The sequence below is a fragment of the Capsella rubella genome, unplaced genomic scaffold (genome assembly GCF_000375325.1).
Source record: "Capsella rubella cultivar Monte Gargano unplaced genomic scaffold, Caprub1_0 scaffold_5, whole genome shotgun sequence".
Classification (NCBI taxonomy): Eukaryota; Viridiplantae; Streptophyta; class Magnoliopsida; order Brassicales; family Brassicaceae; genus Capsella; species Capsella rubella.
In genome coordinates, this window is record NW_006238919.1 from 4,179,976 (window position 1) to 4,243,599 (window position 63,624).

Sequence of the window (63,624 nt, forward strand, 5' to 3'; positions counted from 1 at the left end):
CCTCATGAACCATAAGCTCGTCTGCTTCTTGCGTTTCAGAACTCTCAACTTCCTGCACTTCTTGCAGTTTGAGAAGACGATCGGGACAGCTTGATGCGTAGTGACCGAGTTTGTCACATCTGAAACACGTGATTTTTGAAGTGTCTCTTCCTCCATTACGACCATGTCCTCTGCCTCGGCGACCTCCTCTTCCTCTGCTACCATTAGAATCATGATATTGGTTTGTTTGAGCATCTGTGTTTGAGTACATTAACTTGTTCTGCTCCTCTTGGTTCTCTTCTTCTTCTAACAAAATACGTTCTTCATAGGCTTTGAGACGTCCAATGATATCCGCAAAGCCTGTAGTGTTAAGATCTAACACTTGCTCCAATGATGCAACAATGTGAATGTATTTCTGTCTTGGAAGACACTTGAGAAATTTTTTCACCAACTTTGATTCTTCTATATCGACGCCCAAAGAAGAGGATTAAGAGGAAATTTCAGACAATTTCCCAGCAAGATCATCGATCTTCTCATTGTCCTTCATCTTGAGACGCTCAAATTCAGACATTAAGGTTTGCAACCTTGCTTCATTTACTCTATCTGCTCCTACATACCTTGCTTTTATCGCTTCCCAGACCTTCTTTGCTGTATCAAGAGTTCCAACTTGAAGAACAAGTGTCTCCGGGATCGATTGGAAAAGCAAGGCAATAGCCATGTTATTCTTCTCTCTGTTTTGTTCGCTAGCAGCTTCATCACCATCACCCGGATTCTGATTCGCTTCGACGACATCCCAAACTTTATGAACCTTTAACGCCATCATCATCTTTATAGCCCATACCGTATAGTTTGTGGAACCAAGCATGGGACATTGGATTGACGATGTGCTTCCTTTTTCTTTTGGTTTGGGTGGCGCAACGATCAAGTCTCCCATGTTATCTTGAGTTTACACAATAGCTCTGATACCAAATCTAGTTTGTGGAATTGTAAAAGAACTTCAAGATGTTATAAAGAATTGCTCTCTTTATTAAGCTTTAGAAAACTCTCTCAAAACCTAAAGCTCTCAAGTTCTCTCTTCTCAAAACCACTTACATATGTCATGACTCAACATATGTATTTATATCAAACACCAATCCTAATCCTATAAGGAAACACCCATGTTTAGATAACTCCTAAACATAAAACCTTATCTCTAATAACCATAATAAGACTAGGATTTAGGATAACTTCTATCTCAAGCTATTGTCAAGCTTAAACCAACAATATCTTCCCAGGATTCTGCGTTTATGTTTGTCGATCTCAACTGTCATCTAGTTTTCGATTGCTTATCAGCCGATTCTTCTAGTTCTAAGATGGTGTACAGATAATACAAAGCTTTGCGTATCTGTTTAGCTTTTTCTATGGATTACTTCTAGAAGACCTCATTAGGCATTTTGTTGATGTTTCAGGTGAAAATTGAGAGTTTGGAAGGGAAGAAGATTGGATTGTATTTTTCGGTTTCTAGGTGTGGACTATCTCAAAAATTCACTCCACAGTTGGTGGAAGTGTACAACGAACTCTCTCCTACAGTTGGTTTCGAGATTGTCTTTGTCTCGTTTGATGAAGATGAAGAGTCCTTCAAAGATTACTTCATTAAGATGCCGTGGCTTGCTGTCCCGTTTACTAGTTCAGAAACCTGTAAGCATTTGGCTGAGATGTTTAAGGTTCGTGGAAGTCCAACTTTGGTGATAGTCAATGATCGAGGTGAAGTTGTTAATGAGGATGCTTTCTGTTTTACTCGTACCTATGGAGCTGATGCTTATCCTTTCACACCAGAGAGAATGAAGGAGGTAAAAGACGAAGAAGGTAGAGCTCGGATAGAACAATCTTTAGAATCCGTCTTGGTGACTCCTTCAAGGGACTTTGTGATTTCACAAGATGGAAACAAGGTAAGCTTCTTGTTGCTCTCTTGTATACACATTAAAAAAAAATGTATAATGAGAAAAAATTACTAAAAAGGAAGACTTTTAATCTAGGTACCTGTATCAAAACTCGAAGGGAAAACCATCGGTCTTTTCTTTTCTCTACCTTTTGACAAACAATGCACAGAGTTTATCCCGAAACTTGAAGAATGGGGAAGATTTTGAGATTGTGCTGATAGCTCCTGGAGACTTTAAGCAGGACTTAACGACCCACCCATGGATGTCATTACCATTGGATTCCAAAAACGCATTAAAATTGGCTCGGCACTTTAACGTGTCAAGGGTACCAACACTGGTCATTCTCGGGCCTGATGGAAAAACCCGTCACTCAAATGTCGCTGAGGCTATTGATGAGTATGGAGTTCTCGTTTATCATTTCACTACAGAGAAGTTTGAAGAGCTCAAGGAAATAGAGAAGGCTAAAGCAGAGCCTCAAACACTTGAGTCGCTTCTTGTCTCGGATGATCTCAACTATGTTCTTGGAAAAGATGGGGATAAGGTAAACCTCTTATACCTCTTGAATCTTATAAACATACCTCTGAAACTTGGGATTTCTTTGGTTAGGTTCTTGTTTATGATCTGGTGGGGAAGGATGTTCTATTGTACTTCTCAGCTCAGTGGTCTTTCCGTTGTCGGGCTTTCACACAAATTCTTGTTGAAGTATACAAACATATAAACAAGGATCAAGCGTTTGAGTTGATTTTCATCTCGAGCGACCGTGACCAAGAGGCATTCGAAGAGTACTACTCGCAAATGCCATGGCTAGCTCTTCCATTTGGTGATTCTAAGAAACCATCCTTGGCAAAAACCTTTAAGGTAAAGGGAAATTGCATCCCAAGGCTAGTATCTGCAGGACAAACTGGGAAAACTGTAACAAAAGAAGCAATAGACCTTGTGCGATGCCTTCTAGCCGATGCTTACCCTGTTACCGTGGAGCGTATGAAGGAGATTCAAGTTGAGTATGAGATGGCAAAAGGATGGCCTGAAAAGTTGCAACATCCTCTCCATGAAGAACACGAGCTAAAACTGTCTTTTCGAATGCGTTATATCTGTGATAAGTGTGATGAATCCGGGAAAATCTGGTCTTACTACTGTCGTGATTGTGATTTTGATCTTCATCTCAAGTGTGCTTTGAAAAAGGATACAAAAGAAACGGGCGATGAAGCTTCTAAGGATGGTGGAGACGGTTGGGTTTGCAACTAATCAAATTCTATATAGCATAAAATGTGCAAAAATATACAATATATTTGATTATATCATCAAATTAAAAAAACTATATAATGTTAAACAAATAACTAAAAAAATGTTTAAATTTAAAATCTGAAAATAAATCAATAATTTAAATAGATCTATATTCCATTTATTAAAATCTTAACTATAAAATTATATAGTTTTTTTAATTAGATAGACAATAAATTATATAGATCTATCTAATTTAATTAGATAGACAATAAATTATATAGATCAATTACATTTTTTTATATATTGTCAAATGTATATTGTCAAAAATATACAATATATTTGATTATATCATCAAATTAAAAAAAACTATATAATGTTTAAACAAATAAAATCGATCTATAATCCAAATAAAATAAATCAATAATTTAAATAGATCTATATTCCATTTATTAAAATCTTAAAAATAAAATTTAAACCGATCTATATTAAATTTACTTATTTAAATAAGGAGAATTTCAAAAATACCTATTTTCCAATATTACTTTTTAAAAATACCCACTTTTTCAAATTTAATCAAATAATCGCAACATATTTGAAATTTATCAAAAAACTATGTGTAAGTTTATATATATATATATAGACACAAATGATCTTTACATGTGTGTAAATTTAAATATATATTTCATAAATACCCTATAAAGACCTTCTAAAAGCCTTATAAAAATCATTTAAAAATCTTATAAAAAATTGTAAACCTTTTAAAAACCTTATAAAAACCTTATAATTTTTTTATAAAAGCCGTTTATAACCTTTTAAAACATTATAAATATATGGATCGAGTTTCCCAGTAGTAATGATTATCTAGATGTACCTTATAAACCATATAGAATGTTATAATTTTTTATATTTGAAAACCGGGTATTTTTGAAAATGGATTGAAAATGGGGTATTTTTTAGAAGGGGTACACCAAAAAAGGCAGCTCTCAAAAATTCTCTAGTTTTATATTTTGTATGATTCAAAATCTAGTGTATATCATATACATATTAAACTATATTTTTGAAAAAATTATTTAAAATGGAACACCATTCTTTCGTTCTCACAAACCATGATAATGACATTGATATTTTGATTATGTAGTGTGTGTAGACATATAATTATATATATATTGCAAATTAAAAAAAAAAACGTAAAACAGTAGGAAGATGTAATTTAAGTACTAAAATTATTTTTAATAATATGGAACTGGAAATAAAAATAACAAACGGTATTTGGATAGCTAACGTTCTAAAATTACAACTTCTAATCTGAAGTTAATTGAACTGTCGTTTTCTCTCTCGTTTAACTGGTGTTTCTGTGTTATTTCCGGTAAGAATATGGTAGAGTTGATTCGAAGGCGTTAGAATAGAGAGTAGTATAAGAGATAAGATAAGTAATAGATAACTGATAGAGGTTTTTTACGAAAGCTTTTCAATCGACGGCGAGGCGAGGCGAACGCGACGAGTCAACCAAGCATCATTAGTTGGGAAGAAAAAAAGGCAGTTTGTTAGAGGACGACAGTTCGTTATTTGGGTCGTGTAGAGTTTGGAAAATTTGGCGTTTCTTGACAAGAAACAGTTCCAGTAAGTATGTAAGTAGAGTTATTGTTCAGTAACTATTGTCGGTTTGAAATTGAAATGGAAACATAGTAACATAGTTTTTCATAGGTTTCGAACGGAAGGCGAGGAAAGTGGAGATATTTGGGTATAACCCGGCGTTGATTAGAGAGATATCGAATAGCAAAAAAGGTAACTGTTAAACCCTAAGAGGGAGATTGATTGTATTGTTTGTAGGTTTTGATCCTTTTAAACATATTTGCTCTATTGGGTTATGATCATTTGAATGATCATCATTTGTATAAGAACATTTGTCAAAATTGATAATGCAATCATAATTTCGAATTTTGCTGGTAGGTGTATTTAAAACTCAATGGTAGAGTAGATAGAGAAAATTTTGTTTGGTTTGGTGGTTTATATTGGGAGATAGAGACCGGAGATTGACCAAGATCGACGGTCGAGATGTCAACCCCAAAATATGGAAATCGAGAAGATATTATTATAGAAGATTATTTATAAATGTTAATATTGAGTTTAGGAAATTTAACATTATCACAATATATATTATTTACATTTATGTTTATCCTAATCTCTATATAAGAGCATGTAAGTTGTAACATTACATCTATGAGAGTCTAATATAATTCTTCCTTTAAACATTTTTGTGTTCTTTACTCTCATCAATTTAGCATGGCATCAGAGCCCTTGATCCTATGGATTAGGGTTTCTATTTTGCTTCCGCTTCTATGATCTTCTATAGATTTTTCTTTTTTTCTTTTTTTTTTTAACGCTTTGCATTGCATGAATGATAACCACATAAGTCCAGTACAAGGAAGAAAAACAAGGTAAAGGGAACAAAATAACCACGAGAAGAACTCAATCACCTAATCTTTTATCCCATTCAATACACTCTTGGAGCCACGCCGGTCCTCCTAGTTCCAAATAAGACGTTAACCGTCCATCTCTCGTAACGCTGTAGGGAATCTCCTTAGCTAGTACATTAACTTTCGGCGAAAAGAGGTGGAAAGAAACCTCCCGCATCACCCGTACTACCTGCCAAATCTTTGTAGTCTGAGAACGATACTTAGGCCAAGCGAGAGGATTAGATATTGCTTCCCAAGCTGCATGAAAGTCCATCCAAACTTCACAAGAAGAGAACCTCATATCCCGCAAACTACATAAACTCCATAGAATACAACTCAACTCCGATGCAATGCGATTAACACGGGGAAAGAAAGCATCTCTTGCATGATATGACACATCTCCGATATGATTCCGTAGTATCCAAGCTCCACCACAAAAAGAAGAATCATTGATCCAAGAAGAATGAACATTACATTTTAACTTACCAATGGCTGGCTTACACCGTACCAATGATTGCCTAAACCAACAACCCGTCGTCCATCCGGAACAGCATTAGAGGCAATGCTTTCTTGTTGTTGGCACCATTCTAACATATCATCTTTTGCCGAGACCCAAAGAATGTGAGGGTCGCTTACCCGCTGAGCATAGACCAAACTATTTATAGCTTCCCAAATACTTACCCGCTCCACCCTCCTGAGTTATACCAGCCAAAAGACTAAGCAATCGCCTCATATACATATCAATCTTCTTACCAAATTATAGCTGATTTCTGGAAATTTATTTCCTGCCCCGAAGCTCTCCCATAAAGCTGTAAACAGTGAAGAAACTCCGAACACTCGGGAAGTGTGGCTCGACAAAGAAATAAACTATCATCCGCGAAAAGAAGATGTTGAACCGACGGACAAGCAGGAGAAAGCTTTATCCCCGTGAGACGACCTTCTAGCTCAGCCTTTTTCATGATGTGTACAAGAGCTTCCGCACACAAAATAAAAAGAAAAGGCGATAGTGGGTCTCCTTGACGGATTCCTCTCTCTGGTTTACAGAAACCATAAGAAGAACCATTAATGAGAACTGAGTATGAAACTGTACTAACACAACTCATAACCCACTGAACCCATCTGATATCAAAACCCTTTCTTATCATTAATTCTTCAAGGAAGCTCCATTCAACCCTATCATAAGCTTTTGACATATCCGTCTTGATTGCCATAAAATCTTCATTACAACTTGGGTTTGTTTGTAAGGCATGAACCATCTCATGAGCCAGCAAAATATTGTCTGATATCAACCTCCCAGAAACAAATGCACCTTGTGTATCCGAAACAATAGCTGGTAAAAACTTCTTTAACCTATTGCATACAATTTTGGAGATAATTTTATACAATACCGAAGAAAGGCTAATGGGACGAAGGTCAGTCATATGAGATGGATTCGGCTTCTTTGGGAGTAACCAAATTTGTGTAAAATTCCACTCCGAAGGCAAAGAACCCGACTGGAAGAACTGCTGAACTTCATGGATCACTTGAGGCCCAACTATATTCCAATACTTGTGGTAAAAATGACCTGATATCCCATCCGCCCCGGGAGTACTCTCACCTCTGATACTAAGAGCCGCTTGACGAATTTCTTCTCCCGAGACCGGCTTGATTAATTCTTCATTCATGGCATTAGTGACCCTTGGTACTAGCCCATCTAGCGCTTCCATAGCTACCGTAGGACGTGAACTCGAAAATAATTTTCTGAAGTATGAAACCGCGACTTCTCATTTAGAGCCCTCAGAAAATTGCTCCACGCCAAACTCACCAAACAGAGATAAAATTCTGTTTTGCACTCGTCGTTGCTGTACACTACCGTGAAAGAATTTTGTGTTATGATCACCCTCTCGCAGCCATCTTTCCTTGCTTTGTTGCTTCCAAAACAACTCTTCTTCCCGGTAAGCTTCAGAAATATCCCATCGTAAGGACTTTAACAAATTAAAATATGGTAGTACTTTAGAACTCTCCAACTCTAGAAGCTCACGTGGTGTCGTTAGTCTCTCTTTTGAGTTTTGATTAGTATCTTTCTTCCACAAAGAGATCGACCTTCGACAATTTGCAATTCTTTGCATCAAAGACACTTGTCCCAACTCATCACCACTACTCCAACCGACTCGTATCACATCAGCAAAACCCGGTTTTGAAATCCATCGTTTGTCAAAAATAAATCTACCACGACGAGAGATATTCTCATTAACAAAACGAGTGAATACAGGTCTATGGTCCGAGCCAATTCTCTCCAAATATTCAGCTTGAACTCGTGGAAAGGTTTGGAACCACGCCTCATTTCCTAATGCCCTGTCTAGACGACATTAGATCCACATCTTGTTACGCTCTCCAGCCCAAGACAACTTATTACCAATATTCGGAACCTCCCGTATAAGGCAATCCCTTATCATATTCCTAAAAGGAAATAAAGAAGACTTTGCCCGTGTTGGTCCCCCTAACTTTTCAGAATTATCAGTAATCTCATTAAGGTAACCAACGACAAACCATGGCTCATCTCTAGAAACTTCAATGTTTATTATTTGATCCCACACTCCTTGCCGTAAATGAGGCACTGGATCCCCATAAACACAAGAGACATAAAATCCAGTGGAGCCAAGCTTAACTTTAACATCAATAATTCTGGAATTATAACTTAACACTTGAACATCATATGATGCCTTCCAAAACAATGCAAGCCCACCACTCAGACCAACCGGATCAACAATGCAAGCATGGTCATAACCCAATGAGCGCTGCAAATTCACGACGTGACTACTGGAGTTTTTAGTCTCCAGGAGGAACAAAAAATCCGGGAAATGTTCACGCCTCATTTCCTCAAAATAGGAATTGTCAAGTTGCCCCCAAGCCTTGACAATTCCAACTCATGAAGCTCATCTTTGCTGTGGCGGTTCCTCCACCGGAACCACCGTCTCTCTAGTGTGTTTTGCTACTTTAGCCGACCAAACCACTTCCTGAACAGCTTTACGCTTCGAAGAAACACTATCATCACCAACCGGAACCAAAGCTTGTGAATTTGCATCCTTTGCCTTTAAAGCTTGAGCCTTACGCTTCCACTGTCTTGGACGTCTTCTCTGCTTTGATTTGTTTGGCCTAGTCCCGGATGAACCAGCTGAGAAGCTAGCCCTGAAACCCATAGAACCCAAATCATGTTGAGAGGCAGTCGCATAAGTAGCAGAGCGAGACTACATCGGCTGAGAATTAAGCGTCATCGTCTTCCCTTGAGCCACAACCGCAACGATACCGTTTCCATCTTGTCCTGAACTCGTGCCTACTCCTTCAAAATCAAACACTAGACCCTTCCCTTTATTCACATCCGCTGTGAACTCCATCAGTGTCTCTAACATGAGCATAGACTTTTGCCCCTGTAAGTCTCCTTCTAAATCCCATACAGATTTACGGACCCTCGCAATGTGAAGTTTCTTTAACTCAGGATCTGCGACTGACAAGTATTGTTGCATTTCATCAAGTACTTCCTTTGCGGTTTTTGGTTTTCCGGTTGCAAAGTCAATTCCCACATCTTTATTGGTTAACACACCGTAAAGAGGATCATCTTCACTAATCTTGGGAATTAATCTCGCCGGAATGACCGTTGTCGATTTAAAACCTCCCGTAGCAATGACTTGCCGGTTTGAGGGATTAAAAGGACACCGTTCTTTGTCGTGAGTCAGCCTGAGACACTGGTAACACCTACGTCTTATTCTTTCATACTCAATACCAATGGAAGCCACTTCACCTGTTGGCGTTTGAAGCTCCCTTGCATTTTTCAGTGGCCTGTTTACATCAAAAAGTATCCTTACTAGAACATACCCTTTGCTCAGTGGCTTAAGCGGATCAAAAGCGACATGAGTGACTGTTCCGATATGTTCTGCAATCTCTTGAATCGCCTCCTTGGTGAGGAAGTGAACTGGAATGTTTCTTAGTCGGATCCAAATTGGTAGAACTTGGAGAAAGTCCGCTGGTGGTTTTTCTACCCAACGATCCAAGGTTATACTCCAGTCATTGAATGTCCAAGCTCTACCCTCAAGCACCGTCTTCAACTCCGCTTCCGAATCAAAAATAAATTGAAACTGGTCATTAGGCAATGCAATACCCCTCACTCGGTTGTACACTCTCCATATCCGGGGAATCTCATGTATCGCACTAGCCCAGAGACAAGCCTTATTTTGGTACCACTAGCTTATATTGTTTTCTACTCAAAAAAAAAAAGAAAAAAAAAGAGAAAATAGAAAAGAAACGTGATCTCTCTAGAATCACGTTTGTGGTTTGGCCATGTTTGGTTCTTAATTTCTTATTAGCTAGCAAAGTTAGACAGGGTATAAACGTCAATGATGACTCGACGGCCGAGTATAAAGCCGTTATTTTGAAGACTTGTCCAATCTCACATGTGTCACCACGTATGAGCTTGCCGGAGGGTATTGGGAGATAGAGATCGGAGATTGACCAAGATCGACGGTCGAGATGTCAACCCCAAAAATATGGAAATCGAGAAGGTATTATTCTAGAAAATTATTTATAAATGTTAATATTGAGTTAATTTATGAATTTTAACATTATCACAATATATATTATTTATATTTATGTTTATCATAATCTCTATATAAGAGCATGTAAGTTGTAACATTACATTTATGAGAGTCTAATATAATTCTTCCTTTAAACACTTTTGTGTTCTTTACTCTCATCAATTTATCAGAGCTTTCGATATTCCTATGGGTTAGGGTTTTTGCATCCGCCTTTATGATTTTCATTTTTTTTTTAAAAAAATTTCTCTACTAAAAAAAAGATACGAGGTTTTTCGTGTTCAACTTGGTCGTGTAGGAAAGCCAACCACGTGATGCTGTGGAGAGTACACCGACGAAAGTGATTCACGTTTGTGGTTTGGTTTTTATTGGCTAGCAAAGTTGCTAGTGGGCGACAAGTTACGAGCCAATGATGGTTATAATACTTGTTATGATGGTTTTGAGATCTTGACCATGACTCCAACGATGCTGTGGAGATACGAAGATAATGATATCGACGGATACGATGCTAATCTGGTGGTGATGAATTTACACAAGTTTCGTCATGAACACGAAGTTTGAAGAACAATCATGACTTGTGATTTAAATCGATGGAAATACACAACTACAAAAGCTGTATTTTCCACTAATTTGACTCCACGACCGAGTATAAACGTCGATGACCTAACAGCTGGGTATTGTAGCCGCTTTGACCCTACGACCGGGTATAAACGTCGTTAACGATTTGGATGTTACAGCCGCTTGACCCCACAATATTAACATTTATGAATAATTTTCTAGAATAATATCTTCTCGATTTCCATATTTTGGGGTTGACATCTCGACCGTCGATCTTGGTCAATCTCCGGTCTCTATCTCCCAATAGTTTGCTATTTTAAATGATTTTGGTTGTGTATAAGTAATGAAAAAGACATGTAAAACTTGGTATGTCTTTGACAGAGATAGTAAACAAAGTTAATAAAAAGACTTGGTAGTTAGAGTTAATATTGATTTGCCAATGTAATGATACATTTCAGCATAGAAGACAATACTGTAAATTGGTTGGAGATTGATGATTTGCTATTTAAATTATTGTTTTGTATGATTATGATAGAGATTTTTGTAGTTAATACTGATTTGCTATTTAGAAATGCTAGTTTTTGATTGGAAGGAGTCGAATGGTTTAATTCCATCTTATGGTTTAAGGGAGGTTAAATTAATTCTAGTTTATTTATTTTTTGGCTTGATTTAGATAAACCGGAAACAAATCCTTAAAGACTATTTCAGTGCAAAATCGCAAATAAACCTAGCTTTTTCTCTCTGAATTTCCTGGTCACCCCAGCTGGAGAAGAGAGGCTAAGCGTTTTTCTTTGTTATTCAGGAGGTTGAAGCTTTTTTGAAGGGAGAGGGAGATATAATTGGCATGGCTCGGTAGAAAAGAGGTTCGACCTAGCAAATCATATCTCTCTTAAGACGCTATCTGAACCAAGATGGACTTAAAGAGAGATCGAGAGTTCATCTACTGTATGATCATCATGAACTTTCAACGATGCAGATTGGAAGTGAACTAGTAAGTGGAACTAGTGATTAGGAGTCATTGTTGGTTGCGGGATTCATGCTTTTGGTTTGAGAATCACCCTTGTTTTGAGGTAAAATGTGACATGGCATAGCAATAAGAGGGTTGTAACTCCCCCACTCTCACATCTCTCACTAGGTCCCATGTCAACTCACAGTCCACCATTCTTAAAGGGCCCTACGTCAAATCCTAGTCTTTATCCAAGGGTTGGTTTGCTATGTCCGGGAGGCTTTAAAGACTTGTTTAACGACCCTACAAACCATAATATGATATTTCCTTGTATTTTGGCCTCACTCACACAGATCTGACAATCACTTCTCGTCCTCGAAGGCCATCCATCTCTAGTCTACTCCAGCATAAGCACACTTAACTGTGGATTTCTCTTAGAACCCTTGACCGAAAAGATAAGTGCACTTTATTGAATAGAAAGCCAAATCAAATATTTTAAACTTCTCCGTAAACCAGAGTGTCATAATTCATCTCCACTAATAGGCTGCAATGTCTTTGTTGCGCACCAAAATCATCATCCCCTGCCAGTGTAAGCCCTCATGATCCACACTCGTCTAGATTCGGCTCTGATACCACTTATTACAACCTCGACCGCCACCTTTCTTATCGGATGATATGTTCTTTCACAGTCTATGGGCCCACTACTCTTAACGTGCCCCTTGTCCAATCCCAATCTTTGGGCCCACTTTTATTCAAGGATCGGTATACTATGTCCGGAAGGCTTTAAAGACTTGTTTACTGACTCTACAAATCATCAAATAATATTTTCTTGTACTTTGGCCTCACTCACAGAGCTCTGATAATCACTTCCCTGAGAGTCACCCATTTTTGGACTACTTAAGCATAAGCACACTTAACTATGGAGTTATCTTAGAACTCTTAACCACAAAGATAAGTTCCCTTTAGTGAATACGTTGCCAAATGAAATCTTTTAAACGTCTCCGCAAACCAGGGTAAAACAAAGATGATATAGAATTTTGGTTGTGTAGAGTGGTTATGTTATGTTGTTGGAACCTGGTTTAGAGATGTTGCTTTGCTGGTTTTGATTACTTATAATTGATAATGTATTTATGATGCAGGGTGATGATATAAGTCGGTGTCTCTGTTTTTTCCTTCTTGTTCTCTTGCTCTGTTTTTCTTCCTTTTCTTTCTTTTGGCAAAAGAGTTTGGTTTTCCTTTTATTTAATATCTAGGTAATAGAAACTTAACAACTCATAGGTGTTGGTGTTCTCTATATAAGGAACTTGATTCCTTGATTGTAAGACACAACTTTTATTATTAAATTTTATTGAAGAACTCTTCTTCTCTTAATTCCTTATTACGGCTAGAGCAAATGTGTTCTCAACGCAATAAGAAGACTTTGACTCTTGGGAATTCATAGACTAAACAAGATCGTGGTGTTATCGTAGCTAGTCTAAATCAGTTGGTATCAGAATCCAGGAGCTTTAATTTCTCAATTAAAGCTTGATCCCATGTTCCCTACACACATCTCTATGGCTCCATGCACAAACCAACCGGATCAACAAGAAGAATTTCGTCAAACTCTGACGACTTTCACTATGGAATTAAAAGCGGCGTTGCAGGAAGCTGTTCAAACCGCGTTACAAACAGTTCTGCAGCAACAACATCACCAACGTGACGACCATGATGCTGAAACGGATGAAGAGATTCATGAAAACTTGTTCGCAAATCCCCTTCAACAAGACCGAGACCAGCGAATTCAACTTTGCCACAACAACCAAGGCAACAATATGGCTACTCGCTGGGAATCCGGGTTCAAGCTCGATATTCCAGAGTTTTCAGGAAGTCTCAAAGCAGAGGGGTTTCTAGATTGGCTTAACATGGTCGAAGAGGTTTTAGATTTTAAACAAGTCCCTAATGACATCCGTGTTTCCTTGGTAGCTACTCGATTCAAGAGCCGAGCCATGGCATGGTGGACTCAGCTTCCTGCTTTGACGACCATGAACCCGGATTCAAGAGCCGAGCCATGACAGCTAAAAGAAACACAAACCAACCGGATCAACAAGAAGAATTTCGTCAAACTCTGACGACTTTCACTATGGAATTAAAAGCGGCGTTGCAGGAAGCTGTTCAAACCGCGTTACAAACAGTTCTGCAGCAACAACATCAGCAACGTGACGACCATGATGCTGAAACGGATGAAGAGATTCATGAAAACTTGTTCGCAAATCCCCTTCAACAAGACCGAGACCAGCGAATTCAACTTTGCCACAACAACCAACGCAACAATATGGCTACTCGCTGGGAATCTGGGTTCAAGCTCGATATTCCAGAGTTTTCAGGAAGTCTCAAAGCAGAGGAGTTTCTAGATTGGCTTAACGTGGTCGAAGAGGTTTTAGATTTTAAACAAGTCCCTGATGACATCCGTGTTTCCTTGGTAGCTACTCGATTCAAGAGCCGAGCCATGGCATGGTGGACTCAGCTAAAAGAATCTCGACGTCGTTCTAACAAATCTAAGATCGATACATTGGAGAAATTGAAGAAACATATGCGTAAGGGTTTTCTACCTTACAATTATGAGAGAACCTTGTATAACAAATTGCAGAACCTACGTCAAGGATCACGAACTGTGGAAGATTATGCTACTGATTTTTTTGAGATGGTTGCTCGCACAACATTACTTGAAGCAGAAGACCAACTCGTTTCTCGATTTATTGGTGGCCTTCGTACACAGCTTCAGTTGCCGCTCCAACAATTCAATCCCACCTCAGTATCAGAAGCACATCAATGTGCTTTGCCCATGGGAGTTCAATATCGACAAAATTGGGGAAGTACTGGTTCACGAAGTCGCTTCCAATCTCAGCCTCAAAGTGAGATTGCTAACACGTCAAATACAGAATCGACTTCCACACGTAAAATTGTGTCAAAAACAGGGGCTAATGTGGATTCAATAGCTGCATCTCGACAGCCACGTACAAGTGCATTAAGATGTTTTAGTTGTGGAGAAAATGGACATCGACAGACCGCTTGCCCCAATCAAACGCGACGGGGTTTACTTGCTCAAGAAACAGAATTTACTGACGAGCCTCGCTTTGATGAATATTTGTCTGATTCTAACCAAGAGCATGATACTGATTGTATAGGTGGAGATACAGGTCATGGATCACAAATATTGGTTCTTCGCCGTAATTGTTTACTCCCACGTTCAACAAAGGAATCATGGCTGCGTACCTCTCTCTTTCGTTCAATCTCCACAATTAAGGGGAAAATTTGTAAGCTCATCATTGATTCTGGAAGTTGCACTAATGTTATTTCTGAGGAAGCTGTGCGCAAACTAAGAATACAACCAGCCTCACATCCATCACCATATCAACTTGCTTGGCTTAATAATAGAACATAACTTTCTGTTGCAAAACAAGCACTAGTTTCTTTTTCTATTGGTGCATATAAAGATTCTGTGAGCTGTGATGTGCTACCTATGGATGCTTGTCATCTATTGTTGGGCCGCTCCTGACAATATGACCGTAACGTTCGCCATCATGGTAAAGCTAACACTTATAGTCTTGTGTTTGAAGATCGAACAATCACTTTGTTACCTTCTAAAGAAGTAACATCAGTTCCTAGTTCTTCACCACAAACGTCTGTGTCGCATACAAATCCAGTGCCTTCACGTGCATTATTGATTCTCCCTAAATCCGCTTTTGAGGCTCAAGTGCGAGAATCTGATGTGATTTTGGCAGTAGTTGCATCTTTGTCATCAAGTATAACTACTCCGCCAGTTCCTCAGGCTTTTGAAGGATTGTTAACGACTTTTAAGGATGTCTTCCCAAATGAATTACCAACGGAATTGCCGCCGCTACGTGATATTCAACACCACATTGACCTCGTCCCTAATGCGGTTTGACCTAACCGGCTCCATTACCGAATGAGCCCACAAGAACACGAGGAGTTACGGCACCAAGTGGAGGAGCTGTTAGTCAATGGACATGTACGAGAAAGCCTTAGTCCCACTGCTGTCCCTGCTTTGCTTATTCCAAAAGATGGTTCTTGGAGGATATGTGTTGATAGTCGAGCGATCAACAAAATCACGGTACGATATCATTTTCCTATTCCTCGTTTGGATGATCTTTTGGATCAAATTGGTCGTGCTTCTAGGTTACATTGTCTCTGCTGAAGGTTTGGCAGTGGATCCTAGTAAGGTTGAGGCAATCAAAACGTGGCTAACTCCAAAATCAATAACCGATGTTCGTAGCTTTCATGGCCTTGCATCCTTCTATCGTCGTTTTGTTCATCATTTTAGTAATATCACCGCCCCTCTCACGGACTGCATGAAAGGGTATTCTTTTGTATGGACTTCTCAAGCAAATGAGGCTTTTGAGACTATAAAAAAGAAGCTAACATCGGTACAGGTTTTGGCTCTTCCCGATTTTTCTATTGTTTTTGAGTTACATTGTGATGCTTGTAAGATGGGTATTAAAGCTGTTTTAAGTCAACAAGGGAGACCGGTCGCATTTTTTAGTGAGAAGATAGCAGGATCTCGTGCTCATAATATCACTTATGACGTAGAATTTTACGCCATTGTCCACGCTATTAAACATTGTCGGCATTATCTTTTTCACCAAGAGTTTATTCTCTATACGGATCATGATGCGCTAAAACATTTGGGCAGTCAAGATAAAATTTCAGCACATCATGCTTCTTGGATAGCTTTCTTACAACAGTTCACATTTGTTATCAAGCATCAATCGGGGAGAACAAATAAGGTGGATGATGCATTGAGTCGACATAATACTCTTTTGGCGACTTTACAAGTCTCGGTGCATGGTTTTTCTGTTTTTGCGGATTTATATCCACATGATGTCTTCTTTGGTTGGGCAGATTTGCAAGCTGGTATTGTCTCTGAGTTTACATTACATGATGGGTTTTTGTTTCGAGATCGTCGCTTGTGTGTTCCCGAGTGCAGCTTAAGGCTAAAAATTATTCAAGAAATTACATGAAGAGGACATGTGGGGCGTGATCGTACTCTTCAACTCGTAGTATAATCTTATTTCTGGCCTTCCATGCGTCGCGATGTTGCTCGATTTGTTGATTGTTGTGTGGTATGCCAACGATCTAAGGGTCATGCCTCTAACAATGGTCTTTATATGCCTCTCCCGGTACCGACTCAACCATGGACGGATATTAGCATGGATTTTGTATTAGGCTTACCTCGCACACAACGTGGGCATGATTCTATTTTTGTGGTTGTTGACCGATTCTCTAAAATGGCACATTTCATTCCTTGCAAAAAGACAACGGATGCAGTTCAAGTAGCTCTTTTGTTTTTCCGCAAGATCTATAGGCTTCATGGTCTGCCTTCCTCCATCGTATCGGATAGAGCTCTGCCTACCATCCTCAGTCCGACAGTCAAACGGAAGTTACAAACCGTTCTTTGGGTGATATGCTTCGTTGTCTTGTAGGGGACAACGTAAAATCTTGGGATACAATATTATGCAAGGCAGAATTCGCCCATAACCATGCGGTTAACAGAAGTACTCAATTTAGCCCATTTCGTGTGGTGTATGGACTTGTGCCTCGAGGTCCAGTCGATCTTGGTGTCACTCCAGATATTACTCGTGATCACGGTCAAGTTGTCGACTTTGTAGTCAATCTCTCTTTTATTCATACACAGGTTCATGATAATTTGAAGGTTTCGTCGGCAAAATACATAGCTGAAGCTGATAGGCATCGTCGTGATGTTCAATTCTGTGTGGGAGACTTTGTGTCGGCAATATTAACTCGTGATCGCTTTGCACGTCGTGAATACAACAAGCTGAAAGCAAGAAAGATTGGACCATTGGAAGTGTTACAAAAAATAAACGCAAATGCATATCGTGTTCGTCTTCCTCCAGAGGTTCGATGTTCTGACGTATTCAATGTGAAGCATCTTGTTCCAGATTTTCCAGCAGAAGAACTTGAAGATTCGAGGGCGAATCTTTCTCTACCCCGGGTGACCTGATGCAGGGTGATGATATAAGTCGGTGTCTCTGTTTTTTCCTTCTTGTTCTCTTGCTCTGTTTTTCTTCCTTTTCTTTCTTTTGGCAAAAGAGTTTGGTTTTCCTTTTATTTAGTATCTAGATAATAGAAACTTAACAATTCATAGGTGTTGGTGTTCTCTATATAAGGAACTCGATTCCTTGATTGTAAGACACAACTTTTATTATTAAATTTTATTGAAGAACTCTTCTTCTCTTAATTCCTTATTACGGCTAGAGCAAACGTGTTCTCAACGCAATAAGAAGACTTCAACTCTTGGGAATTCATATACTCAACAAGATCGTGGTGTTATCGTAGCTAGTCTACATCAATTTATAATAAATTGGATTTGGCTTGGTATATTTTTGATGTGCATCTTGGTTTGTTGTAGGTGTATCGGTTGGCTGTAATTAAATATTATTGGGGTATTTACTTAAATAAACTTTGATGACATATGTGGCCAAAACAATTATATTTAACTAACGTATTCACATGGACCACTATATATGATGAAACCGGGATATCACAATTCACCCCTATTAATAGACCACAACATCCTTGTTGCGCACCAAAACAATCATGCTCTCTTGACTCCACAATCGTCTGGGTTCGGCTCTCATACCACTTATAACACTCCAATGTCAAATCTCTTAAAGGGTAATTATTTCCACTTGCAATCCATGGGTCCTATAAAAAACAGGGTACTGACTATCGAATTTGTGTTATCATTCATCATGTGCAGAGGTTACAATTTATACAGTCTCTATAAGATCTCGTTACTCACTAGATAATATCGTATCTACATAACTATATCAATAAGATCTCTAACCAACTCACGAGTATATTCGTATCAAATAACATCCGTTAACACCCCCCCCCCTCAAGTTGAGCATGCGGATTCCAAATGCCCAACTTGACAACGATGTTTTCAAACTCTCGACGACCGAGTGCTTTAGTAAAGATGTCAGCAAGCTGGTCTTTGGTATGAACTTTCCTTGTCCGAATGTCTCCACTTTGTATTGCATCACGAACATTGTGACAATCTATCTCTACTCCTTTAGTTCTCTCATGAAACACTGGATTGGCTCGATGTGCAAGGCTGCCTGGTTATCACAATGTAAGTCTGTTGGTTCGGTTTGAGATACTACAAAATCTGCTACCAAATGACGCAACCATTCCAACTCTTTAACAGTTAACGCCATACACCGATACTCTGCTTCTGCAGAAGAGCGTGCAACCACTTTCTGTTTCTTAGTCTTCCACGATATCGGAGATGCACCAAGCGTGACAAACCAACCACTCACAGATCGTCTCGACAATGGGCACCCACCCCAGTCAGAATCACACCAGCCATGTAAATTCAAATCACTATCAGCTCTCAGTAATATGCCTTGTCCTGGTGTTCCTTTCAAATAACGCACCACACGTAATGCACAATTCCAATGATCTGATCGAGGATTCTGCATAAACTGCGACAAAACATGAATAGCATATGTCAAATCCGGTCGAGTAGCAAGAAGATATACAAGTCGCCCCACAAGACGTCGGTACTTTTCTGGTTCATCCAACAAAGGACCATCAGAGAGAGCAAGTTTATGCTGTTGCTCAATAGGAAAAGCAGCAGGCTGTGCTCCAAGGTAGCCCACTTCGTTGATGATATCCAATGTGTATTTTCGTTGACAAAGAAAAATGCCATTATTGTTCCTTGCTACCTCGATCCCCAAGAAGCACTTCAATGATCCGAGGTCTTTCATATGAAAGCATTCTCCTAAATACTTCTTAAATTTTGCAATTCCAGTAGTGTCGTTCCCACCACTGATCAGATCATCTACATACACTAGAACATATATCTCAGATGCTCCTTGCCGCAAATAAAACATTGAGTAGTAATCAGCATGTGAATCCTTAAATCCATATTGTGTGAGAGCACCTTTCAATTTAGCAAACCAACACCGTGGAGCTTGCTTTAATCCATACAACGACTTCTTTAGTAGACAAACTGAAATCTTGTCTGCACCATTACGAAATCCGGGTGGAAGTTGCATATACACTTCTTCTTCCAACTCTCCATGCAAAAACGCATTGTTTACATCCATTTGATGCAATTCCCATTGTTTCGCAGCAGCAACCTCAAGAAACGTTCTAACTGTAGTCATCTTTACAACTGGTGCAAAAGTCTCGTCATAATCTACACCTTCTTTTTGATTATTCCCCAATACGACTAATCGTGCCTTGTATCTTTCCAATGTTCCATCAGCTCGATACTTGAGTTTGTAAATCCACTTGCACCCGATAGCTTTCTTCCCTGGTGGTAAGGTTGTGACAGTCCACGTTTGATTCTTTTCAAGGGCATCAATCTCCTTTTGCATAGCTTCTCGCCATTCTTGGTATGCTACAGCGTCTCGAAACGTAGTAGGTTCTGTTCCGACAATGATTGCTGCGAGAAAAGATCGATACTTAGGTGAAAATTGGCTGCAGTCGATATATTTCGAGAGTGGGAAGTGAATCTCGTCACACGACTCTACCCCATCATTTTCCGGATCACACACAACCTGTAGCACATAATCACGTAACCGAGCTGGAAGTAATTTTGGTCTTTTTCCAGGTCCAAATTCTTCAGCTAAAACTGGTTCATGAACTACATCATCGTGTGCAGCATTTTCTTCTTCTGACAAGGTCTCAACATCACTAATCATCTCATTTATTTCAGCTTCATGGTTCACCACCATCATTTCTTCACTAGGTTCATCTGCTGTTTCAAAAACCGATATTTCTTCATCTATTGTTGCCAACGCACGAGTAGGTTCGTCTGTTGTTGACTCAGATTTGTCACCAAAATCAGAAGTGTCGTTTAACAACCCCGTGTGCACACTTCTGAATTCACGAGATCTCATAGGAAAAGTATTTTCCACAAAAACTACATCTCGTGACACGAACACCTCCTCTGTTTCTAAATCATACATATTCCAACCTTTTTTCCAAACGGGTACCCAACAAACAAGCATCGTCTACTCCTGGATTCAAATTTATCTCCTCCTCGTCTTTGTTTATGAGCAAACGCCAAACAACCAAAGACTCTCAAATTGTCATAAGACGGAGCAGTTCCGTAAATTAGTTCATAGGAGTTTTTCCTTTCAAGAGTCGGGATGGAGTTTGATTAATTAGGTAAGCCGCTGTTAGAACACTTTCTCCCCAAAATTTAATTGGTAGAGAAGACTGAAACAAGAGTGCTCTCGCCACGTTCAAGATGTGTCGATGCTTCCGCTCGACTCTCCCGTTCTGCTGCGGTGATGTTTGGTGAATTATTCCCTTTTCTTGAAATTCTCTTGTGAAACAAGTGAATTCTGTGCCATTGTCACTTCGGACTACCTTGACAGTCTTCACGAATTGATTAAACACCAATGACAAGAAATTTTTCAGTATTTGCTTCACTTGTGTTTTCTCTCGAAGAAGATACACCCACACTCCTCTAGAGAAGTCATCAACGATTGTAAGGAAATAAAACGAGTTGCACAAGCTAGGACTGCGGTACGGCCCCCATAAATCACAATGAATCATATCAAAAACTTCGTCGCTTTTATTATTGCTTAAGTGAAAAGCCTCACGGCTATGTCACTACAAGAATATTGGTCATTAGTAGCACACTGAAAATGCTACTTTATCGATTTGGTAGCGTTTTCATAAACGCTAGTATTGGCCGTGCTATAATAGCTTCACTACATATAATAGCACTTTTTATAAATGCTACTGTAGATGTACCTATAATAGCGATAAATATTTGCTATAGTATAAAATAAGCTAGCATTTGTTTCGCGCTATAATGTACGTTTTTCTTGTGCTCTGAAATATTTTATAATAACACTAATAAAATGCATTTGAATATTGTTTCATTACATTAATTACTGTCAAATTGTGCACCTATTATAGTCGTAATCAAGATTTTTAAAGATATAAAGCAAACAAAATCGTAAATACCAATAACCAATACTTTTCCCTTAAAGATCCAAAACATACAATGTGTAACAAGCATACAAAGTGAGCACAAGCATACAAAGTGAGCACAAGCATACTTAATCATGGTTCCTATTGCTTTGTGACAAACTCAAATCACATCACATTACACCCTCTTGCAGCTGAACATAGATCTCACCATCAGAAAAACGTTTTCCCAAGCTCCAGAACCAAGTAGCAAGAATTAACCCCACCTTCTGCATAAACCAAGACACAATACACAAGAAACAAACACATAAACCTGAGTTTAATGAGAAAGAAGCAGATGAGAATTCAAAACGAAGCATACAAACACAGAGACATGAGACAGGGAATGGAGAGACACGGATTAGTGTGACTACTTGAAACTGATGAAACCATGTTCCTTCACCTGCAGCTCTAAGTATGGCTGCCCTTTTTGGGAAAGCTTCAGCAATTCCTGCACAAAAGACCAGGAAGAAAAGGGCCAAGTTGATCATCTATAGTTTAATAAGTTTTCAAGCCAGAGAGTGAGCAAGGAAGAGTAACACCTATTGATGCTGCTGATAAAAATAATACAAACCCCTCTCCATAACAAAATGTAAGGCCAGCCAGCCACATAAAAGGACAATATGGAAGAAGAATGATTGGAAACAAGGCCACCCAAGCAAAGAGTAGAAGACCGAGAACCGGGATGCTGAAAGTGCTTCTCACCCAATTTATAAATGGAATCAGTTCCTGAAACTTAATACGTAAACACAACAACATATATGAGGACATATTTCACGTTCCATAACAGAAGTGACAAACTATATTAGACAAACATAAAAAAGGATCACTTTATAAACACATACACAAAATGCTACAAATCCATACAGGTAATTCAAATTTATGTAAAAACTGAATTCAAAATTAACGTTGGTGAGCTGCAAAATGGAGTATAAACACATCAGCCACGCCATAGATCTCCCAGTAAACAATGTCTAACATCACAAATGAAACTACATATAGGAAAAAAATCAAACTACGTTTGGAACAACAAGCAACCATAGTAGATGGGTAAACACCAAATAAAGCTCATGGATACACAAAACGGCAAACCACAGACAATTTACATTTTTGCAGAATTGGACAAAAATTCCAAGTTTTAGTGGCTGAGCTCATAAATTATATGGTGTTATTATGTTCTACAGCGCTAAAGTTTGGAATTGAATGACTAAACTTTTATGTTCTCAATCTAAAGACACATGAACCCTAATTTTAGAGAAATCAAAACCCAGCAGAAGAAACTAGAGTCCTTAGTCCTTACGCATATCGCCGGTGGATTTGCAAACCGAGAGAGGCATTTCTTCTTCTCAACTCTCTGCTCAAAAGAACCACCACTTGAAGATCCGTGAAACTCTTCGTCGTCACGAGTTGCCCGTGAAATAGATCCCCTTTAAACAAAGCCGTGAAAAAACCACCGGCGTTATCAAGAGGTAACGTCGTCCTCGTCGTCAGAAGTTGCCCGTCGTCACGAGTTGCCCGTCGTCACATTATCAAGAGGTAACGTCGTCGTCGTCGTCGCTTCTTCGCCGAGATGAAGCGATTCAATTCCTATTGGTTCCTAGCAAGGTCCACCGCTGCTGGATCTACCTCCAAATCCGCCATCCATAAACGAGAAATAACAACACCCTATCCAGATCCGCGGCGAGATGTAGCTCCAAACACATTCGATTTTTGCTTTAAATCAAAATCTCAATCTATTTCTATAAGAAGAAGAATAGCCCTTATGGGAGAGCGAGAGATGAGAAGAATAATAGAGAAGAACAAATTTTTTTTAGCCTTGGACGCAAAAGAAATTTTTTTTCTTTTAACTCTTGTTGTAAAAAACCAAAATTTTGGCTAAGTGTTTTGCCTCCAAAATGAATTTCTAGCTATAGTAATAATTTTTAGGTTCCCGCTTAACCATAACTTTTATTAACACGAATTTAATGCTATAATAGAGTTGGCATTCGTTTTTGGGACTTTTAGTAGCAGTTAGCGAATTCGTGCTACAATGATCTGGTACCGATACTTAAATTTCTTGTAGTGTGTTTTGCTTTTACACAAATTTCACAAACTGAAACATCCCTACTCCTACTAGTAACAACTGGAAGCAAATCTAAAACTCCATTTGACGGATGTCCAAGCCTTTGATGCCACATATCATCAGCGCCGTCTTTATTCAAATGAATAGCTGTAAACGTTGGTAAGCGACGAAAGAAGTACAACCCGTCTCTAAGCTCTCCCGCGCCAGTCAGGATCCTCGTTGTACGGTCCTGAAGTACACAACCTTTGTTAGCAATTTGCATCACTACATCCAAATCCGCAGTAAGTTGAGAAACTGAGATTAAGTTGCATCTTAAGTCTGTTACAAACAAGACATTTTGCAACTGAAAGTCAACATCAAAGACCACTGTTCCTTTAGCTTTCGACAAGCTCTGACTTCCATTTGGCAAACCAATGGAACATGGCAACATATACTTCTGATCAACTAGGAGCTCACTAAACCCCGTCATGTGATTCGAGGCTCCTGTATCAAGTACCCAGTCAAGACAGAAAGACTTACCATTCAGGCGTGGTTCTGTCCCCTGTTTCTCACCGAGAAGCTTGATCAATGTTCCCCACTGCTCATTGGTCAAGCCAGTGAACCCATTCCTCTCGGCTTCTGCACTTGATTCACCGTCTGGTTGAACAATTGCAGCATTTGCGCGAATTGTTCCACGCCCACTTCCAGCTCCTCGACCTCCACCACGTCCACTTTGACGTGATCGTTCACCCACCATTGTGGATAACCAATGACTTGGAAGCATGTTTCTGCCGTGTGTCCCGTCTTCTTACAAGCCGTGCAAACCAGCTTTGATTTGTCTTCATACCCCACTGTTGCGTTACCGTTTTGAGCAGCAAAGGCGACGTGAAACAGTTGTTGTTCTCTCCCACGCATGACAGTATTGACTCGCTCAACTGACTTCACTTTTGAGTACACTTGGTTCATGTTAGGCAACAGATCTGTACCTATAACCGAAGTACGCATCGCTCCAAACACTGCCTCATCAAGACCAAGAAGAAAATGATGAATACGATCCTCTTCTTTCTTTTTTTCAAACTTTGCATTGACTTCACAGGTACAGCCTCCACAAGTGCACACCACGGGAGTTTCATAGTTGCTCAGATCCTCCCACAGAACCTGTAACTTTCCATAGTAATCAAGCACCCTCATATTTCCTTGGCGACACAAGGCAAGTTATGCCTTGATCTCCTGAATCCTAGGACCATTTCCTTCAAAGAAACGATCCTTGATTTCCTTCCACAATTCTGCTGGATCTTCCTTGTTCCCTAGTGTCTTGCGCACTTTAGGATCCACCGTGTTGAGAATCCACAACGACACCATCGATTTTGCAGAAACCCAATCTTCATACTCTGGTTCTTCTTTCATTGGTTCCGTCACACTTCCGTCAACGAACCCAAACTTTTTCTTGACTCGCAGCGCCGTTCTCACCGCTTGAGCCCATTCATCGAAGTTGTCACCGTTGAACTGAACCTGAGCTATGATGGCTCCTGGATTCTCGTTTGCCGCCAGCTGGTACGCCGCCGACATCGCCTTTGACGACTCCGATTTCACAATATCTGTCCCAGACATTTTTGTTTTTGTTCGTGTTTAAGATTTTGGCTCTGCTACCATGTAAAACAGGGTACAGACTATCGAATTTGTGTTATCATTCATCATGTGCAGAGGTTACAATTTATACAGTCTCTACAAGATCTCGTTACTCACTAGATAATATCGTATCTACATAACTATATCAATAAGATCTCTAACCAACTCACGAGTATATTCGTATCAAATAACATCCGTTAACAGGTCCACCTCTCTTAGAGGGTCCCATGTCTTTTTCAGACTCGTGAGCCCATCTATATTCATCGGTCGATTTGCTACGTGCAAAAGGCTTTATAGAATGGTTTACCGATCATATAAAGCACCACATGATTTTTTTTCCGTGTTGTGTCCCCACCGGCATGGTTCCTAAAATAATTTATTCTTTTGATCAAAAATCTTGATAGAACGCCATAATTAAGCGTGTTTCTTGTGAATTTGATAGTTTATTTGGTCAAATATTTAAATCGAGATAATAGCTGATTAGCGAACTTGTTGTTGTACTAAAACCTCGATTTTTTATTCAACTAATCTATTTTATGCATGTTTACGACTTGTTTAATGAAACCATTGCATGCAGAAATTTATAAGTAAAACGGGACTGTAATTCCGACTAAGTGCCTAACCAGATGACATGTTAATTTGAGCGTGATAAAGTGAAAATGTTTTATTTCCTGTTAATTTGAATTATAAGAGTGATAAAATTGTTACGTTCTCACCTTAAAAGCACCATCATCCCTTACCTAAATTATAATTCGATGATTTCCATGAACAATCGATGTAATCTATAATATTCAAAGTTTTATTACTTTATTTCCTTAAGATTTACACTAGCTTTCAACTGGGGTTAGTTAACACTCATAATTACGGCAAATGTATATAAACTGAAGTGGAAAACACAAGAGTCTTTCTTTCCATCAGTTTTTGCTGAGGTGTTATTGATCTTTTCCATCCACAATCTGTCATCGTTTAGTTTATACCTCTCTATATATGTTGCCATTTGTCCAGTTTAATTTTATTTTATTATAGTTGGCCATATTATAAATACTTTTGTTATAGAATGTAATCTGATAGCAATAAATTTTCGGTTTATGAAACGAAATCTATTTTTTTTTTATGTTTTAAAATAAGGATTCCATAGAACTTTTTTTGATAAATTTTTTTTAAAAATAACTCAATAAATCAAATGATAGTGGAGATCAATTAAAATATCAAAAATTATATTTTGGAAAAAATAATACATTAGAAAGTCTATGTTGCCATTTGTCCAATCGCATATATACTTTTTGACCATATTAAAAATATAGATTTTATATAGTGCATGCAATCTAATTACAATAAATACCCATTTATGAAACAACATCACATTATTTTCGATAGAAATAAAGTTTAACAAAAAAATATAGAGATTTCAATACTTGAGGATTTATAAAATATTTTTACTCAAACTATATAATAAAGTTTAACAAAAAAATTGTCCAAAGAGTTATTACATACTATATTTATAGTTATTCTAAAGAAAATATTCTTTCCCCCAAAAAGATAAAGTAAATTAAAAGACTCTTTTTCAAAAGGCAGTGATGATGATTTGACCATATTATTAATTTCACCTATTAGTAAAACACCCCTATAAAAGGAAACTTTCTTGATGTATTATGTAGAACCATACTTATAAATCAATACTAAAGAAAGAAGAATCAATGGAGACGATGAAGGTTGAAACATTCGCTAATGAAATCATAAAACCATCTTCCAACACACCAAACAATCTAAACACTCTCCAACTCTCTATTTATGACCATATCATCCCTCCTGTTTATACAGTGGCCTTTCTCTTCTACACCAATGATGAATTGATTTCTCCAGAACACTGTTCCAACAAACTCAAAACTTCTCTCTCTGAAACCTTGACCAAATTTTACCCTCTTGCCGGTAGAATCAACGGCGTCACCATCGATTGTAACGACGAAGGAGCTATTTTCGTCGATGCTCGTGTCAATAACTGTCCTCTCTCTAATTTCCTAGGATCTCCGGATTTCAAAGCCATCCAACAATTACTTCCTCTTGAAGTCATCGATAACCCTAATGAGGCTGCAAATACATGGCCTATCTTGCTCGTAAAGGCCACTTATTTTCCTTGTGGTGGAATGGCCATAGGAATTTGCATTAGCCACAAAATCGCGGACGCAGCCTCCATCTCAACTTTCATTTGATCCTGGGCTGCTATGGCTCGAGGAGAGGGCGAATCTCTGGTTGATCCCGCGTTTGCAGCAGCAAATTTTTACCCACCAGCCAGTCCGTTCTTTCAGCTTCCGCTGGACGAAAATGCCAACAAGATAAGCAAAATAACAAAGAGATTCGTGTTTGGTTCGTCCAAGTTGGAAGAGCTTAGGGTCAAAGCTGCTACTGCAGACGTCGTAGCCAAACCTACCCGAGTGGAAAGTGTTACTGCACTTCTTTGGAAAGCCTTCGTTGCATCCTCAAGCACAAATACTTCCGACACGAAGATTTTGATCCAACCAGCTAACTTGCGCCCCAAGATACCTTCCTTTCTGCCAGAAAACCTAATCGGAAACGTCATGTTCTCTTCTGCAGTCTTGAGTGTTAGTCGAGGAGAGAATGTTAAAATTGAAGAGGCCATTAAAGACTTGCGAAAAAAGAAAGAGGACTTAGGAGTTGTAATCAAAGATGAGGATGGGTCAACGTCTTTGAAGATTGGTGCTAAACTAGCAAATCTGATGCTCGGTAAATTTGCAATGTTGAGCTATGAGACTCACCAACCCTACACAGTGAGTAGTTGGTGCAAGTTACCTCTTTATGAGGCAAGTTTTGGATGGGGATCGCCGGTTTGGGTCGTCGGCAATGTTGCTCCGATGTTGGACAATGTAACTATGTTGATGGATTCCAAGGACGGACAAGGAATTGAAGCGTTGGTCACATTACCTGAAGAAAACATGATGTGTTTTGAACAGAACACAGAACTCCTTGCTTATGCTTCTATGAATCCAAGTGTCTTGGTCGAATAGTTATTGCTATTGCTATTTTATATATGTTTTAGTAATGTTATAATAATTAAGCTAATTAAAATAAAATAGATATGGGTAACTAAGTGGTTTGTGCTATTGAAATGTTGTAATAAATAAAACTATGTTGCATGTAGTTGTAAGAAATCCCATTATGTTGCATAAATAAAACTATTGATGAACTTTTTGTTTTATTAATTCTAATTGATTGCCAATAATATAATCGATTTTAAACATTAAAAAAACACACACACATAGTCGGATTCTACGGTTTTTGACGGTAGACACTTGACACCTATTTATTCAAATCCAACACATAAAGTGGATTAATCTATAATAAGAAGTTTATGTTATTTAAGTATGGTTTAGAAATTTAAACTGAAAGAGAAATTTTTTATAAATTTCCTTTCTAAAAAAAATGCATGTACTAACTAGCACGTACCATGGGATATATTATACGTAATAAAGTTTAAATTAGGACAAAAAAGAGGAAAAAAAATAAATTTTTGTTCTTCACAAATTATTTTAAATGTGTTAAACAAACAAACCTCTCACTGTATACATTATATATATAGGCTATGTTTAATGATTTAAAATAGCATTCAAACAATTTTAATTTTTATAGTTATGTGTCTCTTTATACATATCTTATGTACACTGGTTTATATGTACAGTTGTATCTATACAAACATTTTACTATACTGTGTCTCTATACATAAACAATAAATTATTATTTTTTTGGTAAAAAGACGGGAGATAGTGCCCTCCCTATGTTTTATTAAAATAAAATAAAATTATACAATAACGTTTCTTGGCCGAGGAGGACCAACCACATCCTCGTGTAAAATCGACGCCACATCCGGCGGAATAACATTAAAATAATGAAAACCTAAAGGCAAAGAAAAAGCATAGTTCGCTAACCCATCCGCGAGACGGTTAGCTTCCCTATACACGTGAGAAATACGGACAATCCAGTCCTTTGATAAGAAGCCATAGCACAAACGTATTAGGAACGACAGCGGATGAGACTCGCTAATCCCTGTCTTAAGAAACCCGACAACCATCTTCGAATCTACCTCGAGCTCCACTCTTGTAGCTTTCCGCTCCCAAGCCATATACAAGCCATAATACACCCCCCATAACTCTGCCATAGGTGCGGAACAAATCCCAATATTCACTGCAAACCCCCCGCACCAACTCCCCGCACAATCCCGTACGGCACCTCCCGCTGTGGCGAACCCAAGATGACCCCGCGAAGCACCGTCAGTATTTAATTTCAACCAACCATCACTAGGATGCGTCCAACTAATTAACCTCTCAACACGGGCTGTATTAGTATTTGTCCTTCTAACCTCAACATGAGCGTCCATCACCTCCTTCGCTACATCTTTAATGAACTTGACTCTATCTCTACACCGACCATTAGAGCCAAAAATATTCCCGCACCGCCATTTCCAGCCCCACCACACTGCCATCGCATACATCGTCGCCCATTGACTACCTGCAGCTTCTCCTGTGTCTCCTAAATTATCATACAACCATTCAAGCAAAGACAAAGAGAAAAAAGTCCTCACTTTCCGACGAGGAATGACCCGCTCCCACAGCCCAGCCATCGCAGGACAGTCCCTAAGGACGTGAAGGATTGTCTCCGTCCCAGCCTTACACACGGAACAAACACTAGTGTCACTCAAATGTCGACGATGACGCTCGACATTAGTCATAAGAGCTTGATTAGCCGCCAGCCACAAGAAAAGTTTCGTCCTCTCAGAGATCAAAGCTCGCCAAATCACATTAAAAAACTTCCCCAAGCTCTGTCGAGGATTGCGGTTCTTCGTGAGAACATCATAAGCCGACGAGACAGTGAAACTCCCATCTACACTCGCTCCCCAAGAAAGCCGATCCTTAAAAACAATAAAACCCCCTCATTTGTGTACAATAAAACCCCCTCATTTGTGTACATAGACCTTATCCTGAAGGCCCAACACCAACGAAAGAGGATACATATCCTACGAGATGTGAGAAAGTACACGAGGTCAGTGTTCCGAGATAAACGAATCAGAAAGGAGCAAAACAAGATGGAGAGAGAAGATATTGATGAGCTCGGAGGAGAGGAGTTGACCCTGGAATGATTATTAAAGAAGACATTTAAAGATAATTCGGAGACAGTCGTTATGTAAGGCATAATCAAAACGAATACATCAATTAGAGAATCATTAAAATTATTTTGTATTTACCACATGTATGCGTATAAATACAGAGTATTATTTTTTATAAGGACATGATCATATTTTGAGATTGAAAGCACTACACAAATTTCTTGTACAAGTTCCTATCTTTTTTAAAAATATTTGTTGTAATAAACTCTTTATTATACAGTTGTATGTCTATGTCAGCTATATTTGTACAGACAATATCATGTCCAATTGTATGTCTCTATACAAACAATTATATGTACGGTGGTTAATATTTGTATACTATACAGGTATAGACATCGTCTTTATATTATGGTTTTTCATATAAATAGCTTTTATAGTTTATAGTAAAGAGTGTAAGAAGTAAAATTGTGTATAGATGTACCCATGTTTGGAATTTTGTAGTGTCGATCGACACCAAGGGTGGGTGTCGATGACACCAACAAATTTTGGGTTAGCCTGTTTAATTTTAATCGTCGGTATAACTTAAATATTGGTTTTGGGGAACCTAGGTCGATTAACAAGTCGAGGCAGCCGTTTTCTCTTCATTTTTAGAGTTTTATCGCTTCTTAAAAGTTGAGAGAAAACGCAGAGAGGGAGAGTTGTACCCTGAGGTGGTTTCAAGAGGTTTCTAGGGTTTATGTGGCTTGTTCTTGAGGGATCTAGCAAGTGGTTGTGGGTGTTAAGAGAATCTTGTCATTCCTCTATTCTCCTCGTTTTCGTCCCTGTTCATTCTAATCAAAAAGTGAGTGCGTGATCATGGTTGATCTCAGCATGTTAAACCCTTCTGATGTGTATTTTGCTGTGTGTGGCTTGTTTGAGTGTTTCTGCTGATGTGTTTGCATGATTGAGTGTTCGGGTTCTTGGTTGGAGCTTTGGAGGTGTAAATCCGCTGTCAAGAGAGTTGAGAGGTGATTTGAGGGCTTCTGCAGAGTTAGTCTCGATCGACACCAACTTGGTGTCTGAATTGGTCGACACCAATTTATAAACAGTGCATGCTTCATTTGGACCACCAAGGGTTGCGGGAGTGCAGCCGGGGGCTGCGGAAGTGAAGCCAGCGGGTGTTGTGCCAGGGATTACGGGTTTTGTGCTGGGGGTTGCGACAGTGCAGCTAGTAGGGGCGGGTGTACCGCCAGGTATTGAGTCGGTTGGGGAGGGAGTAGGTGCGGTGGTGGAGCACACGTACAACTTGCCGATGACGGAGCAGCTGTAGAGGTTTGGGTGAGCATGTTCCTTGAGGTTCTAACCCTGCTGTAGCGGATGAGAGGCATGTGATATTGAAGCGGTATTTCTAGTCTATGAGGTGCCTAGAGGCGTGCCGGGTGGACCTAGCTGCTCATTACTTGGTCGGTGATGCACATTTGTGTTGGAGGAGTGTCCTGGCCAAGAGGGAGCATATGTTGCTGTGGTGGGCGGACTTCTTGGTAGAATTTAATGCCAAGAGTTTCCCATATGAGGCATTAAACAGCATGGAGTCACAACTTATGACCTTAACCCAGAGTGAGCAGATAGTGCGTGAGTACGATGCGGAGTTTAGCAGGCTCTTGGTGTACTCAGGTCGAGCGCGAGATTCAGGGCAAATGTAGGTGCGTCGATTCATGTAGGCTCTCAACCATGACATGAGGGTGTGATGCAAGGTGCAAACCTATGCCTTGAGATTGGAGTTGGTTGAGATCGCGGCTGGTATTGAGGAAGAGCTGAGGAGTCAAGTGATTGTTTCTAGTTCGCCGGTAGAGCCAGTGTCAGGGTAGAAGAGGAAGTGCAAGGATATATTAGGGATGAGTCAAGGGGGTTGAGGGTGTTTCGGGTGCAAAGGAAAGGATCACAAGTTGGAGAATTGTCCGAAGAAGGATGGGCTGCAAGGAGGTCTTCGTTTGTGTTTCTATTGCGGGGAGGTAGGGCATATAAAGCTTAATTTTCCCGAGTTTCAAAAGATGATGGTAGCGGTGGTTTAGCCAATCGCTCAGGTTGTAGGAATATCGTGAGTTTACTCTTCTAAGGAGACGGGAAGGCCGAGTACCTGTCTTGGAGGTTTTAATAAGATGATAATATCTTATGGAATTTAACTTGTGTGTCATGGAGTTATGTGGTTATGCGAATTTTAAAATAGAAAGTTTATGTGTGGGTATATTGGTCTATTTTTGGTTAGTATTGTGGAAGCACCCTGCATGGCGAAATGGTTTGGGAGTTGAGTCATGGTAGGGGTGATATTCGAGGGAGGTCTTCGTTTGTGTTTCTATTGCTGGGAGGTATGACATTGCGAGATAGTACTTGGACTATGTAAGGTATTGATCGGGAGATGCTTAGAGATGTTATAGCTTGTTTTCTCTAAGGATGGTGGGTCCTGAGCAACTCAAGAGGAGATGGTGGTTCTAAGGGGATTGTGGTTCTCTTAGATTACGATGGCTCAAAGGGCTGCGGTCCTGAAAGTGGCAGGGGAGATGGTGGTTCTCTTCGAGGGGATGATGGTTCTCTTGAGGGGATGCTGGTTTCCCTAGTATCGGTATGGCTCGATGGTTGTGACCTGAGAGGGGATGATTTGAGAGCATATAATGTTTATAGCGTTGGTATAAGCATAGAGACTAGATGGAGATCTCGAATGTTGATGGTGGTTCAATCTCGGGTTTGGGTTCTGCTGACAGGTTGGGTCAGGGTTGTATTAGATGGTGGGCTACGTTTGTGTTGATCGGTGGGCGAGAGTAGTGTTGGCTGGTGGGCCAGGAATGTGTTAGCTAGTGGGCCATGGTTATGTTGGCCGGAGGATTATAAATAGTACATACCATGGTGATGGTTGTACGAGGTTAATGGTGTTAAATCTCAAGATTGGTTGTGTTAACCGGATGGTCAGGTAGTAAGGCGAATTGTTGCGACGCTGGTGAAGTTTGTGTTGCGGATACACGATGCTGAGGGATTCGAAGAAGAATTCATTTTAATGGGGGAGAATTGTAACACTCGTGTTCAGAATTTTGTAGTGTCAATCGACACCAAGGGTTGGTGTGGATAACACCAACAAATTTTGGGCTAGACTGTTTAATTTTCAGACGTCGATTTAACTTAATTTTTTGTTTTGGGAAAACCTAGGTTGGCTTAAAAATTGAGATGTTTTCTCTTCATTTTCAGAGTTTTGTCGCTACCTAAATGTTGAGATTAAAGGAAGAGAGGGAGAGTTGTTCCCTGAGGTGGTTTCAAGAGGTTTCTGGGATTCATGTGGCTTATTCTTCGAGCGATATAGCAACGAGAAGGGGAGTTTCATGGATGTGGGTGTTACAAGAGTCATGTCCTTCCTCTGTTCTCCTTGTTTTTGTCCTTGTTCATTCCAATCAAAAGGTGAGTGTGTGACCATAATTGATCTGAGCATGTTAAACCCTTCTAATGTGTTATATGATTGATTTGGATGGCTGGAATTTTTTGCGTGTGGCTTGTTTGTGTGTTTTGGTTTCTTTGTTTGCATGATTGAGTGTTAGGGTTCTTGCTTTGGAGGTGGTGAATTCGCTCTCTAGAGAGTTGAGAGGAGATTTAAGAGCTTTTGCGGAGTTAGTGTCAGTCGACACCAATCTGGTGTCTGTGTCGGTCGACATCAATTGACACCAATTTCTGGACAGTTTTTCTGGATAGCAATGTGAGACCCCAGTTTGCGGAGAGGTTTAAATGAGCTGATTTGGCCACCTATGTTACCAAAGTGTACTTATCTTTTCGGTCAAGGGTTCTGAGAGAACTCCACAGTTAAGCGTGCTTATGCTGGAGTAGTCAAAGGATGCGTGACCTTATGGGAAGTGGTTGTCGGAACTGTGTGAGTGAGGCCAAAACACAGGGAAAGATCATGTGGTGATTTGTAGGGTCGGTAAACAAGTCATTAAGCCTCCCGGACGTAGCAAACCGACCGTCAGATATTGATGGGCTCATGGGCCTAGTGAGAGGACGTGAGACTCATTAAGAGAGGTGGGCTCATGGGCTGGTGGTGAACATGGAGCCCACTGGAGAGATGTCAGTCAGGGCGTTACAAGAAATTTATGGACAGCGAGTAGTTCGTGTCTTTTTATGGATGGTTTCTTTTATTTAGTTAATTTGATGCATGTTGGTTTGGTTTAATATGCTTGTGTGTATAGCCTAGTAGATAGGAGGATCGCTTTGCTGAGTATTTGTGATAATACTCACGCATCTCATTCTGTTTGTGGTGCATGTAAAGTGTGACGTTGAATGATGGCAATGAGAAGGAGGATGATTATGTTTAATTGTTGTTGGAACCTGGTGTAAAAGCATGCTAGGTTGCTGGTGTATATCTTAGGAATTGAATTGTTGGTTAATTAATATTATGATTCATTGAAGTTGGCTTAATATATTTGAAATCATTAAGAAAAAGCATTTCAAATTATAATGAAAAACATAGATTTGACCGTTTATTAGGCAGTATAGCATATGATTGTAAATATAAGATTTTTAGAAGCTAGTTAAGCGATATGAAAAGAGCAACAATTAGCTATACAAAGTTTTACTATTTGTAAATAGGGAATTCATAAGTTTTATAATTAAGTTAATGTACTTGATGACCATTTATTCGGGAAAACGACCTATTCACACATGAACTAAGTTGATTTATCGTTAACATGCACAAAAAATGATTTGTGCCTATTCCCCCATGAACTAAGATCAAATTTGAATTTCATACACCAAATTCACAAATCCGGTTAAAAACCACAAATCAAACAGTGTTACTGTGCCCGTCAATGGGTGCTGAGTCGGACGACACATAAACAGTAAAATGATTGTGTTTTGGCGATAAACCACACGACGAAACAATGAAACATAACGACGTCATTTTATGAATTGGGGATTCAATCGATTTAGTGTTCTTCTTCTTCTTTCCCAGAGAAAGAAGTCGCGATTGAGACAGAGAGATAGTGAGACGACAAGAAGAGAAATTGTTCTTTTAGAGAAGATAGATGCGAGTGTAAGGTATGTCTCTATATTTTTCTTTCGTAGTTATTCTTGATTGTAGATGATTATGTTATGTTATAACTGTAGTTTGATTGTGGCCAAAATGGGTTAGAGAGGAAGAGGAATTCCAAAGAAATGTAACTATGGAGAGAATGTATATTTGAAGAGATCAAAGACTGTTAAAAATCTAGGGAGACTTTTTTTAATGACCATATGGAAAAGAGGTATGATTCTATTGTTTTGTAGGTAAGATAGAAATTCTGAAATTGTAACTTATTGATGATATATGTTGCAGAATAATCGTAGTCACATGTTCAAGTGGACATAGGAGTCAATGGATGAAGAGATCGAAGATATGATTCCAAGAACTGATGATCTTGAAGGAGCTTCACTGAATTTACAAAAAGGTTAACAAGCTTACAAATCAGAGAGAGAAAGCCTTGCAATGGAGACTCGAACATGTAAAACTGTGGATTGCCGTTTAGAGAGAGAGAGCTAACGAGTTTTGAGAAAGAGATTCAAGCATGCAAGACGTAAATGCGTTGTTTGAAGAACATGATCGTGTGTGTAGTGGCGATGGTTCTTGTTTATGTTTTAATGTTGTAGTGTTGATCGTTTTTTGTTGTGTGTGTAGTGGCTCGTAACTTGTTGTGTTGTACATAAGGTTGAAGGAATGTATTGTGGTTTGTAACAATGAACCAATAAACCAAAAACCACAATATATAAAACTGAAACTGATACAAGACTCGGTGGTGAGCTTGTACTAGGATAGAGATGATGGCTTCACAAGTTGGCGGTCGCTTCTCTCTTGTGAAGGAAAGATGGTCAATGATGTAGATCTAACACGATGGCGGTCACTTCTCTCGTGTGGGATCGATTGGAGCGGAAGTGCTGGCGGATTGAAGTACACCACAGAGATGTAATTGGTCTCTGATACAGTACACAAACTCAGCCTTGGTGAATCACACACACAAGACAAAGAACAAGTTTATTTTCTTAAGAACACTTAAAGAGAAAAGTGAAGAAAATTCGGTTCTTTATTGATAATCAAGGGTAGAAAATTCGTATAACTGCAGTAGGGGAACTTTATAAGAGTCCTTAAGCTAGCCCTAAGGCCGAAATAAATGTAAAAAGTGCAACAAGGAAACAAATAAAATCACAAACACAAAACCATTGTTTTGGAAAGAAAATAAATCAAATACTAAAAAAAACTTAAAACCTCTTGTTGTGCACGTCTTCTAGCCGTTGCTGAGGCTTAATGGACCTACAAAGATCGAATATACTGAATAGAACTTACCTGGATGCGATCTAGGCCCAATCGATGTTCTCTGAACTACATCTTGTACTACCCGCTGATCTACTTCAGGGGTCTTGTCAGGTACTCGCTTGTTGGTTGGTTTCTTCAAGTACAGGGCTTCGTGGAGTTTTTCTTGGGTAGCTTGATCATTCTCTTGAAGCTCTTCGATGTCCTTGTTCTCTTGTTCTTGATCTCCAGTCTCTGGACCTGCCGAAGGATAATTCATACCTGGGAAATGGTACGTTCAAGACTCATTCAGGTGAATGTTCAGCAAGCTCTTCCTCGGGAATGGGATCATATCCGTTGTGATGGAGTAAAGGTGGTACAGACCAGTTTACGTCATTCAGCTCTAGTGAGCTCACAATGTCTTGTACAGCTAAGTTGAATCTCTTTCTAATTCTAAGATGTTTAGACTTTGAACGAGTCATGGGACCTTCTAAGACGACTGGTACAGGGTGTGGTACAGGATCTGGTTCAGCGGGTTGGACAGTAGAATCGATGTCCGCATCATAAACCAATAGTTAAAAATCTCAAACCATGAAACCATAAACAAATCTGATTCTGATTGTATCAATGCATTAAGAGAAGCCAAAAACCTCCACAAAACCTAAAAACCCCAATAAAATCTAATCCAAAACCTCCCTAAAACCTAAACCAACCTCCCAAAAAATCCACAATACAAAACCTCCACAAACCTCCAAATAATATCAACAAAAAACGAGTCTCCTAGTCAATGACTTGGCTTTGAGTTGGCTGACTTGATCCGATGCCCACACCCACATCCTCTGTTGTGGTCCTTTGAATCTTTTTTGGACATCTATAAACCACATGTCCACTTTTCTTGCAACCCCTAGTGTTATGGCCAGCTTCACCACATCTTCCACAACGATGATTCTCCTTTCTCTTCTTACTTTAAGTTCTTTTCCCTTGGTATTATTTTTCTTTGCTGACTCATTCCTCTGCTTTCTCTTCTTACATTATGAACTATGTCCTTAACCCAATCTATAATAACAATAATCTGGTTGTATCCCTTTTTAATATATAAATATAATTAGAAATAAGACATTAATTTTTTTCATCAATGTTTGAACTGGTCCTCATACTAAACATAATAATATTTAGTATGATTTATGCTATTTTAATTAAGATGTGTGTGAGAGTAAGAGATGAAAAATAATAGATTATACACAAAATTAGAAGGGGAAACTTTTTTACAGATTTATTGGTTAAATTATGATTTTTTCTTTTTCATTTAAGTTTTCAAAAAGATGAATGTTTCTTACGAGATTTAAACCAAGAACTAGAATATACGAGATTCTAAGATCACACTGGTAGTTTAACATTTGGACAGAATTTTCAATTGTGCTTATAAGAAACTCTTTGTATATGATACATGAAGTGGTCATTTCACAGTTAGTTATCATTATTGTTTTGTAGATATTATAGAATTGAGGCAAACATTAACTTTGATGGAATAGTCTAAAAGGCTTTGAATGTGCTATAGCACTTTACATGTCATTCATTTACATGTTCAGAAACAGACACAATCCAATAAGAGTCAACCTTTGAGAGTGTAGCACTTTCAATACTTTTTTGGACGGCTAAGATCTTATGAAAATAACATCTTTATTTTTCTCTCTGATCACACATGTCTCAAACTCTCAATTCTCTCATCATAATATGTACTCCATGAGATTGATTAGTAGGCAACTGTATGGTCGATTGATCGATGTTCTTATAAGTGAGAGATACTTGCAAAAGATAGGAATAAGGCAATGACGAGAAATCTCCTTAATTTTAGGCAACTTCGTAGAGCTTGTAAACACTTTCGGTTTGGTCTACAAGAACCGGTTTCTGGTTTGGTCTATTGATCAAAATTAGTCTCGGATTATCGTAACAACTGAAATTATGGATTTAAATTGCTTACACATATCACGACTGGATTGGGAAATGGGAAGGCGTATTAGGTGTTGAGTGTTGCATGGAAGATTTATTATACTAAAAGAACGTATATGTACATTTTTTTATGTGAATGAAAAGCTTAAATCTCACATAATATAAGAAATTATATATCGTCTTATGCATTTTCTTTTGCTTTATTTTTCGTTTCTTCTTCTTCTATTTGTACGTGGATGAAAGGTTACGAGGTATGAGAGTGGGAACTATTAGTAATGTGGTCTAATTAATCCCAACAAAAGCTAGTTAAAGGGAGAAGGGTTGCCACATCACATATATATTACCCAAGGATTCATCCCATCATTCGATGTGGGATATCTAATAGCCTCTCGAGATGTGGGTGGAAACGGTTCAACACGGAAACTGTCCAAACCCAACATCTCAGAAATACAACAAGCCATTTATCCGACATTTGCATCGTGTTCAACACTTTCCACTGTAAATCCAAAAAAAAAAGTAAATCAGCTAGGAGCAGAAGTGTCTGATATTAAAACATAGTAGAGAGGTTTTACTTACCCATCTTAGGTGGGAGGTAAACAAGAGTGCCAGACATAATCCTTCTTTGGTTAAATGTGTACACAGACCATCCAAAATCATACTAGTTCAGATCCAGAGGTAACGGTAAGGTCAATATCACTAGGACTCACAGTTGATGCGCTGAAGTAGTTTTGTAGCTCTTTATAAAGCTCACTTCTAGCTACATACTCTAAAATCAAGTCAGATTATGTGAATGGATACTGAATCCTGGTTAGCCATGTTTGGACCAAATAAAAAAAGCTTTTCTTAATTACCTGTGAAGTAGCTGTTGTTTCAAGAACCTTGAGTAAAGAGAGAGATTAGTTAGTTTCACTGTCTTAAAACAGACTTGCTTGAAAGCACTCTTTTTTGGCTATTCTAATACCACAAATCATACCACTAAATTAGCATACAAAAAAACTATAGCAAACATGTAGTGTTTGTTCCATATAAACTTTAAAATCTAGACATCAAAACACCAATAAACTAACTTACAGATTCCAGAAACTTCGAAAGTGCTTTCATAAGAATCAGGATAATCAAAACGGATTACCAAGAGTATATACCACGAGAATGCAAACTTAACGTAAGCAGTGTGAAATTACAAGATATGTGGGTTAAGTAGCAAAAGTGTAAAAATTACAACTTTGGGTTAGAACTCTTATAACTTTGTCAAGTTCTTTAAAAGTACCATCATCCCATGCCTAAATTATAATTTGATGATTTCCATGAACAATCGATATAATAATATTGTATCATCAAGAGATGTAATCTATGAGATACATACATATTCAATAATTTTATTAATTAATTTCCTTAAGATATACTTGGATTTACACTAGCTTTCATACTCGGGTTAGTCTTTCTTTCCATCATTTTTTGCTGAGGCATTATTGATCTTTTCCATCCACAATCTACCATGTGTCCACTTTTGATTTTTTATTTTTTACTATATTTGGCCATATTATATTTACTTTTGTTATATAATGTAATCATGTAGCAATAAATTTTCAGTTTATGAAACGAAATAAACGTTTTAATCTTTTAAAATTAGAATTCCATAGAACTTTCCAGATTAAATCATTTAAAAATGATTCCATAAATCAAATGAAAGTAGACATCAATTAATATATTGAAAATGATTTTTTAGAAAATAATACATTAGAAAGTCTATGTCCAATTACATATACTTTTTGACCATATTAAAAAAATAGAATTTTTATAGTGCAATCTAATCACAATAAAAACACATTTATGAAAATAAAATCACATTTTTGTCTATTAAAAATAAAGTTTAACAATGGCCTTTATGTGGTAACTTTCCACTTTTCATTACTTTATTTTTGCCATATAGCAAAATATTTACTTTGTATACCATGTAATCTAAACCAAATAAATAGACATTATGAAATAAATATTTTTTTTCTCTTTTTATAGAACAAAAAATCTACGATATTGTACATGATTTGACTTCAAATATAGATATTTCAATACTTGAGGATTGTTTTTTTTTTGTACTCAATTTATATTTAACAAAAATGTCCAAAAATTTACATACTATAATTTATAGTCATTCACAAGAAAAGACTCTTTCCCCAAAAATATAAAGTAAATTAAAAGACTCTTTCCCCAAAAATATAAAGTAAATTAAAAGACTCTTGGCCATAAAGACATATTATTAATTTCACCTATTAGTAAAACACCCCTATAAAAGGAATACTTCTCTATGTTTTAGGTAGAACCATACTTATAAAACAAAACAAAAGAAGGAAGAATCCATGGAGATGATTAAGGTTGAAACAATTGCTAAACAAATCATAAAACCATCTTCCAATACACCAAATGATAAAAAAACTCTCCAACTCTCTATTTATGACCATATCGTCCCTCCCGTTTATACAGTGGCCTTCCTCTTTTACACCAAAGATGAAGTGATTTCCCAAGACCATTGTTCCAACAAACTCAAGACTTCTCTGTCCGAAACCTTGACCAAATTCTACCCTCTTGCCGGTAGAATCAACGGCGTCACCATCGATTGTAACGACGAAGGAGCGATTTTTGTCGATGCTCGTGTTAATAACTGTCTTCTCTCTGATTTCCTAGGATCTCCGGATTTCAAAGCCATCCAACAGTTACTTCCTCCTGAAGTCATCGATAACCCTAATGAGGCTGCAAATACATGGCCTATCCTGCTCGTGAAGGCAACTTATTTTCCTTGTGGTGGCATGGCCATAGGAATTTGCATCAGCCACAAAATCGCAGACGCAGCCTCAGTCTCAACGTTCATTCGATCTTGGGCTGCTATGGCTCGAGGAGAGGGCGAATTCGTGGTTGATCCCGAGTTTGCAGCAGCAAAGTTTTATCCACCAGCCAATCCGTCCTTTCAGCTTCCAGTGGATGAAAATGCTAACAAGATAAGGAAAATAACAAAGAGATTCGTGTTTGGTGCGTCCAAGTTGGAAGAGCTTAGGGTCAAAGCTGCTAGTGAAGACACCGTAGCCAGACCTACTCGAGTGGAGAGTGTCACGGCGCTTCTCTGGAAAGCCTTCATTGCTGCCACTGCATCCTCAAACACAAATAACTCTGACACACAAATCTTGATACAGCCAGCTAACTTGCGCCCCAAGATACCTGCCCTTCTGCCAGAAAACCTAATCGGAAATGTTATTTTCTCTTCTGCAGTCTTGAGTGTTAGTGGAGGAGAGGATGTTAAAATTGAAGAGGCCGTTAAAGACTTGCGAAAAATGAAAGAGGAATTAGGAGTTGTAATCAAAGATGAGGATGGGTCGACATCTTTAATGATTGGTGCTAAACTAGCAAATCTGATGCTAAGTAATTATTCATTGCTTAGCTATGAGACTCACCAGCCTTACGCCGTGAGTAGTTGGTGCAAATTTCCTCTTTATGAGGCAAGTTTTGGATGGGGATCGCCGGTTTGGGTCGTCGGCAATGTGTCTCCGATCACGTTTGACAATGTAACTGTGTTGATTGATTCCAAGGACGGACAAGGAATTGAAGCGTTGGTCACATTACCAGAAGAGAACATGATGTCTTTCGAGCAGAACACAGAACTCCTTGCTTATGCTTATGTGAATCCAATTGTCTTGGTCTAATAATTATTGCTATTGTTATTTTATGTGTTTTAGTAATGATATAGTTAATAAGCTAATGAAAATAAAATAGGTATCTGTAACTAAGTGGTTTGTGCTCTTGAAATCTTCTTATAAATATATATAATTCAATTACAACACCCACTTAAAACATAGATGTTAGGTGTCTTGACAAATCTATATATATATAAAGTTAGCTTTTTCTCTCTTCTCATGATGCCACCTAAGCATCCACCTAACCACATTTTTGTTTAAACATTAAAATAAATTAAAACATTCATTTAGTGGATATTTATGTTACTTATTTAATTAATAAAAAGTTTATATAAATAAAAATAAATTATGTAAAAAAATGAAATGTTAAAATAAGAAAAACAATACTTTAATTTTTTTATTAGTGGTAATAATATAATTCAACTTTCATTTTAAATTGATCATAATTTAATATTTTAAATATGTTACTGAGTTTTAGAATGGAAGTAAAATTTAAATTTATGGTGGACTAAAACAACATTTAATAAAACAACATTTAACATATAAAATTATAAAGAGGAAAAATAATATGAAAGTGAAATATTAGTTTATAACATGATCAAAAAGAAAAAAAATGATATTTCATAAATTGAATCAAATGCTTTTAATCCAAATTTGAGTATTGAAAGATAATAATTAAAGAGAAAATAATTATAATATTTTTTGAAAATCAATTTAAAAAATAATAAAATATCACAATATGAATAAAAAATCAACGAAACAAAAATATAGACCTCCCGCGCGGAGCGCGGATCAACTGCTAGTAAATATATATAATTCAAAACAACAATGTATAGAAACTATTCCATTAGTTGACTTGAAAATAAATATATATAATTCAATAAGAACACGCACTTAAAACATAGATGTTAGTTGCCTTGACAAATAAATATATATAATTCTAAACAACAATGTATAGAAACTATTCAATTTTGAACTTCAGCACAAATTAGAATATGATTAACATGGACTACAAAGTTTTGTAACAATATATCCGAAAAAACAAATTTTATAAATAAAATTGTATTTCTCACAAAAACCGCGGGTTCAAACCTAGTGTTGTAATATATAAAAACTATGTTGCATGCATGAGGAACATCTCCCATATAATGTCCTATAATAAATTTCTTCCACAGGGGAAGAGCCTCCGTAACGAGCTCTTCTGGGAAGGAAACCCTTGCAACTCCATTAGTTACAACAAGATCGGATGGAAAGAGAGACGTCGGGGAGGGTCATCGCGAACAACCAATACCCAAGAGTCTTTCTACGAGGTCGACAAGCTGGGAGAACCGTTTACGGGCGACAAGGATCCCACTGTGAGTGGCGGATGCCCCATATCACCGACGGGATGGTTACCTTGGACTGGAAGCAGCGTTACGAGATCAGGGGAAACCTTCAGAGCGCCTCTCAATAGCGGCTTTAGAACAATATTTTTAGATTAACAAAATCTATTAATATAATTTTGCCAAAATCTAAAATAAATGATGATTTATGTTCATTTAGTTGTATCAAATTGATTTACTGTTTTCTACAATATCTTTAAAAAAAGTTAATTAATGATTCTTTGTGACTTTATTCATATATTTATCAGGAAATGGAGTGAATAGAAAAAGAAAAATTAGGTTGACATAGGTATATGTAATATATTTATTTGTTTTATTTAAGAATTTAAATCAAATTTCTTGTTCAATTGTTTTGAGAAATTTTGAAGATTTGATAATACGTTAACTGTGAAAAAAAAAATCATTGATATATACGGTAGTCATATATATCTATATAAACATTTTTCAGTATTATAGGAAAAAAACCTTAGAGTTTGAAGTTATTTACAAGGTTATGCCATTGACATTATTACTCTATTTAAATATATATATATATATATATAATCACATTTAACAAACCTCCTAAAATCTCTCCATAATAAATACAAAATATTTTTTTTTTCAATTTATTTCTCTCAAATATTTTTCCATTAACTTTATATGATCTTATATGTTTTTCATTTATTTTATTACATAATACATATGGATAATAAAAATACAAAACTTTTTCGCATATGTTGCAATTTGAATTTTTGAAAATAGATGTATGTTACAAATTATTTTTTACGTATGTTTAACGTCTCATATCAGGTTGACAATGTTTTTGACAATGTTTCATAACTTTTATAAATAACACCATATGTTTCCAAATACGAATGACATGAAGCTGAAATTTTTATGCGTCCAATTATACTAAATATTTAAACTTTCTAAAAAGTAGGAAGTATTATTAATATTATATAGTTTTAGATATTATAAATATTTTGGAACTTTAAATTTTTTTAATTGTTATTAACATTTTAACTCGAAATTGAAGTATTACCTATCTTGCTAAACATGAGTTTAATATTTTGACGATTATATGACATGACGGGCTATAATATGTTTCCAATGAATTATATGATAGACAGGACGAGTTTGAATTGATATTAATAAAAACAAATATCATTAATTTCATACTTCAATACGAGTAAAAATCTTTATTTTAGTATTTTTTTAACAACAACGATATAAGAACATGGATAATCAAAATGATTTAGTAAAAATTGATAATATATAATCTTCATAATTATAAAATGAACTCTAAAAAATCTCTAAATTTTTAAAAATATGAAATAAAATAAAAACGTTTTTCAAATATATAAATATTATATATGAAATACCAAAAATTAGAATTTTTAAATATTTAGTTATTTGTCGTTAAACTAAAATTTAAAAGTTCCAAGATGGTAAGTAATCAAAATCATAATCCGCACGAACTCCATCCACTGCCTTAGCCTCAGATTCAACTCTGGTTGCGTAAAGATATACTTCAGCCTTTGATGATCCTTCATAACCTGGACTTTCTTGCCTTAAAGATAAGATGTCCAAATCTTCAAGGCAAAAACCACTGCAGCCATCTCCAACTCATGGGTAGGATAGTTGCCCTCATGCTTTCTCAGTTGTCTCGAAGTATATGCATCCGTGTACACACTCCGGTGACCACACAAAATAAACATCCTTCCTCGTCAGCTTAATCATCGCTTGACCCATACTCGCAAAACCCTTAACGAACTTTCGGTGATAACCTGCTAACCCGAGAAAACTCCGGATCTCGGTAATATTCGTCGGCCTTGGCCAATCTCTGATGGCCTTAATCTTCTCAAGATCCACAGACACCCCCTCCTCTGAGATAATGTGACCAAGGAAACCAACATTCCGCTGCCAAAAACTGTTTTTTCTGAACTTAGCATACATCTTCTGCTCCCGTAGATCCTCCAATATCGCAAATGAACCACTTGTTCTTCAGATCTCTTCAAATACACCAAGATGTCGTCAATGAAGATGATTACGAACACGTCCAAATACTCCTCAAACACACTGTTTATCAACCTCATGAACGCTGTCGATGTATTTGTCAACCCAAATGACATCACCACAATCTCGTAGTGCCCATACAAACATCCGTTTTATCTATCAGGATTTGCTGATAACTCGACGCCAAGTCAATCTTGGAAAACCAAGTAGCCCCTCTCAATTGATCCAACAACTCATCAATCTGCGGCAAAGGGTACTTGTTCTTCATAGTGACCGGTTCAACCCTCGGTATTTGATACACAATCAAAAACTACTGTGCTTCTTCTTCACGTACAACATCGGTGCTCCCAAGGTGAAGTACTTGGCCGAATAAAACTCTTTTCCAGAAACTCCTCCAGCTGCCTCCTCAGCCTTGCCATCTATATTGGAGCCATGCGATAGGGTGTCCTTGGTTTAAATTCAATCATGAAAGGATCCGATCGAGACGGTGGCAATCCCTGCAACGACCCAAAATTGCTCATCCTCCACCGTTCCAACTGTCTCCGGGGTACTAATCGTCCCCAAGTAGGCCTCATGACGTTTTGCGATCAACTTCTTTGGCTACATGGTCGATATCACGAGATTACCAGAAGTCGGTCTCACACCATGGTAAACCAACTCTCCCTCTACTCTTTAGAATACAACGAGACCCCCCCCCCACGACAATCCAAGTGCACTCTGTACTTAACCAGCCAATCCATACTCAGGATGACATCGTACAGCTCCACCGCGCACACCAACAAGTCTATCGGTATAGAATAATCCATACTCCGGATGCCATCGTATAGCTCCACCGCGCAGGCCAATAAGTCTATCGGCAGAGACTCACCCTCCACCTGAATATCCACGTCTCTGACCCGACCATAGATAGTCAGAAGACCACGTCCAGCAACCCGAACAACCTCATGCTGCTCGATGACAAACAAGCAGAAATTCCCGTACTCTGCTATCTCCAGTGTTAGAAAGCTTTGTGACAATCCGGAGTCAAACAACACGTGATATAACACACCTCCCATGGCCAGGGTTCCTACACAAGCTCACAAGCTGGAAACTCTAGCAACCGTCCCTACTCCTCTTTGGACAACCCACCAATCTATGATACCTGCCACCACACCCGTAGCATCCCCGACCACTTTGGCTCTCCTTCAAAAGTGCTCTCTTCCATCTCTTTCTGTTCCAACGCAGGCTTACTGCCCTTGCTCGGAACCACGTGCTGATTCCTCTTTGGTTAGACCGTTGGACTAGCAACCACAATCTGATCCTTCAGGTTATTCTCGTTACCAGCTGCAATCTCGACCAACTCTACCCACGTTGTGTAAGTCCTAACCTTGCAACGCACACTCAAGTTTGGCTACAGAGACCGTTCAGTAACCTCTTCCCCTGAAACGCCTCTGCATCTCCCGCCCGACCCGCAGAAACTAGGAGCTTGCTTTACTCTGCATCATACCCTCGATTGATCGATCTTCCTAAGTTAGCGCCACGAACTGCGACCCATTCGATCCAGTGCCTCTCCCGGTAAATATTTGGCATTAAACTCGCGCAAGAAATCTCCCCAACCCATCTAACCCTTCTCCCTCCTGGCCGCTACACCCCTCCACCAAAGGTGAGCCTCAACCGCCAGGCACAGAACTGCCATATTCAACTGGTACGCCTACAGGCACCGCAAAGAACGAAAGAAGCCCTCCAGCTTCAATCTCAACTCAGCTACAGAGGGATCGATACCACCAAGAAAAGCACTCATCCCGTGTCTCTACAACTGCTCCAACATCCTTAGGTAGTACGGCTGCCAACCACCGCACCATAGCTCCAACCGCTGGCTGCACACCCCTTCTAATTGGCTGCACTCCCGCAAGCCTTGGTTGCACCCACCCGCAACCCCTAGTTGCAAACCTGAATCCGTGGTTGCACATCTGCAACCCCTGGTGGTCCCACTGGAGTCGCCACTGGCACAACACCCAGTAACCGCCTCAGCGATTGCGTCAACAAGTTCGCTTGACGATCATCTCGATCCTGGGCTACACCTGTTGGACCAACAAGGTTCCCAGCCACACTCGCTGGAACACCCCCAACCGGGATCCCAGCCAAACCATCACCATCTTTGACCAAATCTGGTCCTACGGCACACTAGCCTCGCCCAGCAGCCCCTCCTATTGCGCCTGCGACACGCTGACAACATTTTTCATGGTACTGTGGCCTATGCTCTCTTTGCTCCTCGAGGCAGCAACCTGACCTCCCCTGCAAACGCGGCTGAGACCCCGACCACGACCCTGGCACCAACAACTCTAGCCATCTATACTAACACAATAGAGACTAAAACACAAGGAAAAACTAATTTTACCAAACAAACACTTACCGTGGAATCTCCTTGAAGGCTCAAAATGGATGATCTAGACCCCGTGCTGAATTAATTGACTAACTATCCATAATCAATTAATTAACATACACAACCAGCTAGACATGCTTAATAAATTGACTAACTATTCATAAACAATTAATTGCATGCACAGCACACATGATCTAACAATCCTCAACAATCAACACAGAATTCAATTTAACTCGCATAAATCAAATTCTAACAACCTAGGGTATCACATTCACCCCTTCTAAAAGAACGCAACGTGTGTACCAAGACCGTAACCCCCAACCGTTGTTGTCCCGCAAACAACTAGGTTAGGCTCTATTACCAATTGAAACGACCCAGCCCATTTTCCAACCTTTTAATTCATCAATATTAACCCCATAAATTAATATTGAACCGACAAATTAAACCATTATGGAAACTATCAGCGGAAACCAATATCTAAACAGATAATCCAATAAGTCCAATCAATAACTAATGAATTATCAAAGATCCAAAAAACCATAAATGATAACTAGACCTAGCATGCGCTTAAATCCAAGGTTCCAAAACAGATAATTAAATATAACAAAACAACCAGTGACTCTAGGTCATCGCCCTCTTTCCTCCCTGATTCCACGATCACACTTTATCTTTACCTGCATCACAAAAACAGTGAGATGCATGAGTATTATCACAAATACTCAGTGAAGCGGTTCTCCCATCTACGGGGTTATACACACATGCATAATAGACTAATAAACATGTATAAGATCAATCAGAACAACTAATCCAGGCATAAAAAGACACCGACTACTCGCTGTCCAGAAATTGGTGGCCAAAAAACTATCCAGAAATTGGTGTCGACTTATGAATTAAAGTATTGGGCAGTAGGGTATTTTTAGAGAATCAATAAATAACGAATAAAAGCAATAAGGAATTCAAACATGAAGAACCGTTCTTGAACATGAACAGAAATTTAGTTTAATTATATCTCAAGACCACTAGAATTCAACTATTCAATTACTAAACTCTCATTTGTAATTTCCTAGCCGAATTCGCATTATCTAACAAGTTTATTTGGTTCACAAGGCATTCTAACATCAACTCTCGCAGGTTAGAAATAAAATGCTCAATTTACATTCATGCAGGCATTTTATCGAACATCTCTAAAACAAGGTGATCATTCCTATTCTAGCATTGAGAACATGTAAATTGAAGAACACAAAGATTAAGAATTCTCTAAGACATCTAATCCATCAAATCATTGAATCTCCTACTTAGAACCCTAAAACCCAATTTATAAACTACTCACACATATTGTAGAGAATAACACAAAAGTATATGAAAGAAAACATGATTGAATAGATTAAAACAAAAATAGGGTTTAGAAATCTTCTCCAAATTGTCAAAGAGGATGAATCTTCTCCCCCAAAATTGTTTTGAAAGCAAAGAACAATGTTTAGAACTGAAAAATATGATGGATAGCTGCTAATAAGTCGAGCCTAGGGTATAAAAACAATAGGAGACGAGTCGGTCGGTTCTGGAATGTTTTGGGTCAAATATATGTCAAAAACTGCGTATGGGAAGTAGACCGGTCGATCCAGGTGGGGGACCAATCGGTCTGCCACGTTCTGGAACTTTTTTCGCGTCCAGAGACCGATCGGTCCGACCCTATCTGTTTCCAGTCGCTTCATTTGCTTCAGTTACTCGCCAGAATGACATGTCTTCACAAAATTGGGTGTAACTATTTAATGCACCGTTAGATTTCCTCGAAATCACTTGCAGATGAAAGATAACATCTGGCTCCATTGTGTGTCAAAATATGAGAAAGATCTAACGGGGGAAATTGACCATCTGATGTCAAACATTGGACACTTCTATATGAATCTACATCTACAAATGTGTGTTTGCATCCCAAAGCGGCTCATTTTATTCCAAAGCAACCTAAAACCTGTAAACACTCTATAATTGACTAAAAGACTCTAAAAACACTTTGACTCAATAAAAGTTATAAAATGAAAGAGATAAGAAAACTTAAAACCGATCAAAACAACAATATATCACTGCCCTTGAGTCTTATGTCGAGAATAGGGATTTCGCTAAACCAATTTTGATTAAACTAGCAATTTAATATTAAACCGCTCAAACTGTAGTTTGTTTGTGCCGATCGACACCCAACACTGTGTCGATCGACACTAACAAAATTTCAGACACGGGTGTTACAAAAATTTTGTGAAATAGAGAAAGCGTGAGATAGGCTTGAAAGTGAGATTTCAGCAATTACAAAATCTCCACTTTCATTCTCCAATCATCGTGTTTCATTCTTCAAAACAAACGCATTAATTAGAGAATCAATGTATTTATAAATGTTTTTCTCAACATATGTATGAGCATAATATGCGGTATTGTATTTTGTAAAGACAAGATTATGTTTCGAGAATAAAAACACTACACAAATTTCTTGTACAAATTCCTATCTTTCTTACTGTATTTCTTTTAACAAACTCTTTTTCAGAAGTGTGGGATTTCGCTCTCACGATCATTTTATACAGTTGTATGTCAACGTCAGCTATATTTGTAGTAACAATCTCATCTTCTTTATAATATTTATATATAATTATATATAGAATAAGTTATATATATATATATATATATATATATATATATATATATATATATATTATAGTTTAGAGTAATGACTGTAAGAATTAAAGTTGTGTATAGATCGATGTATATGAACATTTTTTGAACTATACATATACATTTGTACACTTGATTAACCGTGCGAAAGTGAAAATGTGTATGTAATATATTTGAAGTCATTTTAAAAGAATGCATTTCAAATTATAGAGGAAAACATAGATTTTAATTTTTCTGAATTCTTTTTTAAAAATAATTACAGTAGTAAAAGTTTTAGTTATTAGATTCGAAGGAAGTGTAAAATAAAAAATAAAAAAAATAGATAAAGAAAAAATGAGATGGAGCTCAAAGATAGACACAATAGCATATCATTGTATATATCAGATTTTTAGAATATAGTTAAGGGATGTGAAAAGAGAAACTATTAGGAGTGTAAACTTCTAAACAAGGAATGTATAAGGTTTATAATTAAGTTAGAAATGTACTAAATTGCCATTTATTCCTAATTTTTAATTCAAAGTGAAAACTACTTGCCCCCATTATATCATTCACACTGTCCTTAGTCTATTAAAAATTAAAATTAATTTATCTCAAGATTTAAAATGATATGGCTATTTATGTAGTATTAATTTATATTTGACATCATATACTTAAAACTTAAAACCACATATTAAAAAAATATTATAAAATTTAATTGCCAATTATTTAACCTTTTTTATTTCATAAAGATTTGTAAATCCTAGCTTGCTTACATCATTTATTCAATCATATATAAACTGGAAAGATAAACCGTTTTTTATATAGTAATAATACAAATTACTTCATTTATTGAATAGAAATCACAACCTAATTACTTACTATTTCTTCTTAGAAGCTCTTTTGTATACATATCACAACAACAATGACTATATATACCATTATTTTACTATAGGATTACAAACCAACGACCTTAAACAAAATATAACCACCCTAATTAGGCACTTCAATGTCTTTTGAGATCTGAACATCACATCCACGAGGAAACATAAGCATATAGCTTCGAGTTACTGTGATCTCTGCCTTCATTGACCACCTAAAAGGAAAAAACAGATGCATCTAATGATGCTAATGACTGTAACTACTAAAGAAATAATGTAGATTGAACCATAACTCATTAAGTGATAAGAGCATACTTATGTGTACACAAATGGTGGATAAAAATAGCCATCAGCATCTTAGCAAAGTAAGCTCCTACACAGAGTCGAGGACCAGCTCCAAAAGGAATGTAATTCTTGGAGACTATCGCGTCCACATATTTCCCCTGTTAATAAAGTTTGATCAATGTAAACAGAAATGTCCTTTGATTAGCCGATCGAGTCGGGAGCAAATAAGAATTTTGAATCACCTTCCAACGCCATGGATTAAATACGAAAGGATCCTCGTACTTTTCTGGATTGAAATGGACACTAGGATAGCCCATAGAGTTCTAACCCGCGGGAATTATATACTCGCCGACTTGGATGTCATGGTCAGGTTTTCTAAGTATTACAGGCACAGTGGTTGAGATCCTAAGAGACTCATTGATCACCTGAAATGAAATGTACAATATATGATAAGTTTCTTGGGATTGGATTAATTTAAAACATATCAACAATAGATAAAATACTAGATATTCTATATAACATGCAATATACATGTTATATATACTTGATTTAGGTACATATAATAACATACTTACCATATTGGTGAAAGTCATGGATTTATAGTCTTCCCATGTTAGGCCGGCTTGCTTGGTAGACTTACCTCCAACAATTCTTGCATGCTCTCTTTGAAGCTCTAGCATGACTTCAGGATTTTCGCTTATGAGTTTCACTGTAGTCGCAAGAATCCGCGGTGTTGTTTCATTAGCAATGACAAAGAAGGTATATATGTACTCAATCACATGATCCATGCTTATCATTTCCTTTTCCCCAAATATGATCTCAAAGAACTCTTCTAACTCTTCTCCTGATGCTCTCTTCTTCAACACTTCCTCCTTTAGTAACTTCTTCATCCTTTTTCTTGCCTGCCATAAAACATCACTATTGTAGGCTCCATTTTTTTGCCCCTAAGCATAGTACTAGTAAGATTATTTACCTTCATCATATTATAGAAACCTATCCCAGGAAGTTGTTATCTTCTCCAAATAGTCTTGCTACACTCTTCGTGATACCGGGAATACGATTTGTCTTCGCCATCTCCATATTCAATTCATTATCCACTGAGATTATAACTTTGCCTCCAAATAAGCTTGTTCGAAACAATGGTCCATGTCTATATTTATATTTAACCAAAAAATGACAAAGTAACTTAAGTAAGTTAGTCTTAATTAATGAAAACATTTCTAAATTTGCACACTACAAAAAGAAAAATTAGCAAAAGAACCTGAGGATTCTCTTCTTGAGGAATGTTGAATACTGAAGAGCATCATGAGGCTTCATGAACTCAATAGTTTCTCCAATGATTGGAAAACCCATTGACCCTGGTGGTAGTTTTCCATTACACTTTGGATTACTCCAATGGTAGATAAAATGGCATAGCATCACCACTATGAATGAAGCTATCACAATCCATAGCTTAGAAACCTCCTCCATCTTAATTTACTTCTACTCTTTTGGATATGTTTGTTTTATGTTTTGCATGAATATATGAGTGAGGAACTCTCTATTTATATTTTGCAATGGTGTACGTTACAAAGGTTTTTTTTTTTTTTTGGGTTTTCAGTGTTGACATATCGCTAAGAATTAAATTATTTGTGATCATACACTTCTAGATTCTTTTTGCTCCTTTCGGGAATGTGACAGTAACCTTTGTTACATAGTCATCTACCTCATTCCCATTTTCAAAAGTTTCGTCATAGAGAAAAGTTAAATAGAGTACGTTCTCTCAAAGGGCCATTGGTTAGATCAGGAAAGACAAAATCCTAAACTTTAATTTAGTTGTTAAAACAAAATCCAGACAAAATAAATAGGATTCTTTATTGGTTTTTTGGATTAAAAGAACAACTCGAAGCATATAGGAGAGTTTTATTTTTGAATTTCTACAATATTAATTTTAACAAATGTGCTTTAAAATTTATTTCATTTTAATATTCATTTAAATCATGTTTACTTATGTTTATTGTTAATTTTAATGAAAAAAAATGTCAGTGTTAAATTCTAATTTTGTATATAATAAAAGATAGATTCTTTATGGAGAATGTTCAAAGTCAACTATTTATCTACTTCAGTTGACATTTAAAGTATGTAGTATAAATGCTTTTTACATTATTTACTCAATAGAAACATTAATAAAATGCAAATATGTATATTGTAGTATTCAAACATTAATAAAATGCAAACATTAATATGATGTTTGTAGCTTACTTTATTACAACTAAAAAACAAGAACATAGTGCTTCTTACAATATAATTTGTACACCTAGCACAAATAATCAGATTTGTTATATATATTATGATATTCAAACCAACGACCATATATGGTATACAACCATTTCTAATATCCAGCAGAATCATGTAACTAGGTGTTTTCTGAAAATATTACATCACATCCATAAGGAAACATAATATAACTTCGAGTTACTATGATCTCTGCCTTCATTGATCACCTATAAATTACATTTAGTACTTAGATATAAGGACAATGATTGTAGTAAAAAAAAAACTGATACAAATATAAATAAAACCTATATCTAAGCAAATGGTGGATAATAAATGCAATCAGCTAAGAAAAGTAAGCCCCAACACAGAGTCTTGAACCAGCGCCAAAGGGAACATAAAATTTTAGATATAATCGCCTCCAAGTCTTTCCCCTGTTAATAAAGTTTAATACATGTAGAGTAGGAATCTGGACAATTGTTCCTTTGTCTCACTGTTCACTTTCTCTCTCGAGAAAAAAGTTTCAGATCTACTTTTTCTTTTTATTTTCGTTTTGCCCTGTTCTTCATGTAGGTCCTGAGCCTTCAAAGGAGTAGCGAAATCAAGAGTGAGACTTCTTTCTCTTCCGTCAGCTAAGCGGTGGGTTTCTAACAAGCGATGCGACAGCGACGCATCCACGGTGGCTGGGATTCTTTGCCTCTATATCATCGGTTTGAAGACGCCGTGATGGTTAAAGACTCCCTTGGCTCCTCTGTCGTGGGTGTTTGTTGTGGTCGTGGCGGAAGTTGCTTGTTGGAAGGAGGGTAAGTTAGCTGTCCCTTTGGTAATTAGCGGTGGATCTCTTGATCTTCACCGGCTGTCGTGGATCTCGGTTTTGGAGGGGGACTGAGCCTTTAACCCTCCTTAATCTCCTCGATTAGCTTTTTAATCAAACCGGTTTGTGTTTGTTTGTCTCGGGTGGTGGTTGTTATTAACTCTAGGAAGGTGACTGAGGGTTAGGCTTGTTTCGTTGAGTTGCTAGGTAGGGGACTCTTCGTTCACGAAAACCAGCTAGTCGGAAGTTGGGTGTTCCTGGGAGGTGTGTTGCAGAGTTGCGGTTCGCTTGAGTTGACCCGGAGACGGACCCGTATACTCTGTTTCCATGAGTATTTCTTGGGCGGTCAGGCATCAAAGCAGTCCGCCTCGTATACGCCGGATATGGATACCGGAGCTTCTGCGGCGGGTCGATCAGTGCAAGCAAGATCTTGGCGGCCAGATTAGGGCGAACGCTCTCTTTTCCTGTTTGATTTCGGTAATCCAAAGATGCCTAAGAAACCAAATTTCATGCTCATTTGTAATTGGAAACATATTAGTCATATTTATAATGGTTTTGAACTCTTGTATAAACATTTTCCCTTTATCAATTGAGTTATATACGTCCGTTTTCCAAATTTTAAATTTCAAAATGTGTGAAAAAAAATTTGTATTTTTATTATAAATATTTTTTATGTAATAATATAAATGGAAAATAAATAAGATTATATAAATATATTGGAGAGAGATTCAAATTATTAGAGAGATATTTTGGGAAATTTTTTTGATGTAATAAATATTTATTTCCAATTTTGAGATTTGCTTGTGATTTAATTACAAAATTTACTTTAAGTTTTGTTATTTATTCAAATGGCAAAGGTTTGATTATGCAAATATTACAAAATAAAAGATTATAACCTATATTAGATTTTAGTACAAAATGTACTTCAAAAATGTTAAGATAGATGATTAGTAGAATGGATCAACGACCTATTTCTCTCTAAAAGATATCGCATCTTATCAGAACTACACAAAACTTTGATCTCGCCTCTAACTATCCGAACTGATAGTCCTATTCATATTTCCCTCCGAATTGATAGTTCTAGTCATGTTTCCCGGATATCATAGTTATCTATCTAATTTTCCAAAAAACTAGGTTTATACGGTTATAAATTGGTTTACTATTTTGATTAACCAAACAACAAATCCGATTACCGGATTAAACCTTATTCAACCCGATTAGAAAACTAAACTAACCCGATTAGAATTCTAAACCGTCTAAAGCAATTAGCCACTCTGAGATCTTCCTCGTCACGATCTTTCACTATAATCAATTAAGAGTTACACTTGTGTTTACAAAGGTGATTACACTCACCCTCGAATTAACCCCAATCCAATAAAACATGAACAAGGAAGAAGAAGAAATGGAGAAGAGATACCAAACAACCCATAGTTCTCTCACTAGCTCTCTGTTTCAATCTCTCTCTCTCTAGACTCACTCACAGAGATTTGAATCTTCTCGTCTTGTGATTCCACATAGCAAATATATAAATAAATATCAAATTTAAATTGACCTTCCAACGCCATGGATTAAACACTAAAGGGTCCTCGTATGTGTTTGGATCGAAATTGATACGGAACCTTAAATAGTGGCCTTATGAAGTTATGCTTCCATAACAATAAAAGCTAGAATCTAATTTGCTATAACATAAGAATCTATAATCTCCACGGCTAATCACTAGCTATAACATAAGCTAAGCTATAATATAAGAATCCATCATTAGTAGAATAAACGTCATCCAATTTACCTCTGAGATGATATTACAAAAATATATAGTTCCATATAATTATGTTCTTAAAAATCACTAAACTGTTTGCAAAATTGTTCATAAAACAGTAAGAAAGAAAATATCTTCTAATACACAACCTAATAACCCAAGAAGTGAGCTTCCTAGTTAGATCTACCTGCCACTTACTCCTTGTCTATATAAGCTATTCCCATCTTCATTCAAAATCAAGTTATGTTTTCGATGACTCGGAGCTTATCTTTCGCTTCCCTCAAGCTCTTCTTGATCTTCAAGCTGGCCTTCTTCTTTGTTGTTAGCTTCAGAATTTACAGTCTCATTGTTATTATTACTGTTCCCTCCACTTTCTTTGTGACCGAAGAACAATCCCGAAGAAGACGAGTCCTCTTCATCAAGATCCTCTTCTTTCTCTGCGTTCTTGTAATTATCTTTTGATCTTTGGCTTACAACGCCATCCATCCATTGCGGACAATGGTGTGTTACCCCAAGATTTGCTTCAATCAGTGAGGCGTTTGAAACTGGATTTGTCCGCGTAATGCAAGAACATTCAGGTACAGGATGCGAAAGAAAACTAAAGGCTTTTGATCTTTTCGAAGACTCGATTAGACCCTCGAGTATGCTTCTCTTGAGAAGCTTCCTAACTGATGTTATCCAAGTGTGATTTGCCTCGTACATATGGTCTCTGATCTCTTCCAATAGCATTGCAATTTGTTTCCTACAAGTATGAGAAAATATCAACATTACTATTTTGCAAAGAACAAATATCTTCAGAACAGGATGATATATTCATTACGTTACCTGTCTGGTCTAAAAGTCTTAGCAGAAGCAGACTGATAAAGCCGGTGACCCATCACCAAACTAGCAAAACTCGGATGTCCTTTCCCATCGCGGTCAAATCCCGAGATAAACACATCTGCTTCCACGCTAACGACATAATCAATAGCTTCCCATAACAACTTGTGAGCATTAGTTCTCAACTCAATAACCGTGCTTTCGGGCTCATTGTCACTCTCAGCTACCCAACCCCACCACCCTTCAATGTTGTAGTACTTTGGTCTAGCCGGTGGAGGCGGGAGCGGTTGAGGCCTTTGTCTTGTACTCTTTAGCGAATCATGTTTTGTTTCTTCCTCGACCGAAGGTGGTGTCATTGTCTTAATATCTTTATGTTTCGCCTCACGCCCATACATCTTAGCAAGCTCCCAGCTAGTACTAAGAGAAGTTCGATCAATGACATTCTCAAACATGCCATGTAAGGGAATTAGTGTTCTTTGCCCACCAAAAACTTCTCCACCAGCAACATATATAATTGTGTCCCATGAGTATCCATAAGCTCGTAGAAGAATACCAACCTGAGAGTGAATCCAAGGCATTTAATTTCTGAATTAAAAAATCTGTTAATGTTTAACATTGTTGCTTACTTCTTCTGGCATCAGAGGGCATAAGCCCGCTAATCGTTGCTCGGCTGAGTCTATAGAGAGCTTCCCTTTGACAATCCCACGTTTTATCATCCAAGCACGTTTATGTTGTATCAGCTCGGTATGAACATCCTTTGAGTAGCTCCAAAATGTAATAACACATCAATCATCATAAACTATGAAACAGTTTCTTTCCCAAACTGGACAATACTATAAACTTTAAAGTACCTGGAATAGTTCAGCACAACCATGATATGCCAATGCTTCTCTTGTCATCCCAGGATCATAGGCTATGAAAGGTCGTCCCAAAGGTCTCAGCCTGTGACATTAATACACGTGAAGAGTCTTAAGAGCGTAAAGGAAAAGGAAAAAACATCAAGAAACAATGCACATGGATCCTGAAAAAAACTAGCCTTTGCAATACTTTAGTGGAAAGTTCTTGAACTTCTTTTCTAAATTGTAAGGCGTGGAACGCAACTCTACACCGTAACCTCTGATATTCTTCAAGATCACTTGGAAGTATAGCCTACATGGATATAAACAGTAAGAACACTACAAAGAAATGATTGTTAAGAATCGGTGGAATGTTTCATTACTTGTAAGCATCCACCATGAGGGACAACTAGTTCAACGACCGAGTGCTTAATGAGAACAGGTAGAACATGGTGTAAGTAGTAATAAGGAGAAGATCCGTAAGAGACTTTAAATGAAGGAATCTGTTTTTTTCTTCTAGCCCATTTGAGATTCTTTGGAAGAGTTTTAACAACTCTAACATCATTCGCAATCGAAGCCATGAAGTGCTCTTCATTATACAAATACGCAAAGCTCTTGAACTGTGAACTGCGCGTAAACAACAACAAATAGATGAAATAAGAGCAAAGAACCAAATCAAGAACCGCAAAGTATAACTTTTAGAACAATTAAAGTCTGCACCTAATTCCTTTGCTACTAGTTGTTGATTGGATCTCTGGAATCACCAGTGTGGCGTTAAGAAGCCGAGAAACGGCTACAACATCAGGAATCTGATTGAAAGTACAAATTCATAAGAAGAGTCACACACTTGATTGAAATGTCAAGATAATCTGAATTTTCTTCTCTTACCGAGTTTCTAATCTCATGGAAACCACCTTGTATTCTAACAAAAACAAAACCATTTGTCCTTGCTGGAGGATCTGTTACCCCAACCAAATCACAAACCAAGTAAACATATATAAGTAACATCAAAATCTTATTCAACTTACCAAAAAGAACAGAACATCAATATCTTATTCAACTTATCCCCACCAAATCACAAACCAAATAAACATAGATAAGTAATACAGAACATCAATATCTTATTTAACTTACCAAAAAGAACAGAACATCAATATCTTATTCAACTCATCTCCATCAAATCACAAACCAAATACACATAGATAAGTTATACAGAACATCAAAATCTTATTCAACTTACCAAAATGAACAGAACATCAATATCCTATTCAACTTATCAAAAGAACAGAACATCAATATCTTATTGAACTAATCAAAAACACAACAAGCTCAACTACAATTCCAACTTAAGACAACTCTAAACGGATACAAACACAAAGATACAGTTCCAGATCCGACAATGTAGGGAAAAAAACATGAGTTGTCTATAAGGAAAGAACCTGAATGAAACCCTCTTGGATTAGCATCAGGAAGTAATGTCTCAACATGTCTTGTTGGTCCCCAAAGTCTTCTATACAATGGTGTCTGCAACATACATAAGTTATAAGATCAAAAAGCTAACAGTAGAGTCATGATTACAGCTACAACACAAAGAACTTAAAAAGTGTTTTCTTTTAAGGAAAGAAGAAAGAAAGGATTCCAATGGAAACTGAAGATACCCAGAAGGAAAAAACAATGGCCCACTAGAGTAAATTAAACAATGGAGATCCACTAAAACATAAAGGTGAGATTTTTATATACATGTCGAGCAAATCTGGGATTGTCGAAGACAGGTCTCCAAGAAAAGATAGTAACAGGGATAGAGTAATCTGAGATTGAGTCGTCTGTGAATCCAGCGAGAAGGAAATGGACAAGAAGAGAGAAAGCAGATAAGACAAGACCAAGAAGACCAATCCATTTCATGCGTGACTTCAAGAACACTTTACTTTCTCCCTTCATCTCAACAGATGTGAAGTAAAGTGAATCTAGTTCTTGTTACTAATGGAGGACATAACAGAGACTGAGACTAATGTGAGTAGAAGAAAAGAAGAAAAGTTGAAACGGAGGAGTTGGAAGAGAGAGTGGAAGAGACACGTGTGAGAACATGTCTGGGGAAGTAGATCGGTGTTGTTCGGACAAATGGGTTGTTTGGTCTCACTCTCTCTCTGGAAAAATCAGCCCTCGTTGAATTTACTTTTATTTTTTTGCTTTGATGTTTTATCTTACGCGTTTTGATTGCGCGTAACTCTCACTTTTTACATCCCTTGAGGAGAATTTTTTTTCTTTATACTATTTATTAAAACGGAAGTTTATATAAAACTAGCAGTTGATCCGCGCTCCGCGCGGGAGGTTTATAATTTTGTTTCATTGATTTTTTATTCATATTGTGATATTTTATTATTTTTTTTAATTGATTTTCAAAAAATATTATAATTATTTTCTCTTTAATTATTATCTTTCATTACTCAAATTTGTATTAAAAGCATTTGATTCAATTTATGAAATATCATTTTTTTTTTCTTTTTGATCATGTTATAAACTAATATTTCACTTTCATTTTATTTTTCCTCTTTATAATTTTATATATACAATTACATAAATGTTGTTTTAGTCTACCATAAATTTAAATTTTACTTCCATTCTAAAACTCAGTAACATATTTAAAATATTAAATTATGATCAATTTAAAATGAAAACTGAATTATATTATTACCACTAATAAAAAATTAAAGTATTGTTTTTCTTATTTTAACATTTCATTTTTTTACATACTTTATTTTTATTTATATAAACTTTCTATTAATTAAATAAGTAACATAAATATGCACTTAATGAATGTTTTAAATTTATTTTAATGTTTAAACAAAAATGTGGCTTAGGTGGATGCTTAGGTGGCATCATGAGAAGAGAGAAAAAGCTAACTTTATATATATAGATGTCATTTGTAAAAGAGAAAGACCTTCAAATATTCAGTGTATCCTTCTACGTTTGATATGAAACTAGTTTAGTCGGACGGATTATCTTTATTTCAAATTAAATTAAAATTAAAATTTTATTATAATTTATAAGAAAATAATTTTCAAATAATTTTTTAAAATAATAAAAGAAATTATTTTCATTTAGAAAGAGATTTTATTTGGTTTGAAGAATCAAATAAACGTGTATATATATAGAGAGAATTTTTGAGAAATACATCCTCTTTTGGTGTGTATATATATATTGATAATTTTCTCCTTTATGAACTCAAACTGATAAATAATCTTGTTTAATTGTAAAACCTAAATCACACTCCTCTTTTAAACCCAAACAGATAAATAATCTCGTTTAATTGTAAAATCTAAATTATAATGCGCATTTATAAACTCAAACCAACATATAACCCTTATAATTGTAAAACCTAAGTCTTAATCATCTTGGGAGAATTTCAAAAATACCTCTTTTCAACTACCACTTTTTAAAAATACCCCTATTTAAAACTTTATCAAAAAAATAATTAAAAATGTTAAAATATATCCAAATATATGTGTAAACTTATAAATATACACACAAATTACCTTTATTTATGTATAAAATTTTATATATTTTTGTAAATAGTGTAAAAATAACTTATAAAAACTTTTTAAGAACCTTATAAACCCTTTTAAAAACAATTTAAAACATTATAAAATATTTGTATCAAATCTCCAAGTAGTAGTTATTATATAGAAGTACCTTATAAACCATATTTAAACAAATATATTTTTGAAAATTGATAGATAAAGGAGGTATTTTTGAAAAGGGGTACACCAAAAGGGGTATTTCTCAAAAATTCTCATCCTTCTTTATAGGCAAAACAACATATAATCTTGTTTAGTTGTAAACCCTAATCTCTTTGTTAAATCCCAACCGGCAAAACAAAAAAATTAGGTTAATAGTTTAATTTTTTTGATAAAAAAAGTTTAAATATATAATTATTTTATATATTTTATTTTTTTATGGTGTTTAAAAATTATACTTTTATCTTAATCATATATATAAAAGTAAGGTTCCACTCTCTCCTTATTGGTGGAAAAATATTTAAGGCTTTAATTTAAAAATAATAATAAATAAATGTTTATGACAATCATTCAATACAAAAATTTAATTACACTATAAGTTATAATAAAATGAAAGGACTTAATCATAGATCATACAACAAATTTTATAAGGCTTATTGGTGGAAAATTATTTAAAATCATATATATAAAAGTAAGGTTCCACTCTCTTTATTGTTCCATTTTGTATTTATTTTTTAAAATATAATATTTATTTTTAACCCAAAAAACACATTTAATCATATACATTAATTCATACTTTATATTCACACTTTACTACTAAAATGAAACTGAAAATTATATAAATTTCCAAAGACTATTGATTTTCTTTAATGAATTCTAATTAAACACACTATAAATTATAATTATAACTCCTCTAATTTAATTATTTTAAAAATGTAACTTACATCACTTCTTATCATATAAATAGCCATTCTCACATCCTTTTCTACCATATCTCATATCTTCATTATTCTCTTTGTTTTTTTTTAAAAGTTCTTGCATGTGGTGAAAACTCATTTAAAATATCATTGTAAGAGTTTGATTAATTATTTAGTTTAAACTTTTGTTTTCAATTTTATTTATTTTTGGTTTTTATGTATTTCTTTATGTCTTCATTGTTTTTTATATTTTTAAATGTAATACATATGTATAATAATATTTTATGGTTATAAGAAAATCAAGCTAAAGAAACCATCTTCATTCTTTTACTTTGGATGTTTGTTTCTTTCTCACATATTCATGTATATTTAATTTATTTTCAAAAGTATGTAATTTTTTAACAAAATAAACTTTTTGTTATATAATTATCAAACCAATTTGAAATACATTCTTTTAAGAATAATGATTCTTATATTTAGTTTGTGATTCAACATGTAATAATACAAAGAACATTATAATTTGTTTTAACTTTGAATTTTATACTTGATTTCCTATCTAAAAAATAATTTGATATTCCTTTTTCTATCTATTATATATACTACAAGGATGAAAAATATAATTAAACCTAGAAATATAACTTAAATTAAGAGGAATAGAAAAAGAGAGTAAAAATAAAATTATTTCTTGGGAATTTTTAAGGTTTCACTCTCTCCTTATTGGTCCATTTAGCATTTATTTTTAATTATAATATTTATTTTTAATTAAACCAAATATCTAACACATTTAGTCATATACTTTAATTCATACTTGAAATCCACACTTT

General features: G+C 36.9%; 8 protein-coding genes, 2 long non-coding RNA genes and 1 pseudogene across 11 annotated transcripts; 5 read left to right on the forward strand and 6 right to left on the reverse strand.

Annotated features, from left to right (window-relative positions):
• Positions 1 to 3,143, forward strand: part of LOC17886910 — a 7,010-nt pseudogene extending 3,867 nt beyond the window's left edge.
• A 5,350-nt stretch (positions 3,144 to 8,493) lies between these two features.
• On the reverse strand, positions 8,494 to 12,533 carry LOC111830473. Its single transcript, XM_023782355.1, has 3 exons — positions 12,498 to 12,533; positions 8,810 to 9,780; positions 8,494 to 8,746 (listed from the first exon to the last, which is right to left on the reverse strand). Exons 1-3 carry the CDS (start codon positions 12,531 to 12,533, stop codon positions 8,494 to 8,496), a joined length of 1,260 nt encoding a protein of 419 aa, XP_023638123.1.
• A 1,161-nt stretch (positions 12,534 to 13,694) lies between these two features.
• On the forward strand, positions 13,695 to 15,572 carry LOC17886241. Its single transcript, XM_023782358.1, has 2 exons — positions 13,695 to 14,823; positions 15,244 to 15,572. The coding sequence occupies exons 1-2, from the start codon at positions 13,695 to 13,697 to the stop codon at positions 15,570 to 15,572; spliced, it is 1,458 nt and encodes a 485-aa protein (XP_023638126.1).
• A 6,079-nt stretch (positions 15,573 to 21,651) lies between these two features.
• On the reverse strand, positions 21,652 to 23,471 carry LOC111830728. Of its 2 annotated transcripts, none has more exons than XR_002834064.1 (3): positions 22,962 to 23,471; positions 21,984 to 22,396; positions 21,652 to 21,891 (listed from the first exon to the last, which is right to left on the reverse strand). It is a non-coding gene; the product is annotated as an uncharacterized LOC111830728 (long non-coding RNA). The 2 variants fall into 2 exon arrangements; XR_002834063.1 differs by having other exon boundaries at positions 22,036 to 22,396; positions 22,962 to 23,470.
• Positions 23,472 to 26,958: 3,487 nt separating this feature from the next.
• On the forward strand, positions 26,959 to 28,549 carry LOC111830545 (BAHD acyltransferase At5g47980-like). The gene has a single exon (XM_023782928.1). It carries the CDS (start codon positions 27,029 to 27,031, stop codon positions 27,539 to 27,541), a length of 513 nt encoding a protein of 170 aa, XP_023638696.1. The 5' UTR covers positions 26,959 to 27,028; the 3' UTR covers positions 27,542 to 28,549.
• LOC17886475 (BAHD acyltransferase BIA1) lies at positions 27,554 to 28,354 on the forward strand. The gene has a single exon (XM_023783079.1). It carries the CDS (start codon positions 27,554 to 27,556, stop codon positions 28,352 to 28,354), a length of 801 nt encoding a protein of 266 aa, XP_023638847.1.
• Positions 28,550 to 38,762: 10,213 nt separating the features above from the next.
• Positions 38,763 to 39,941, reverse strand: LOC111830684. Its single transcript, XR_002834009.1, has 3 exons — positions 39,743 to 39,941; positions 39,248 to 39,625; positions 38,763 to 39,167 (listed from the first exon to the last, which is right to left on the reverse strand). It is a non-coding gene; the product is annotated as an uncharacterized LOC111830684 (long non-coding RNA).
• A 1,027-nt stretch (positions 39,942 to 40,968) lies between these two features.
• Positions 40,969 to 42,492, forward strand: LOC17886382 (BAHD acyltransferase BIA1). The gene has a single exon (XM_006292806.2). The coding sequence runs from the start codon at positions 41,026 to 41,028 to the stop codon at positions 42,358 to 42,360; it is 1,335 nt and encodes a 444-aa protein (XP_006292868.1). The 5' UTR covers positions 40,969 to 41,025; the 3' UTR covers positions 42,361 to 42,492.
• Positions 42,493 to 45,143: 2,651 nt separating this feature from the next.
• On the reverse strand, positions 45,144 to 45,668 carry LOC111830596 (uncharacterized mitochondrial protein AtMg00860-like). Its single transcript, XM_023783080.1, has 2 exons — positions 45,406 to 45,668; positions 45,144 to 45,321 (listed from the first exon to the last, which is right to left on the reverse strand). The coding sequence occupies exons 1-2, from the start codon at positions 45,666 to 45,668 to the stop codon at positions 45,144 to 45,146; spliced, it is 441 nt and encodes a 146-aa protein (XP_023638848.1).
• A 5,781-nt stretch (positions 45,669 to 51,449) lies between these two features.
• LOC17885084 (cytochrome P450 708A2) lies at positions 51,450 to 53,380 on the reverse strand. Its single transcript, XM_023782930.1, is given in 7 exon segments — positions 51,450 to 51,820; positions 51,921 to 52,048; positions 52,133 to 52,315; positions 52,466 to 52,792; positions 52,864 to 52,893; positions 52,896 to 53,040; positions 53,152 to 53,380. Coding segments are annotated over 7 exon segments (1,125 nt in total). The 5' UTR covers positions 53,361 to 53,380; the 3' UTR covers positions 51,450 to 51,717.
• Positions 53,381 to 56,715: 3,335 nt separating this feature from the next.
• Positions 56,716 to 60,511, reverse strand: LOC17886136 (O-fucosyltransferase 27). Its single transcript, XM_006292942.2, has 10 exons — positions 60,109 to 60,511; positions 59,808 to 59,892; positions 59,257 to 59,327; positions 59,089 to 59,177; positions 58,752 to 58,995; positions 58,569 to 58,681; positions 58,384 to 58,474; positions 58,159 to 58,287; positions 57,539 to 58,089; positions 56,716 to 57,455 (listed from the first exon to the last, which is right to left on the reverse strand). The coding sequence occupies exons 1-10, from the start codon at positions 60,304 to 60,306 to the stop codon at positions 56,978 to 56,980; spliced, it is 2,049 nt and encodes a 682-aa protein (XP_006293004.1). The 5' UTR covers positions 60,307 to 60,511; the 3' UTR covers positions 56,716 to 56,977.
• Positions 60,512 to 63,624: the final 3,113 nt, after the last annotated feature.

Bases quoted from the DNA above. Each gene is read 5' to 3' on its own strand.
- LOC111830473 (XM_023782355.1), bottom strand. From the start codon at position 12,533: ATGGGTGACTCTCAGGGAAGTGATTATCAGAGCTCT. The intron at 9,781-12,497 runs GTGAGTGAGGCC...TACCAAAATAAG, and splicing joins GAAGTGATTATCAGAGCTCT to GCTTGTCTCTGGGCTAGTGC. The intron at 8,747-8,809 runs GTAGTCTCGCTC...TATGGGTTTCAG, and splicing joins ACGCTTAATTCTCAGCCGAT to GGCTAGCTTCTCAGCTGGTT.
- LOC17886241 (XM_023782358.1), top strand. From the start codon at position 13,695: ATGACAGCTAAAAGAAACACAAACCAACCGGATCAACAAGAAGAATTT. The intron at 14,824-15,243 runs GTCATGGATCAC...TTGTGTTTGAAG, and splicing joins TTGTATAGGTGGAGATACAG to ATCGAACAATCACTTTGTTA.
- LOC111830545 (XM_023782928.1), top strand. From the start codon at position 27,029: ATGGAGACGATGAAGGTTGAAACATTCGCTAATGAAATCATAAAACCA.
- LOC17886475 (XM_023783079.1), top strand. From the start codon at position 27,554: ATGGCTCGAGGAGAGGGCGAATCTCTGGTTGATCCCGCGTTTGCAGCA.
- LOC17886382 (XM_006292806.2), top strand. From the start codon at position 41,026: ATGGAGATGATTAAGGTTGAAACAATTGCTAAACAAATCATAAAACCA.
- LOC111830596 (XM_023783080.1), bottom strand. From the start codon at position 45,668: ATGTATGCTAAGTTCAGAAAAAACAGTTTTTGGCAGCGGAATGTTGGT. The intron at 45,322-45,405 runs GTGTGTACACGG...AGATGGCTGCAG, and splicing joins TATTTTGTGTGGTCACCGGA to TGGTTTTTGCCTTGAAGATT.
- LOC17886136 (XM_006292942.2), bottom strand. From the start codon at position 60,306: ATGAAGGGAGAAAGTAAAGTGTTCTTGAAGTCACGCATGAAATGGATT. The intron at 59,893-60,108 runs GTATATAAAAAT...TGTATGTTGCAG, and splicing joins ATCCCAGATTTGCTCGACAT to ACACCATTGTATAGAAGACT. The intron at 58,475-58,568 runs GCTAGTTTTTTT...TTAATGTCACAG, and splicing joins TCCACTAAAGTATTGCAAAG to GCTGAGACCTTTGGGACGAC.